This window comes from Canis lupus, chromosome 13 (assembly GCF_003254725.2).
Source record: "Canis lupus dingo isolate Sandy chromosome 13, ASM325472v2, whole genome shotgun sequence".
NCBI classification, from domain to species: domain Eukaryota; kingdom Metazoa; phylum Chordata; class Mammalia; order Carnivora; family Canidae; genus Canis; species Canis lupus.
The window spans coordinates 7,852,947-7,925,035 of record NC_064255.1 but is presented as its reverse complement, the minus strand read 5'-3'; positions in this window follow the sequence as shown (position 1 = coordinate 7,925,035).

The window sequence follows — 72,089 nt, the reverse complement described above, 5'->3', positions numbered from 1 at the left end:
CCTCTGTGAGATTTCTGTTCATGTCTTTTGCCCATTTCATGATTGGATTGTTTGTTTCTTTGGTGTTGAGTTTAATAAGTTCTTTATAGATCTTGGAAACTAGCCCTTTATCTGATATGTCATTTGCAAATATCTTCTCCCATTCTGTAGGTTGTCTTTTAGTTTTGTTGACTGTATCCTTTGCTGTGCAAAAGCTTCTTATCTTGATGAAGTCCCAATAGTTCATTTTTGCTTTTGTTTCTTTTGCCTTCGTGGATGTATCTTGCAAGAAGTTACTATGGCCGAGTTCAAAAAGGGTGTTGCCTGTGTTCTTCTCTAGGATTTTGATGGAATCTTGTCTCACATTTAGATCTTTCATCCATTTTGAGTTTATCTTTCTGTATGGTGAAAGAGAGTGGTCTAGTTTCATTCTTCTGCATGTGGATGTCCAATTTTCCCAGCACCATTTATTGAAGAGACTGTCTTTCTTCCAATGGATAGTCTTTCCTCCTTTATCGAATATTAGTTGCCCATAAAGTTCAGGGTCCACTTCTGGATTCTCTATTCTGTTCCACTGATCTATGTGTCTGTTTTTGTGCCAGTACCACACTGTCTTGATGACCACAGCTTTGTAGTACAACCTGAAATCTGGCATTGTGATGCCCCCAGATATGGTTTTCTTTTTTAAAATTCCCCTGGCTATTCGGGGTCTTTTCTGATTCCACACAAATCTTAAAATAATTTGTTCTAACTCTCTGAAGAAAGTCCATGGTATTTTGATAGGGATTGCATTAAACGTGTATATTGCCCTGGGTAACATTGACATTTTCACAATATTAATTCTGCCAATCCATGAGCATGGAATATTTTTCCATCTCTTTGTGTCTTCCTCAATTTCTTTCAGGAGTGTTCTATAGTTTTGAGGGTATAGATCCTTTACATCTTTGGTTAGGTTTATTCCTAGGTATCTTATGCTTTTGGGTGCAATTGTCAATGGGATTGACTCCTTAATTTCTCTTTCTTCAGTCTCATTGTTAGTGTATAGAAATGCCACTGACTTCTGGGCATTGATTTTGTATCCTGCCACGCTACCGAATTGCTGTATGAGTTCTAGCAATCTTGGGGTGGAGACTTTTGGGTTTTCTATGTAGAGTATCATGTCATCAGCGAAGAGGGAGAGTTTGACTTCTTCTTTGCCAATTTGAATGCCTTTAATGTCTTTTTGTTGTCTGATTGCTGAGGCTAGGACTTCCAGTACTATGTTGAACAGCAGTGGTGAGAGTGGACATCCCTGTCTTGTTCCTGATCTTAGGGGAAAGGCTCCCCCCATTGAGAATGATATTTGCTGTGGGCTTTTCATAGATGGCTTTTAAGATGTTGAGGAATGTTCCCTCTATCCCTACACTCTGAAGAGTTTTGATCAGGAATGGATGCTGTATTTTGTCAAATGCTTTCTCTGCATCCAATGAGAGGATCATATGGTTCTTGGTTTTTCTCTTGCTGATATGATGAATCACATGGATTGTTTTACGGGTGTTGAACCAGCCTTGTGTCCCAGGGATAAATCCTACTTGGTCATGGTGAATAATTTTTTTAATGTACTGTTGGATCCTATTGGCCAGTATCTTGTTGAGAATTTTTGCATCCATGTTCATCAGGGATATTGGTCTGTAATTCTCCTTTTTGGTGGGGTCTTTGTCTGGTTTTGGAATTAAGGTGATGCTGGCCTCATAGAACGAATTTGGAAGTACCCCATCTCTTTCTATCTTTCCAAACAGCTTTAGGAGAATAGGTATGGTTTCTTCTTTAAACGTTTGATAAAATTCCCCTGGGAAGCCATCTGGCCCTGGACTCTTGTGTCTTGGGAGGTTTTTGATGACTGCTTCAATTTCCTCCCTGGTTATTGGCCTGTTCAGGTTTTCTATTTCTTCCTGTTCCAGTTTTGGTAGTTTGTGGCTTTCCAGGAATGTGTCCATTTCTTCTAGATTGCCTAATTTATTGGCGTATAGCTGTTCATAATATGTTTTTAAAATCGTTTGTATTTCCTTGGTGTTGGTAGTGATCTCTCCTTTCTCATTCATGATTTTATTAATTTGAGTCTTCTCTCTCTTCTTTTTAATAAGGCTGGCTAATGGTTTATCTATCTTATTAATTCTTTCAAAGAACCAACTCCTGGTTCTGTTGATCTGTTCCACAGTTCTTCTGGTCTCGATTTCGTTGAGTTCTGCTCGAATCTTTATTAGCTCCCTTCTTCTCTTGGGTGTTGGATCTATTTGCTGTTTTTTCTCTAGCTCCTTCATGTGTAAGGTTAGCTTTTGTATTTGAGTTCTTTCCAGTTTTTGAATGGATGCTTGTATTGCGATGTATTTCCCCCTTAGGACTGCTTTTGCTGCATCCCAAAGATTTTGAACGGTTGTATCTTCATTCTCATTAGTTTCCATGAATCTTTTTAATTCTTCCTTAATTTCCTGGTTGACCCTTTCATCTTTTAGCAGGATGGTCCTTAACCTCCACGTGTTTGAGGTCCTTCCAAACTTCTTGTTGTGATTTAGTTCTAATTTCAAGGCATTATGGTCTGAGAATATGCAGGGGACAATCCCAATCTTTTGGTATCGGTTCAGACCCGATTTGTGACCCAATATGTGGTCTATTCTGGAGAAAGTTCCATGTGCGCTTGAGAAGAATGTGTATTCAGTTGAGTTTGGATGTAAAGTTCTGTAGATATCTGTGAAATCCATCTGGTCCAGTGTATCATTTAAAGCTCTCGTTTCTTTGGAGATGTTGTGCCTAGAAGACCTATCGAGTATAGAAAGAGCTAGATTGAAGTCACCAAGTATAAGTGTATTATTATCTAAGTATTTCTTCACTTTGGTTAATAATTGATTGATATATTTGGCAGCTCCCACATTCGGGGCATATATATTGAGGATTGTTAAGTCCTCTTGTGGGATAGATCCTTTAAGTATGAGATATTGTCCCTCTTCATCTCTCACTACAGTCTTTGGGGTAAATTTTAGTTTATCTGATATAAGGATGGCTACCCCTGCTTTCTTTTGAGGACCATTCGAATGGTAAATGGTTCTCCAACCTTTTATTTTCAGGCTGTAGGTGTCCTTCTGTCTAAAATGAGTCTCTTGTAGACAGCAAATAGATGGGTCCTGCTTTTTTATCCAGTCTGAAACCCTGCGCCTTTTGATGGGGTCATTAAGCCCATTCACGTTCAGAGTTACTATTGAGAGATATGAGTTTAGTGTCATCATGATATCTATTCAGTCCTTGTTTTTGTGGAATGTTCCACTGAACTTCTTCTTAAAGGGGAATTTTAAGAGTCCCCCTTAAAATTTCTTGCAGAGCTGGTTTGGAGGTCACATATTCTTTTAGTTGCTGCCTGTCTTGGAAGCTCTTTATCTCTCCTTCCATTTTGAATGAGAGCGTTGCTGGATAAAGTATTCTTGGTTGCATGTTCTTCTCATTTAGGACCCTGAATATATCCTGCCAGCCCTTTCTGGCCTGCCAGGTCTCTGTGGAGAGGTCTGCTGTTATCTTAATACTCCTCCCCATAAAAGTCAGGGATTTCTTGTCTCTTGCTGCTTTAAGGATCTTCTCTTTATCTTTGGAATTGGCAAGCTTCACTATTAAATGTCGAGGTGTTGAACGGTTTTTATTGATTTTAGGGGGGGATCTCTCTATTTCCTGGATCTGAATGCCTGTTTCCCTTCCCAGATTAGGAAAGTTTTCAGCTAGAATTTGTTCAAATACATATTCTGGCCCTCTGTCCCTTTCGGCGCCCTCGGGAACCCCAATTAAACGTAGGTTTTTCTTTCTCAAGCTGTCGTTTATTTCCCTTAATCTATCCTCATGGTCTTTTAATTGTTTGTCTCTTTTTTCCTCAGTTTCCCTCTTTGCTATCAACTTGTCTTCTATGTCACTCACTCATTCTTCCACCTCGTTAACCCTCGTCGTTAGGACTTCTAGTTTGGATTGCATCTCATTCAATTGATTTTTAATTTCTGCCTGATTAGCTCTAAATTCTGCAGTCATGAAGTCTCTTCAGTCCTTTATACTTTTTTCTAGAGCCACCAGTAGCTGTATAATAGTGCTTCTGAATTGGCTTTCTGACATTGAATTGTAATCCAGATTTTGTAACTCTGTGGGAGAGAGGACTGTTTCTGATTCTTTCTTTTGAGGTGAGGTTTTCCTTCTAGTCATTTTGCTCAGTGCAGAGTGGCCAAAAGCAAGTTGTATTGGGAAAAGGAGAAAAAGAGAGGAGAGAAAGAAGGAAAGAAAAGAGAAAGAGAAAAAACAGGGGAAGAAAAAAAAAGAAGAAAAAGAGAAAGAAAAAGAAAGGAGAAAAAAAAGGGGGTGGGGGAAGGAAACAAATCAAAAAGCAAAACAAAACAAAACAAAACAAAAAAGAACCACCGGGGAGTATCTTCTGATTCTGTGTACTTTAAGTCCCTTGGCTTCCCCCGGAACTGGTCCGTCTAGCTGGTCTTCTAGGGGAGGGGCCTGTTGTGCTGATTTTCAGGTGTTAGCAGTTGGGGGAGCTGCTCTGCCCCCTGCCTGGTGCAGGGCTCAGTGGGGGTTGTTTACCCCGTGAGGCCCCCGGAGGAACAACCCCAGTGGCGGGGCCAGCTCTGGAAACCTGGAGTCAGCCCCCACAGTAGCTCCGGAGCTCTCGGTCTGCAGGGCCTGGAGGCTCCGGGCGGGGCCGCTGATCTGCTCAGCTGGGGCAGGAGCGTCCTCGCTGTCCTGGGCCCTCCCGGCCTCTGCCTGTCCCGGGGGAGGCCGGATCCTGAGCTGTGTCCCGGCGCCCTGTGCTCCGGGGCCTGCGCTATTGGATTCGGGCTCCCGCCCCGCAGCCCCCTCCGCGGAGCCGCCCCCGAGCCCCCCCGAGCTGCTCCGGGTCCCGCCGTGGGCGCTGCAGCCCTTAGGGAGCTCGGCGCACTCTCCCGGGGCGCAGGTGTCTGTTAGTGTCCCCGGGAGCCCGAGGGCATCCCCGCCCTCCTGGGTCCTGCTCCACCTCCCCGCGAGCCCCTTTCCCCCGGGAAGGTCGGTGCAGCTCCTGCTCCTCCGGGACGGGGCTCTCCTGTCCTGGGGACACTCGCCCCGGCCTCAGCCCGGCTCCTCGCGGGGCCCCTCCCCCTTGGAGGCCTTTGTTTCTTTATTTCTTTTTCCCCGTCTTCCTACCTTGATAGAAGCGCGAACTCTTCTCACTGTTGCATTCCAGGTGTTCTCTCTTTAATTCTCAGGCCGAATTCATAGATTTTCAGGATGATTGGAAGGTTTTCTAGGTAATTTGGTGGAGACAGGTGATTTGGGGACCCTACTCTTCCGCCATCCTGCCCCTCCTCCTATTTAGAAGTTCTAACCAATTACAATAAGAAACAAATCAGAAAACACTGATGTAACCAAACATTAAAAAAAGATCTATTCTTATTTCAACAATTCTGCACTTAGAAAACTCCAAAAAATGGACCAAAAACTTACTAAAATTGAAACATTACTTCAGTAAAGAATTTGAATAAAAATGGATTGTTCCCAAGTGAATAGTCATTTATAACCTAATTGAATTGAGGAAAAATAAAGAGAATTATAAAAATAACTTTAAGTTTGAATAAAATTATGAAACTTTGGGCCACCTGGGTGGCTTAGTGGTTGAGCATTTGCCTTTGGCTCAGGTTGTGATCCTGAGATCCCGGGATCAAGTCCCACATGAGGCTCCCCACAGGGAGCCTGCTTCTCCCTCTGCCTGTGTCTCTGCCCCTCTCTCTGTGTTTTTCATGAATAAATAAATAAAATCTTTTTAAAAATTATAAAATTTTGCTAAAGAATGAAAATTCGCATTAAATAATGATAATGCCAAATACTGTATAAGTGCCATTCTTCTATAATAAAGTTTTATGTTAAACTCAAAGATGAAGATGTATTTCAATTCATTTGGAGTAGTAAACATCTTTTTTTTTTTAAGATTTTATTTATTTATTCATGAGAGACACAGAGACAGAGACACAGGCAGAGGGAGAAGCAGGCTCCCCAGGGGAAACCTGTTGCAGGACTTGAGCCCAGGATCACGTCCTGGGCCAAAGGCAGATGCTCAACCACTGAGCCACCCAGGTGTCCCTTAAGATCTTGTTAATATGTATTTTACAAACATAAAGGTAATCAAAGGGATGTGCCTTGCACAATATTCAAATTTATTATGGAGTTAAAATAATTAAAATAATATAAAATTAGCCCTAAAATCAATCAATAGAAGATGATTCTGGCAAATGTTAAGATTTTAATATGTAGTAAAAGAAAACGTTGACTTGTAGAAGAAAATTAGGTCACACTGCACCTCAAATCAATTTCGTATTAAAAGCTAAGTATTGAATGAAAATGAACCAGAATAAAGTACAGGAGAACATTTTTGCAGCAATTTTGCTGGCTGAGAAGAACCAGAATAAATGGAATGAAGAAGAAAATTTTCCTAGGGCTATTGGAGGAGAGCCCAGAAACTAACTGAGCTTAGGTTAGACAAGGAGAATTTTCCCATGTACTACTCATCTTCTCCACAAATGTGGACTTCTTAGCACCTGCCCCAGAGCACTGCACCTGTCTCTATCAATTTTCATTTGCATATCTCATGTCTCCTTCTGACAACTCATTTAACAAATCCTCCCAGAATACATGGTCCCAGACATTTACTATGGTGACAGAAATACCAATAAGAAAAACAATCTCCTGGTAGCCCTTTGGAATTTAACTAAAGATCTCAAAATGGGACATTGAGGAGGAAATACCCTTAATTTTAAGGGAGGTTTATTGTTCGTCTAATTTTCATAAACAATCTGGCATTTGAGCAATGAGACCTTAAATTAAAGATAAATTTTGCAGATATGAGTGTGAGAGAAGGGCAGCCTATTATAGAGGAATAATAATGAAAAAAAGGCAAAGAACTGGGGAACTTTGGGAACATAGAAGGGAATATGAAGAATAGAATGATTAACAAGACTAGTGAGTAAATATATTAATTTGCTAGGGTTGCTGTAGCAAATTACCACATATTGAGTGACTTAAAGGCAATGCATGATCTAAACTGTTCTGGAGGCTAGAAATCTGGGACCAAGTTGTCAGTAGTCATGCTCTTTCTTGGAGTGCTAAAGAAAGATCTATGCAGGCCTTTCTTTTAGTTAAGGTAGTACCTTAGCTTATGTCAACATAGCTCCAATCTTCATATGGTATTCTTCTATGTGTGTATCTGTTTCTCAATTTCTCCTCTATGTAAGGACACTAGTCAAATTGGATTAGCATTCATTCTAATGACTTCATTATACGTTGGTTATCTCTAAAAAAAGACCCTAGCTCCAAATAAGGTAACATTCTGAGATACTGAGGGTTGATATTCCAATACTTTTTTTCCCATGTAGAGAAATTGGGAGAAGTAGAGGGACACAACTATTACAGTAAGCAAATAGATCCAGGAGAGCTTTATGTAATGGGCTAGTAGAATGATGTACTTACTGCTTATCATACCTTAGGAAACAACATAAGGTAAATGATTTTAGTGTGGATAACAGATAAAAATAAGAAGGAAAACATACCTAGTATTGACAGCAAAAAAAAAAAAAAAAAAAAGTTAAGTGTAGGTTTAACAGGGTTAGAATAAGTTAAGCCATTATAATTTACATTATATTTCTTTTGTTATTTCTTTTGGAAAGTAGTAACTTGTCATTCAGGTCATGGAAGAACACCACCAAAACACAGATTTTTAGTAAAAGGAATACTGGAGCTACCAAGAAAAATTGTACTAACAGCCTACAAAAATGGACCATAACCAAGAAATCTGCTGGAGGATATACAATCCCAGGAATTTTGCATACCCTAACAATAAACAGCAGATGGTAATAAGTCCAAAGAACATTGGTAAATAAAATAGCCAATGGTTTCAATCAGTTGGGAAACTGGAATGTTAACTCCAAATCCTATGTAAACCAGTTTCCAGAGAGAATTTTTTTCTTTTTAAGTGAAAACATATTAACATTTTGATGGCACATTTCTTTCAAGGCTCTCAAAGCATTACTATGGGTATCTTCCTTATGAATCTAGGGCAATTTACTTTTAAGTTGGTATTGTGTTGTTTTCATCATAAATGTATAAATATTCCAGGTACATTGTAGTTTCTGGGGTTGGAGGGAGCAGTAACCACCATTTATAACAATGTCTGTATATGCACAGACTGAATGTAATATATAAATAAGTTGCAAACTGCATAAATATGAACAAATGAGGAAATATATACTTATAACCATATCACCATAAAAAACATTCAGTTCTGTACTAGTTAAAAGCTTCTTGTAGAACATAGCATGTTTGCACAAATCTATGAAATATCATAGATTATGTAAAAATTAGCTCATAAAAAACTATTTACATTAACATCACAATAAAATCACCTGTATAATGGGTTATGCTTTAAGATAAGTGCTAAGGAGAAAACTCCCCAAAATACCCTCAATAACCTATTAAATCACCATATACTACACTATGTGATTTTGTTTATTCTCTCACTCCAACATGGATTTGAGTTGTTTTGTTTTTGTTTTCATGTGCAGCAAATAAAGATAATTAGCTAATATATAATATCCATACTATAATAGATAGATAATTTTTGTATATTGAACACATAGTCAAATTTGGATAAATGAAATGTAAATAGGACAGCTCCACTTTCATGGTTAGGATTCACTCCATTTTTACTCAAATCTGTAAAACATTTTAGACACCAAAAGCAACAAAAGCAAAAATAAATGAATGCAATTACATCAAACTAGAAAGCTTCTTCATAGTGAAAGAAAACAACAAAATTAAAAGACAGTATACTGAATGGGAAAAAATATTTGAAAATCATATATCTAGGGGTGCCTGGCTGGCTCAGCGGTTGAGAGTCTGCCTTGGGCTCAGGGCGTGATCCCGGGATCTGGGATCCAGGATCAAGTCCCATATCAGGCTCCCTGCATGGAGCCTGCTTCTCCCTCTGCCTGTGTCTCTGCCTCTCTCTCTCTCTCTCTCTCTCATGAATAAATAAATAAAATATTTCTTTTAAAAAATAATATATCTGGCAAGGGGTTAATATACAAAATATATAAAGAAGTCATACAGTTCAATAGCAGGAAAGCAAGCAACCCAATTTGAAAAGTGAACAGGAGATCTGAATAGACAGTTTTCTAAAGACATACAGATGGCTAACAGGTATGTAACAAGGTCCTCAAAATCACTAATCATCAGCAAAACGCAAATGAAAAACAATGAGATACCACCTCATGTCAGTCAGAATGGCTATTATCAAAAAACAAGAAATAACAACTATTTCCAAAGATATGGAGAATGAAGAACCCTTGTGCACTATTAATAGAAATAAAAATTGGTACAGCCACTATGGACTAGAATATGGAGGTTTCTCAAAATTTTAAAAACAGAACAAAATGTATGATCTAGCAATTCTACTTTTTTTTTTTTTTTTTTTTAGCAATTCTACTTCTGAATATTTATCCAAAGGAAACAAAAACACTCTTCCAAAAAGATATCTGCTCTCCTATGTTCATTGCAATATTATTTACAGTAGCCTGGACATGGTAACAACCTAAGTGTTTGTTGATGAATGAATAAAGAAGCTATGGTGTGTGTGTGTGTGTACTATATATATATATATATAGTACTATTCAGCCATAAAAAAGAAGGAAATCCTGTCATTTGCAACAACATAAATGGACCCTGAAGGTATTATGCTAAATGAAACAAGACAGAGAGAGACAAAGCATACGATTTCACTTAAATGTGGAATCTAAAACAATAAAAACAGTTACACAGATCTCAAACATATAGAGAACAGATTGTTAGTGGCTGGCGCGAAGGGCAGGGGGTGAGGTGAGCAAAACAGGTAAAGTGAGTCAAAAAGTACAAACTTCTACATCACAAGATAAATAAATCCTGGGGATATAATGTACAGCACGGTAACTATGGTTGATAATACTGTGTTGTATATTTGAAAGTTGCTTAGAGAGTAGATCTTAAAAGTTCTCATCATAAGAAAACATTTTGTAACTATGTGTGGTTCTGGTTGTTAACTAGATTTATTGTGATGATCATTTCACAATACGTACAAATACTGAATCATTGCATTGTATGCCTGAACTGAATACAATATTTTATGTCAATTATATTTCAATGAAAAAAATACATAAATATTTATCTTTAGACCCTGACCTTTCACTTCTCTCTCACTTGCTCTCCTTCCTACTCATTGTCCCTTAGTCTCTCACAATTTACAATTACTTATTCTCTATCTCTTGAATGCCACCTGTTTTACAGGACCTGATTTCTCTGGGGCATAATATGAAGACTATAGTATTAGAAGCTCTGTCAGACTCAACCAGGCTTCACTGCTTACTAGTTATGAGGTATTAGGTCACTAAACCTCTTTGAGCAATACCACAAGGTCAGAGTTAGTGCCTATTTCATATGGTTTAGAAGAATATATAATGTATATTCCATTGTTACTAATACATACATGTATATTTATAAAGTAGCACCCACTTTACAGATGGGAAACTAAGCCTTAAGGAAATTAAGCCCACAATAATAATAACATAAAATTGTGATTGATGATTCCAATGAGCCTAAAGCTCTTATGGCTTTAGGGTGAGTTGTTCATTATTCTAGGTCCATAATACAAAAGTCATAAATACAAGAGGATCTCCCTTAAGCTTTTACTATTGCACCCAGACCTAAACACATCCATCTAACTTAGAAATCCAAGCTCTTTTCTGCTTCTTGCCATCTATTTGTGGAGATTCTATGACTAAAATATCAGATTCTACAAATTCTTCCAGCTACTTCGAAGGGATGTGGATTATGGCAAATATGTATTGAGGAGCTAAAATATACTATAGAATAAATGGGGAAAGTTTAACTTTAATGTGTCAACTAGAACAAATGAACTATTTTTTCCATGTCTATCTTATTAAACTGTTAAAGACAATTTTTTTTAAATGTTAAGTCTTTTTTTTTTTTTTAAGATTTTTATTTATTCATGAGAGACACAGAGAGAGAGAGGCAGAGACACAGGCAGAGGGAGATGCAGGCTCCATGCACCAGGAGCCTGACGTGGGACTCGATCCCGGGTCTCCAGGATCGCGCCCTGGGCCAAAGGCAGGCGCCAAACCGCTGGGCCACCCAGGGATCCCCAAAGACAATTTTTATAAATTACCTAAGTATCCCTTCTAAAGGAGCTTCATATTAATTATGTTATCTTAAACATTCTCATTTTAATAAAATTTAGTAAAAGAAAATCATAAAAATCAGAGCAAAACTTAAGCAATGTTCTTAATAATATTAAGCACAGATAAAAACAAAGTGCCAAAAATCAATTTAGATAGAAAAACAAAAATTCTGAATTAAGTAAAAAGAAATAAAAGTTCAAATGTGCCATTTCCTTTTCATTCCAAATAGCTTACTTTTGCTTATAATAATCTTTTAGGATATATATACAGAATTCTCCTCGGGTGAACATACTTTCTGAATTTAGCAATTTTGCTCTCTGCTTTGGGAAATAGATAGCAAAGAAATATTAGTGAGAAATATTTGAGATTCCAGATGACTCTGAATTAGTAAAAAATTGACATCCCATTTGTTACAAACATTGAAAATGATCATTAAAATACATATTTATAGATTTTATTTTGTGATCAATAAATGAAAATTCATGCTCTTCTGAAAAAAATTCTACATTAAAAGTATAACAAGAACAGTAATATTTTCCATAATTCCCCTTGAGATAACCTCCATTTCATCTTAAATAATGTAAAGTAAGCAAATAACTGGCTAAATTTGTTTTCAAACAATCTATAACTCCCAAATTTTAGAGAAATCTATTTTATATTTGTTTAGAATATCAGTTAAAATGGAGGCACACATGACAAGAATATACAATGAGGAAAAGACAGTCTCATCAATAAATGGTGCTGAGAAAAGTAAACAGATACATGCAAAAAAATGAAAGTGGACCACTTTCATACACCTTGAGTTTGTTTTTATAAACTCAAAATGGACTAAACACCTAAATGTGAGAACTCAAGCCATAAACTCCTACAACAAAACATAGGCAGTAATTGCTTGGCTATCAGCTTTAGCAATTTTTTCTGGATATGTCTCCTCAGGAAAGGGAACCAAAGCAAAAATAAACTATTGGGAATACATCTTTTGCACAGCAAAAGGAATCATCAACAAAACAAAGAGGTAATCTACTAAAAGGAGGAAGATATTCACAAATCATTTATTTAAGTAGAGGTTAATATCCAAAATATATAAAGAACTCATAACTCAACACCAAAAACCCCCAAATAATCCTATTAAGAATGGGTAGAGGACCTGAATAGACATTTTTCCAGAGAAGATATACAGCCAGCCAACAAATGCATGAAAATATGTTCAGTATCACTAATCATCAGGGAAATGCAAATCAAAACCACAATGAGACATCATTTCACATTGTCAGATGGCTATTGTCAAAAAGACAAGAAATAACAAGTGTTGGCAAGGATATGGAGAAAAGGGAACCTTCATGCAGTGTTGGTGGTGGGAATGTAAATTGGTGCAGCCACTGTGGAAAACAGTAAGGAATTCCCTCCCAAAAAAGTTAAAAATAGAAATACTACTGATCCAATAATTCCATTGTTGGGTATTTACTCAAAGAAAATGAAAATATTAATTCAAAAAGATATATGCACCCCTATATTTATTGCAGCCTTATTTGCAATGGTCAATTTATGGAAGCAACCTAAGTGTCCATCAATAGATGAATGAATAAAGAAGAAGCTATAGAGAATGAAATATTACTCAGCCATAAAGAATGAAATCTTGCTATTCACAATAACATGGATGGACCTAGAGAGTATTATGCTAAATGTAATAAGTCAGAAAGACAAATATATGGTTTTACTTATATGTAGAATCTAAACAGCAAGACAAAAGAACAAACATAATTAGACTCAAAAATACAGAGAACAAACGTGGTGGTTGCGAGAGGAAAGGTGCGTGGGAAGATAGGCAAAATATGTGAGGGTAATTGAGAGATACAAACTTCCAGTTACAAAATAAATAAATTACAGGGATGGAAGGCACAGCATAGTTAGTATAGTCAATACTACCGTAATAATTTTATATAGTGACAGATGATAACTATACTTATGGTGAGAATTATGTAATGTATGAAATTGTCAGGTCACTATGCTGTATACCTAAACCTAATAAAATAATATATGCCAACAATACCTCAATAAATAAATAGGTAAAGGCATATATTCTGTCCCCATTCAACAAATATTGATTCTTCATTCAAGAACTATTTATTCAAAATATATTGAGGCACTGTTCTAGCTATTAGGAATGAGCCAAACAAATGTAAATTTCTGCCCTATTAGGAACTACATTCTAGTTAAGTGAGGACAAATATTTTTAAACTAAATATTTTTTAAATATGGAGTTTTAAAAGGTGATATGTGCTTTGAAAAAAAAAATAAAGCAGAGAAGAAAAAAAAAAGACTGCCAAGGGGTAAATAGTGTAATTTTATTTATTTATTTATTTATTTATCTATCTATCTATTATTTATTTATTTATTTATTTATTTATTTATTTATTTATTATTGTATTTATTTATTCATGAAGACAGAGAAAGAGAGGCAGAGACACAGGCAGAGGGAAAAGTAGGCTCCATGCAGGGAGCCTGATGCGGGACCAATCCCAGGACCCCAGGATCACTACCTGAGTCAAAGGTAGACGCCCAACCACTGAACCGCACGGGTGCCCCAATAGTGTAATTTTAAACAGGGTGATCAGAGAAGGCTTCCCTGATAAAAGTTGAGAAGAAGTGAAGATAATAAAGGAGTCCTGCCTGTGTCTGGGAAATAGGGTTTTAGGCATTTCTCACACAGCCTTAGTGACTGTTCTATCAAAGAATAAAAATCAAAGGATGTTATAGCAATAAGAGTTGGTTTCATTGTGGCAACTTAGGACTAAAGTCGCTCGCTGCTTTACTGTGTTTTATAAATAACTATCTCACAGCTCTGTTAAAGTATATACAGTAAGGAGGCTTAATTCTACCTACCTGGTTATTCTATCCCAATATTCAATTGATTCATTGCCAATCACTTTATTCCCTATGGAAATTCCACAGAAGCAATCATAGAGAATGAAACCTTATTCAAATGACAGCTAAAATGATTCATTTTCATATTTTTGGACTATGAGAAGAATTTCAGAGTATGTGTGATGATAAACGGCAATCGACACTCACTGTTATTTTGAAGGAACAATAGGAAATAGCGGAGACTGTAATAAGCGAGAGGACATGTTCCATCATTTGTCCAGCCACTAGTTAGCTCCAATCAACTATTGCAACTCAGGATTTAAACCTCACATACAGCATAGATATATTTAAATAAAGTACAGTGAGAATATTCCCTAGGCTTCCTATCCTTCTAGTTCCTGGCTCAAATCCCTTCTAAGGTCAGGTTGCATTCTTGCCTTTCACTTCCATGAAAGAATTGTTATCATGAATAGTTGCATAAGCCAAGTTTGGGTGGTTTCTTTTGGTTAGAATGTAAAGATTCCTAAATAATGCAGACAAAGGAAAATAAGAGATGAATTAAGGCTTGTATCTAAACATCTAATTCACAAGCTAATGGATTATCATAAACTCATTGTGTAAAGGATTCATGATCTGGATGAAAAAGTATGTGACAAGGTATTATGTGTAATTTATTTAAAAATTCAAAAAGATAAAAAATAAATTTACAAAGGTGAAATGCCAGATGAAACTTACAAAATAACAGCCAAAACCTAGTCCATGGTTCTTTGGACAAACGGCCAGTTAAGGAACATAAAAGGAGGTCAGAGTAGAAAAGAGATATGATCTGGAAGAGACAGTTTTTTAAAAGAGGAATTTTGAAGAGTGTCACATAATGCTGGAAGACCTATTCCCTAAGCGGGAAGACTGTGGAACTTAGCACATCACCTCAAACTCTGGTGGGGAGAGATTCCAATCAGACTCTGAAGAGAGCTTATTCTGTGACCTGTGAAAGAGGGGGCATAGCAAACTATGGTGCTTGTGGAGAAAACAGATGGAGGAATGTTTGGCAATAGGCTGGAGTGTTCTATGTGGAGAAAAAAAACTAGAAGATGTAAGACCAGATGACTTCGTGCTTTGGTGGCAGAACAAGGATAGCTGCGTCACTGAGGTTGTGTGCTTCCCCAGAGTTTGTTGGAACAAGGAATGCATGAGTGTTTCCCACATGCTATAAGTGAGAGAGGGCTGGTAAGGAGTGTCTTGTTCTAGAAGAGCAGAAATCCTGAAACAAGATGCTAGATAAGGAAGCAATTCCTAGAGGCTGTAGGAGGAGGCTCCAGTCACTAGTCAAGACTAGACATGCAATCTTTTGAATCGAGGGAACAGCAGGTAAGAAATTCCCATTTAGAATTCTCAAAGCAGCCAGTAGAAGAGACCATAAGAGAAAGAGCGTGCTTTAACCATGCCAAGCCCAGAGGGCACAAAACCACCCAGCCAATATTTGTATTCCATTTCCTCTTATCACTGATGGGGTAGAGAACATCCACTGGAGGAATAGAATAAGAAGAAAGAATGTAAGTGATCACTACATCCCAGGCCTTAGCTAGGAAAAGGTGAGAGATAGGTCTTATTTAAGTGTTCATTAAGATCTTGAACCAGATGCTTTTAATTTTTGAATCGTGACTGTTTGGTGACAGAAACTGACTCCAATACAGTTTATTACTTTAATACCTCCACTATGTAGCTGAGGAACATCCTCCCCTCACTGAATAAAGTTGAAAGGGGCATTGGGAGACAAAGATTTGATCGCATCCCATGAATCATGTATTCAATTTTATCAGTTACACATGCCTACTATATATATGTAATCTTCATTATAAATGTTGTGGTTTTCACATTTTAAGACATCTGCAAATAATTGGGCATGCTTAATTTAAATGCTATAGTAAATTTAATCATACCCATACATTTAGTATATAATGAGCTCTGAATAAGAAATAAATGGTTGTAAATCTGCATAGAGACAGTATAGCAGATGCAACTGATGTATCACTCCATAGCCCCTGGACTCCCTCTGAGTTCACCTCCAGGTGAAATGGAGAAGTTCCCTGCAGGGGGACAGCTTCCCTCCTCACAATGATACTATATAATCTAGTGATATAATTATTCAAAAAATGTAAACAGAAATTGTATAAAAGGGTAAAAATGGTCCCCTCTAAGAAACATGAGACAGAGTAGGAAAGAGAAAGGCAGGGAACTATGGCTTTACTTATGAACTTTTGTCTCCCTTTTTTTTTTTTAATTCTTTAAAGTATTTAGGTATACATACATCCCCAAAAGAACTATATTCAATATATGTTATTACATTCCAATTTAAGGTGCAAAAAATATTATGTATCCAATTTCAATAGAACTAAATGCATGCATACACACAGCATAAAATTTGTGGAACTTCTCTTAAAATAAGTCATTTTCTTTGGTTGCAATTTGACCAATGCTTATGGTTCAGAGAAGATGACAAGATGGATATCATCTTGGGAAGGAGAAAGAAGTCTCTTATAAGCCTGGGAGAGTAAAAGATTTAGTGGTGAGGACCAGTCTTGATTTCCCACTTTCAGCCAAAATCTCAGGTTAGAGCAGGAGGCATAATTTGACAAGTTCAGGGAAAATTGAAAGTGTGAGGGTGTTAGCTTGATTTCCCATTTGGTCCTGTGGAGGAAACCACATGGATATGACCACTGCACTATAAACAATTAAACAGTACCACAGAAGAGAAGCAGAGCCTGAGTTTAGAAGTTTAGAACTTCTACAAGATGTTAGGTGATGCAATGCAAGGGACACTCAAAGGATTTTTGTGGGCCTGCTGGAGGTAAGACATGCCTTGATTGGTTCCTTCTGAGAAGCAGGACTAGAAGGGCAAGGCAGGAGAAGTGGAACCCAACAAGGACCCAGAAAACAACTCTGAGACCTTCATGCAGATGTGAAACCTGTTCTATTACGCCCCAGCCACTACAAACATACCTTGGATTGCCCTAAAGGCCAAGTAGTCAATTTGAAAAGGAAAAATGCTCAGGAGGAAATCTAGAAAACTAAGCATTTACTCAAGAAGAGCTCTGATACACAAAAAAAGACTTTATAAATCACCATCAGGACTTCACAAAATATACCTTTAGAAGGTTAAAAAAAAAACAAACCACAAATTGTAACAGTCATAATTGAGTCCAAACATGAAATACGATAGATCATGAAATCACAATGTGAGTTCTAAAACGCAAATTTTTCCTCTGAGACTGTAAATTATATTCAGGTTTTTGTCAGATATAATTGAGAATAAACAGGATGGAGTGCCATCTTATGGAAAGACCTCCTACCCACTGTCTCATGGGACCCAGCAGCCCCCCACCGCCCACTACCAGCCCGTCGTCTCATTTCTGTGTCGGCATTAGACCATGCATGCATATCAGAGTCCACCAGTGTGAAACCAATTAATCAAAAGCACATAAGGTTTACATTGGGCTAATTAACTTCAAACAAACATAAATCTTAAGAGCATTTTCGACATAACAGCAGGAGTAGGTGGAATGAGCCATGTTTCCACAACCCCAGTGCCAACTCTGTAACACTTCAAACAGCCTTGTCCTCTCTAATAGAAAGTGACCAGATTTTACTTTAAAACTGTTATTTTCTATTTGATGACAAAACAACGACCTGAAAATGAAAATATGCAATAAGTCAACTAGCCACTTCCACAATACTGAACTTTATTTGTGCAGCCGTTGTTTGTACAGTTTTTCTCATTACAATGAATGAATTAAAGATCGTTTCATCACCAGAGACATAACCTTTGTTAAGATGATAAAGCTTGTTCCTGCCCTCATTAGGGGTATTGCTGCAGAAGAGCATACAGACCAAAATAAACCAAGAATGATTTTCCAGCAGGTTGTACAACCAGACCCAGAGGTAGCTTTGCTGTTAAGAGAAGCTATCTCTACAGCATGACATATTAAATAGAGCATGGGCTTTGCAGACAAATAGATCTTATTACATTTTTGTCTTTCCTCCTCCTTGGTGAAATAATATTAGTAATATTAAATTAGATTCTTAGATGCAAGCAATAGACACTCTAGCTGATTTTAGAAAGAAAAAATTGTATTTAAAAGACAAAGTGGGGTTCACAGGGTCTCAGGAAAGGGCAGAGAACCAGGCTCAGAGGCTGACTGTGTCTGTTTGCCTCTCAAATGCCATTGCCACCTTCTCTTTCTCTATTGCTTCCATCAGTCCTAAGGATAGATTTTTTTTATGGCCTCTGATTTATCAAGAACATTCTCTTTCCATTCAAAGTCTGAGGTTAGTGTGCCCACATCTTAGTTACAAGAGACGGTGAGAAAAATGCAGTGGAAGATAACATTTGTCTATTGATCAGCAGCAAATACTACTTTTGAAGACTTGTAACAAAGCTGAAATTGTATAGATTCCATCAAGAAAGAGACCATAACTCCTAAGTCAAGGCTGACACACAATGGATGCTCAGTAAGAACTATTTGAGTGATAGTTTTATTTTTTAAAGAATTTATTTATTCAAGAGAGACACAGAAAGAGGCAGAGACACAGAAGGAGAAGCAGACTCCCTGTGGGGAGCCCGATGTGGGACTCCATCCCAGGACCCCAGGATCACAACCGGAGCCGAAGGCAGACGCTCAAACACAGAACCACCTAGGTGCTCAAGTAATAAAGTCTTAAAAAACAAGGAACAGGGGTGCCTAGGGCGACTTAGTTGGTTAGGTGTCTAATTTCACTTCGGTCATGATCTCAGGGTCCTGGGATCCAGCCCCATATCTGGTTTCCTGCTCATCAAAAAAATCTGCTTCTCCTTCTGCCCCTCCCCCCCACTTGTGTTCTCTCTCTTCCTCTCTTTCTCTCTCTAAAATCTTTTTTTTTTTTTTTTTTTTTAAGCAAGGAACAGATGAACAATATGGGTAAAGACTCATGCTGTGTGGCATGTAATAGAAAAGTAATGAATGTATTTTCTTCTCCCAGTTTATGATGCTCACTTCTCTGGAAATTATGTTACATAAACTATTTATATTTAGCAATTGGAGAATAAGTTTTCTGATTTATAGTTTAGCATGCTTAAATGGTAAATACACATTCTATAAATTATCAATTTAAAAATAATTAAATAAAATGTAATACATGTAGTTATTGCCAAATAGTTCTTTTTTTTTTTTAAGATTTTATTTATTTATTCATGAGAGATACAGACTGAGAGAGAGGCAGAGACACAGGCAGAGGGAGAAGCAGGCTCCATGCAGGGAGCTCAATGTGGGACTGGATCCTGGAACTCCAGGATCATGCCCTGGGCCAAAGGCGGCACTAAACCACTGAGCCACCCAGTGATCCCTGCCAAAGGGTTCTTAATTCAATTAACTCTTTTTTTTTTTTTTTTTTCAGATTTAGAAGACTCTAGAGTATTACCCTGGACATTTTGTGTTATATCTTTATTTAATATTCTGAAAATGAAAGTAAATGCCACTTAATAAAGACTTCTAATTTTAGATCACTTGCTAAAGTAACTTTTACACATACTTTTTTTCAGTAATGATTAAGAACTTTGTATTAACATTCTACAAGTCATTAACATAAATGTTTAATAATCTTTTTTATAAAATAGTATTTCATTTTCATTAGAAAACAATGCTTTCTCAAACATGCAAAGTTGTCTTTAATTGGCTCATTTATTATCCTTTATTTTTGCTAAGAAATGTTCACGTCCTCCACAAATTATTTGCTTTACTAATGAAGTAATCATTATCATGAACAAATTTTCTCTGTATTTAATCATTGGAATTCAGTAATTTTATTATAAAGATGGTATCATTTTCTAGGCAAGGAATTGAAAAAGTGGAGGGAAGGTAATTTACCATAGTAACTCTGAATAATCTTATCTTTCTACCTCTGGAATATGGGGGTTTTATGAAATTACAAAACAAATACAAAAGTAATTCAAGATGTTTTCAGCCATGGTAAATCAGAGTTAAGCAGACCATGCCGCAAAGCTATTTACACAACACAGCATTTTTGGCCATCTGGATCATTGTTAAACTAGACCGGCATAATGATGAAACATGCAGGCAGAAGGACCAGAGCCACGTGCAGCCAAGCCAGCTCTCACCTCAACTCTATGTGTGGCCCCATGTCTAAAATGACATTGAATCAGAGGTTTCAAGAAAACATTCCTTCCACAAAAAAACTTATTTTTAAAAAATATTACACATAATATACATTAAAGGACAAAACAAATAAATAAAATCAGAATGAAAGCCATTATAATCCTACCAAATAAGTGAATCCTGTTAACATTTTGGTGTATTTCCCTCCAATTGCATTTGTATATACATGTGTGTGTAAGTGTGTTTGATGCATGTATAGATACAGACAAAAATAGAATTATACTGTATAACCTAATTTGCCCACCTAGCAATGTTTCTGGCTTCACAGTACTCCATGGCATGAATCTATAAAATTATTTACCCAATTCTCTCATTGGGTATTTAGGTTAGTTCTAATTCTTTCAATATAAATGTAATTGTGATAAACATAAACTGATAGACTGATTTCATTTTTCATGTTTGACCCCTGTTTTCAAACCCTACCCCTCCTCTTCTGCTTGCCCCATATCTGAGGCAAACCACACAAACCCCCTAGGAACCTTCATCCCAGCTACAATCCCAGCAAAACCAAAGCCACTTACTTGTCCCTCTTTTTGTTCAAGTCATTCTGGATGGTGCTGCTACCCAAATAAACCTTTTCCTATCCCCTTTGTGCACATGTGACATCATTCACAACATCCAAACCAAATTTGAGAGATTTGTGGATCCTATCGGCCACAGGATTATGACAGTAAGATTGGTGCTATAAGCAGGATGGTCTAGGTGATGACCACTACCACCAAGGGAGCTTTGTTCTCTTGCATTTGGTTTGTTAACTGGATCATTTGCCTGTGCACACACTTCAAGCTGCTATGTGCCAACTAGCACTAGCGTGCGTTTTGAATTGTGTTGCTATCTGGTGGCAAGCTTGCATTTTGATCTGCCCTACACTCTGTTTTATTTGTACAATCCTACCAAGCCTGTGTTATAGGTTTAACCCACTTAAATCACAAGTTTCAATAACTGACATTAAGGATATAAGTATGGGATTGGGGCTTCCCTTAAAGTGGACCTGCATTGTATGCCTTGGTCAAAACCAGTGTGTGACTCTAATTAAATTGTATCTCAATTCCAGCTGAGGGTAGGCCCATCCATGCGGTTACTTACTAATTGGCCCACTTTGAATTGTGTTCTCTACCCAAAGAAGGGCTCTAGAATCTATCCAAACTGCAATGCAACATGTATTCCCAAAGACTGTCATTGAACAAGAAACTCTCTCCTCAACCCCATGCTGCAGTCCATTAGAACAGCAACTTCCAGCCACATACTGAGCCCTTCTGGAGATGAACACTCTCACCAGCCCTGAGCCTGTGACTCTTTAACCCAACTGATTGTTATGCCTTGGGTTATGGGAACAGAACCTTGAAGGCTCTGGATGACCACAGAGTCCTCCTTATAAAAATGGAAACAGTGCTTACAGATAAAGCCAAACCTTTGGTATATTCTACCTATAACAGAAAGTGGCTTCCCCTGTCCTCATTCCCTTGGCAGGTGAAATGGCACCAGAGATCACCCATCTTCAGACCCACTGTCCAATTGGGAAGCCCGTAGGAAACAACTAAATCAGAAAGGGAGTTCATATACTTCACAGATGGCACATGTGAAGCTCCCTAGAGAATTGCTTCTGTCCATCCTCTAACTGGTACATCCCTGATCAAAGACAATATCCAAGGTCAGCACCACTGACCAACTTCAGGCAATTGTCTTAGCACTGGAAAAGGACATGTACAATCATCAGCCCTTTCTGCACGTTTTTGAAGATTCGTTGGCCTTTGACAATGGTCTGGCTGGCTATCTGTTGCAGTCAGTAGCAACAGTAATTCCTTACCCAAAGTTTCTCCCAATAAGAATTTCTTGCCTTGCTGATACCCAAAAAATGAATCATGATCACACATGTTTCTACACATACTAACACCCTTGAACAAGGTCTCACCAAGGCCCTCCTTATCCAGAGTTCCAGACATTATTCATAGTGACCAAGGCACTCATCTTACTTCTCAGAATACACAATACTAGGCTCTGGAACAAGGCATTTAATGGAATTTTCACTTTCCTTAGATTCCTAAGTTAGGATTCAGTCCTCACAGAATGTCATAATGTCTTAAATAACTTCAAATTCAGTTAACAAAATATGGCATATTTCCATTATTGGTCCAAAATCAGGAGTGAATTGCAATAAACAGTCTGACTCTATTTTTGGTGTTTGACCAGACAAGCTGTCAAGCCCTACCTGGGCTGAGAAGAAGGCCTGGGTCCTCCCTTCTTTTGGTGCCCCTAGAAAATTCGGAATATGCAAGTGGCTGGCCCTCCATAAAAATTCACACACCAGCCCCATTTCCTAACCACAATCAAAACCAAAGTCACTCATTTCTCCCTCCAATCAAGCCCTTCCAAATCAGCTTGAGTGTCTGCTCTGCTCTTCCTAGAAAGTCATATTATGTGAATAATAAACTTCTTTATAGCTTCTTGGTCCATGTGTGGTTTCATCAGTACCAACATCTGAACCTATTCTGGGTGAGGGATTGATCTCATCCTTGCACTGTGAACACAAAACATATACATACATGATTGAGTAGTCATCTAATTATTGCCGCAAGAAAAATTCCTAGAAGCAGTACACTTATGGTGTCTGATTTTTACTCTTTACCCAGTAAATTATCTGTTACTTACAAATATTAAATAAGATGATCTTTTACCTTTGCCAGTCTGATAGATTAAAAACAGTATCACATTATTTAATTTGAATGTATTTGATTCTCAGGGGTGTTAAGTAAATTTTTAAAATTATTTTTCTATTGTTCATCTATTTTTTTATTGTGTACTTATTGATACCAGGTGCTCTTCCTGCTATTAGTCTTTCTCTTTCCATATTAATTCTGAAGAGATTTATGTATTAATATTAATACTTTGTATATATAATTTAATATATTCAAATATACATGAGTTTGTGTATGCAAATTATAGATGTGCAATTTAAAAAATACCTCACACACATATACAAAATAACATTTGTCCAAAAATAACACTTACAATTGCCTTATTTTACTATATTTATGGCCCTGGGTTTTTTATGTGGCCCTGCTTGTAATAGAAAACCTCTAATTTTTTTTTTTTAATTTTTAAGTAATCTCTTTACTCAGTGCAGGACTCAAACTCACAATCTTGAGATCAAGAGTTAGTGCTTTACCGACTGAACCAGGCAGGTGCCCAAAGCTTTAAAATTTTTATATGAAATTAAGTCTTTTTTTTTTAATGGACATTAATTTTAATTTCATGGTAGACATAATATTATAATTTTGATAGTAAAATAGAAAGTTATCCAGCAATTTTTGTTCTTAATATGACAGTTTTGCCATATATATGTTTAAATATAAATATTAGCATATATTACTATGTTAAACATATATTAAGTTTAAACACATATGAATTAATATTATTAATATTAGGATGAGATATTATCATTTTGTAAAGAATTCCATTAAAACAAACATATGAAATAAAAAGATGGCTATAAAATTCAAAATCTTCAATATCAGTTTACGTTGATAATCTGAGTTTTTTTCCACTAACAAGTTAGGAAAACCTAAAGTTCCTATATGCAATAGAGAGGAGGGATGCCTTTTTTGGGTTTCCAGGGTATATACAAATTTTCTTTAACTATTGAACTAATCAGATACTCTACAAGTAGAAGTGGTCTCGGAATTGAGCAACAGGATTCTCATGGTCCACATCCAGTTTTAAAGTTCAGAATCTATTGAATTATAGAAATATTGTATAATTTCTCTTGCTCTCTCCAGTTTATACTCAAAGTAGCAGTCAGTGATTTTATTAAATTTTAAGTCAGACCATGCACCTTTCCTCTCCTAGACCTCGCAGTGGCTTCTTCTGACACTTAAAGCAGTGAGTCTCAGCAGAAATTTTGCCCCCAGGAAACATTTGGCAATGTCTGGAGACATTTGTAATTTTCACTCTGGGGGAAGGCTACTGTAATCTAATGGACAGAGACCAGAGATACTACTAGACATGGAATGATGCATTGGGAAAACCTAACAGATTAACAGGCCTTGCTATGACATGCAGACCTCTAGGAGATTTGCCTCTTGTCCCTAACAGTTATCACTCTGATTCTTCTCTGGTAATCCTCCCCTCCCTTACTTTACTTCAGACACTGGCCTTGCCTTATATTCCATAATCTCAGAAAGGCTATCACCCCAGGATCTTTGCACTGCTGTGCAAACTCTTTCCACACATCTCAACATGGTATACTCCTTCCCTCCTAGTATGTTTCTACTCAAATGCCATCTTCTCAATGAAGACTTGTCTGCCCACAGGCTGTCAATTTTCAATTTCTCCTGCCCCTAACACTTCCTCCGATCCCTCCCTGTTTTTTTTCTGTTTGGCATTTACCACTATCTAACAAACTACATGTTTTCCTTAATGTTATATATTGTCTTATTCCCTAATTAGAACATAAGCTCCTAGAGAAGAGATTTTTGTCTTTGTTCTCCTCACTTTTTTTTTTCCCAATGCTGAATCCCCAAATACTCAGAACACTGCCTGGTGATAGTATAGGTAGTCATAAAATTGTTAAATGAATGAATGTCCAAAAATCTTTGATGTTGTATATTTGTTATTGTATATTTGTTGTCTACTATTTCCAAAACATAGTTGTGACTTGGGTTTTTTTAATGTTAGTTTAAATAACAGGAAAAATTTGATTGTATCAGATCAAATTTTTTTGGCCCATTTCTTCAGAAATTACAAATTTAAAAAAAGGATTAGAGCCAGAAAAGATGTAGAAAAATCAGCACCTTGGCCTATGCCTTTTCTAAATCTTCCCTAAGAATTGTTTCATTTCCAGCCATTTCCTGAGAAAACAATTTCTTTTACATTTTCAGAGATCTGATGATAGAGTGATTGCTTTTAAAATTTTTATTAGAGAAAGTCTAATAATTATGCTATTTCAGCCCATGAGACTCATTTTCTCCTGCTCTATTCAACTTCCATTCTACTAAATTTACATTCTAAAGGAATCCAATCCCTACAGACATTTAAGAAAAAATTGCTATAAAAATATAAACTATTTGTATTTTAACTTCAAATCTGGACTTATTTCCTGGGTCTAAAGTAGAACACCATTTATTTGAAGCAAGAGCTACAATCAACCAATACTCATATTCTGATGTTGAATAAATTGAGTTCCCCCTAGGCCAAGTCAACAGATGAACATTACAACCGCATGCAGCTCATAGGGCTTGTGCCTATCAAATGAAAGATTTCCATCCCTGCCAACCTGTCATATAATGGATTGAAAACACTACTCCAAAATCTACTCATGTGGAAAATTTGACAGTGAAAAGAATATTTCTCTAGACTTAAACTGATTGAAAGCAAAATGTGAATTTGAATCTCATAAAGTTTATTCTCTGCCTTCATCAGCCAACAGATCAAATGAAATATACACCATGCCTCCCTTCTCTCTGATTTTGGGTCATCAGTTTATTAACTCAGGTAGAAATTCTGCATGGTTCAGTAATTTGTACAGATTTGTTTTCAAAACAGGAAGATGGCTATAGTTTAATTTTGGCAGTAGGGCTGAATATCAAGTGAAGTATTTATCTCAATCCCAAAGTCCAAATGCATAAATGTGAAGGGAAATTTTGTGGAGTCAAATTGAGCCCTCAGAGATACTTGTCAAGTATGCTAAATCCATAAAGCTGTTTGTGCCTTCCCAAAATATAAATCTTAGTTCATATTCCACTGGTGCTGTCTTATGTTTTGTTTTATATTGTTTGGGGTGGGTAGAGGAGAGGAATGTATGGGACAGAAAATACTTGAGAAGTAAACCTCTTGTACTACAATGTTTCTGTTCAAGGACATGATCCAGAGATAGGTAGTAATGTCTTCTCCTGAGCAAGCAGGACTGCGCAGTAGTGATGGTCAAAAGAGCTGCATTGGGAGAGTCTGAGGTTGAGGGTCCCAAACACCTGGTCATTTACTTACACTCTGAGTTGTGGGAGAGGCTTTGGAGTTAGACAGACATGGGTTTGAATACTAGTCCTGCCAGTTACTAGCTATTTTTAACTTGCTTCATCATCTATAAATGGGGATGGTGTTCTTTATATTAAAGGATCTTTGTGAACATTAAATAATATCCATAAAATGATTTATGCATAACATTCAATAAATAATAATCATCATTTTAGAAAGATAAAGTATATACCCCCCCCCACACACACACTCCACATACACACATATAAGCCCCACACTTATTTACAGCCTCTTTTGTTCCAAAAATGATGAGAGGACATTTTCAAAATGCATTTTGAAAAAAAATTTCAAAAACTTACAAAAACAGAAAAGAGAAAGTTAAAAAATTGGGATAAGGGCCAATTATGATAAGAAAATAAGAGGAAGTCAGGCATGATATTAGTTCTCAAAATATATATCAAAGATTTTTAATTTCACTAAAGTTAGGCCAGAAATTTTACTTCAAATCTCGCAAATAGTAAGAGGAGGAAATCTGATCTTACATAAGTTTATCAAGACCAAAAGAGTAAAAATGTTTTGTTCAGATGGAGCAAAACTATTCTTTATTTAGCATGATAAACATTCATATAGTCAACGGAACAAGGAGTTTCACACAGGTCTGTTTCTGAAATACTTTTCAAAACAATCCAATGTCATTATGCCAATGCATTTGTAATATAGAGAGTGATATATATTAAAATGCAATCATTCCTTTCAAAAGAAAAAATTCTTATTCTAAGGCAGGAAGACTATATATAGAGACAAATAAGTAAACAAGGCAGTTTCAAACAAATCTCCACAAATTCTTTCCTTCTCTACCCTTTGACTTTGAGGGGAACAGGACTTGATTCATTTCTAATAAATAGAATGCAGTGAAAACAAAGGTATGAGATTTCAGATACTAGGTCATAAAAAGGCAGGCTTTTCTCTTATTCTCTCTCTTTTCCTTGGATTACTTATTCTGAAGGAAGCCAGCTGACATATTGTGAGCTGCCCCATGGAGAGTCTGATGTAGCCAGTAACTGAGGTCTGCTCCCAACAGCTAGTGATAAACTGAGGCTTCCTATTCACACACTATACAGGTTGGAAGTAAATCCTCAGCTCCAGACAAGTTTTCAGATGACTGCAGCTCAAGCTGGCACCCTGACTGCAATGTCATGAGAAAGGTCCACCTAGAACCACCCAGCTGAGTTGCTCTCAAATTCCTGACCCCCAAAAACTGAGGTAACAAGTATTTGTTGTTTTAAGCTGGTAAACTTTGGGGTAATTTGTTATATAGAAATAGATAGCTAATGCAACTTCCTTGGAGAAAAAGACAAGATTTAACCTATTTGTAACTGGTAGAAAATAGTACACTATACTGGTTGCCTAAAGACAAAAATATTTTTGAGTATCTTTCAATAGGACAAGAACTGCATGTCTACAAGATTTTGCAATCTTCTACTTGTGGAAAAATACAGATATGCACGATTTAATGAGTCTAATTGAAAACACTTTGTATTTCTTTTCCAGGTCAAAGTGATTTTTTTCCATTTCCATGTTTTTTTGTATTTTTTGAGCCCCTTATAATAACCACAAATATTAGAAGATGATTGGATTCAAAGGTTTGATGGTAAATGTAATTAGCCTTTAAATAATGCACAACAGTCGTACAGAAGGAATAATTTGTGCACAGCATGCATCTGTTGCAAAAGTAGAGGAGCTAAATGGTCAACAGATATCATTCACTGCCTCATTCTTTTAATTGAGAACATTTATTGACTCCTACTATGTCTTAGGCACCAGGCTAGATATTCCTGGTACAGATATAAGGCTCCAAACTTAGCTGATTTTTATAGAATAATATGAAGGCCTAACCAAACCACCTCCATGCCCATAAGGTCATCCCCAATTATCAAAAAAGGCATTTCCCTCTTTTGGATTCCATAGCACTTGTTTGCATAGCATGGTACATATGACTTTCATTACATTATTACATCATCTGTTTCATTGCCCCAACTGGACTTCCTTGAGCTCAGGAAGAGTGTTTCCTGCATGCCTGAATTTCTCACACTATATTCCTCAATGTTTAAGACAGAATAGGAGCTCAGTATTTGTATAACTTATCAATTGATGCTGCTTAGCATTATAGAAACATACATTACATAGATAATAGAGGATAGAGATGGTTGAGAAAGATGGAGATAATGTGTTTATATTATGTTTTTTCACATACTAGGAAAGCCAGAGTTATAAGTGTAAAGGAATAAAGAGAACTACTTTGAAAAAGACTATTCTGCCTTTATCACAGATGAACACATTGCAGCTAAAATCAGAGGATATAGAGTAGTTAACCACCTCGGTGTGAATTCTAACTCTTTTAACAGCTCTGTCAAACTAGCATATTCTCTGAAAGTTAGTTTTCTTGGTGATTGAAAAAATCTATCTATAGTGTTGCTGGGAAGAATAAATAATGACATTTGTAAAATACTTAGCACACTTCTTGGCATACTTATACATGCTTAATAAATGGTAGGTGGTAGTGGTACTCACTTGAAATAATACATCACAAATTGCATCTAGGAAAATTCAACGTTGGAATGCTCTGATGGTATTAGCCTTCTTCTTGTTGCCTTTGGCTTCATTTTTTTCTCCACCTCTCTTACAGTTAAACCTACTGATCTTAACTGAAGATTCCTGATAATTGGAAGTACTTAAGCCTGATCCTAAGGGGCTCAGAGCATTAAGTTATTCCCTAATTTGAAAAAATGGCAACCCCAACCTGATTTCTCCTGATTTGCAATCCATTCACTATTCTTTGATATCTAATTAATTTGGGGGCACTTTAACCCATGCTCCTAACACTACATCAGACACATCTATTCAGGTTCATATGTGTGGCCTTCTGATCTCAAGTTGTGCTTCTAGAAATCTCACTTAAGACTCCAGTTGCTTGGCCATACTCTCCAGTTTCCAAGATTCTCTTTCCTATGTTCACTGACTCTGAAGGCTTGGTTTGGTTCCCTTCTTGAATGCTCTATGAACAGATGCTTTACTCACCTGTGATAATTCCCAACCCTGTTCCTTCTGTGACCCCAGTACTGCTCCCTGCAAGTGAACAGAAATGCCCATTGTTCCCTGAATCCACATGTCAACAGGATATTTGAATGTCTACAATTCCCTAAACAACAGAGTTAACAGAAATTCCAGGCTGAGAATTTTATTACCCTTTTGATTAACTGACACAAAGAATGTAGAGTTAAATTAAATTAGGGTTAAATTTGTCAATAATAATACAGATGAATCAGAAAAAGTGTGTTTTTCATTTTTGTCTCTGCAACTTACACGCTATATGGTGCTTACCACTCCTCGATTTAGCATCTTTTCACTGGTTGCATCTTCTATGCAAAAGATCTGTCCTAGCTCAGTCTAACTATGGTTCTCTTTCAACTACCATCTTTCTAGGAGCCCTCTCTGCACTCATTGATGTGGGGGGTTCTGGGGTGGGGCAGAGAAATGGTGAAGTCAATTAGGCAGGGATCATGTAGTAATAGAGAAGGCCTTAGTCAGGACTAGGGGTTTAACTATACAGAGTAGGGACTACTGCTACTGGAGTTAGATATTTAGAGACCAAGCTGAACGAGGTCTGAAAATGTCCCAACCCCAGAAGGGTGATTTTCCATCTAGTCCCGACATCAACCTCTGTGGAGATCTGTAAAAAGCCCATGTCTTGGCCCTAATCTCAGATTACTCACATTCTGTAACTCTGTTGCTGGAAATAATTGCAGGATTTTGATTAAAATATAAAGTTGATCTATTTCCAGTGTTATTACATAATACACTGAATGTTCATTATAGGCCAGTAACCATGCTAAAAGTGTTATCTGCATATATGTTTTTCTTGAAACCATTTTATAGATGAGAAAATTACAGCTTGCCCAAAGCCATGCAACAACTAAAGGTCAAATTTGGGATTCAAGCTGTGGGTCCCCAAACTCCAAACCCATTCACAATCCCTATCCTATATGGCTTTTCAATGCCCCTGTCTCTTGCTACTGTTGCCATAGATACAACTTACTCCTTAGAACTTCTCTGCTCTGAAAGAATACCATAGACCAGGGGGATTATAAACAAACACTCATCTATTTCTCACAGTAATGGAGGCTAGGAAATCTAAGGGCAAGGTGTTGGTAGCTTCAGTATCTGGTGAGGACACACATCCCAGTTCATAAATAGCTGTCTTTTCACTGTGTCCACACAAGTGGGAAGGATGGGGAAGCTCCCTAGGGTCTCTTATAAGAACACTAATCCCATCAGAAGTCTTTACCCTTGTGACTTAATCACCTCCCAAAGCCTCAAACCTCCAAATGATATCACATTGGGGATTTGCAGGATTAAGTTCAGACCATGGTAGTGTCATTAGAGTCAAACAATTCAGCAGAGGGCTCAGCATAGCCATTTCTCCAAATGTAGTTGGCCTGGATCTGAGACAGGAGACAAAGGACAATAAGATGAGAACTGATCCAACTGTTTCCTGATGTCATTCTGCAGTAAGGAAACAAACCCTACGTGAAAAATTACCCCAGTGCTCCTTTCCCAGTGGGATGCTGAAACTCCTCCACACTTCTCATACTATCCTAATAGCAGTTGCATACAACACTGGAACAAATTATGCCAAAGCTCAAACTAGCCAGGTTTATTGATATTATTATGTCTGTGTGTGTGTGTGATAATGACATGTATTTCCTTATTTTTATTTATTTTTAAGATTTTATTTAGAGGGATGCCTGGGTGGCTCAGAGGTTGAGCATCTTGCCTTTGGCTCAGGACGTGATCCTGGAGTTCTGGGATCGAGTCCCATATCAGGCTTCCTGCATGGAGCCTGCTTCTCCCTCTGCCTATATCTCTGCCTCTCTCTTTGTATCTCTTGTGAATAAATAAATAAATAATCTTTTTAAAAAAAGATTTTAGAGACCAGGAATGGAGGGAGGGACAGAGGGAGAGGGAGAATCTCAAGCAGACTCCTTGGTGAGCATGGACCCCAATTTGGAGTTCAAGGGGTTCAATCTCATCACCCTGAGATTATAACTGAGCTGAAATCAAGAGTCAGACACTTAGCTGACAGAGCCATCCGGGCACTCCAGGTCTTTCCCTTTTTAACATTAACTTAAATTTGTAAAATCAAGGCAAGCTACCACAAAGAAATGAAACTGGAAATAGAATTTGTCATAATCTCCATGTTCAGAGTTCCAAAGCTTGGATTAGGATACTTGTTTAAATTAGAAATCCATATCTAAGCAGTAGCTAGAAAAGGGGACTCAGCTGCTTTCACTGCTGCCACTTACAGATTTCAAGGATGCTTAAATACACATACAGCCTAAGCAGAGAAGAATGCATTACCATCACAGCTTCCAACCCACTGACATACATCATATGTGTTGGAAGGTAATCAGTACTTTTTTTCCTATCACTAATGGGATAAATGCACATGCTGAATTTCCAAAAGAGAGACGAAAGAACACACAGCATGAGAAATGTTGGGACATTTCTACCCCAAATTTATGCTGCCCTCTATATCCATTGACTTCCGAAACGAGTAGGTCAGACAAACAAACCAATCTTTTTTGACAACTACAGCAGCACCCCCACAGTATCATGAGTATCAAGGAGTCCAAGCTGTTCAACTTGGCTGTGAAACAAGGTCTCTGACACTTTCTCCCCAGATGCAGACCTTGGCCAGTTTCTCCTCCACTGGTGATCACATTTCCTCCATCTATGAAGTCAGAAAACTTTCTCCACTGCAAGGATGGGGTAATGGATTAATTTTCTACTGTCTCCAAAGGATCATCAATTTCTCTGGAGGAAATATCCAAAACCTTTAGGATAGTAACATAGATATGTGCCCCCCTGTTGTTTTCTTTCTTGGCCAATTGGCAGCTACAGGAAGATGAAGGGCTTCAGAACTGTCTCAAAGCTTCAGGGTTCCAACAACATGCATCATAGCACAGGATATTTCATTTGGCTTTTGGTGTGAATATACATCCTATCTCTTTTTCTTTTACTCTTAGAAAAACTTTGTGTAGGCTGGATTTTCTATCTTTAGAGATAGGATACCCCAGAGCTTCTGCAATACAAGTGGTAACTTAGGAAGTGTTTTTAGATATCAAAAAGGCCTATGCCACCAACAGCAAAAAAAAAAAAAAAAAAAAAAAAAAAAAAAAAAACCTGAATAGATTAAGGATGCTTATTAAACTTCCCACTATTGGTAAGGGTAGATTCCCATAGGCATACAATACTTCAAGAGAGTAAGTTGTAGACAGGGTTATGCCCCGTGAATACTGAATGACCTGCCCTCCTTTACAGTTCCGAAGCTCTGCTCTCTTAGTATGACAGGCAGTATGGAAGGATCCTAGGGCTCAAATAGAGGCTCTAGGAACACTTTATCCTTGTGACCAGGGGGACAGAGATTCCATGAAACACACTGTTTCACTTACTTAATTCACATTTAAATCTGGGCCTTTCTTTAAAAATATATTTTTTAAAAATTAATTTTAGATTCACAGAAAATTTTAACAGAAAGTACAGAGATTTGCTCTCTACGTGCCCCACACATGCACAGCCTCCTATCAACATCCTGCCCCAGAAAGTTACTTGCATCACAATCAGTAAACCTACTCACACATCATTATCACTTAAAGACTGGATTCATTATGGTTCAGTCTGAGTGTTGTACAGTCTATGGGGTTTTGACAGATATAAAGGACATGTATCAACCATTTATAACCTCACATAGAATAGTTTCACTGCTGTAAGAATCTTTTGTGTTCCATCTGTTCATCTCTCCTCGTCCCCCACCCCAAATTCTGGCCACCACTAATCTAGTTACTGTCTGAACAGTTTTGCCTTTTTAAGAATGGTATACAGTTAGAGTCACACTATATGGAAATTTTCAAATTGGCTTCTTCCAGTAATATGCAAATATGCAACTTTGACAACTCATTTCTTTAGTGCTGGGTCATACTCCATTGTCCAGATATACCACAGTTTATTTATTTGTTCACTAACTCAGAGACTCTGGGTTGCTTCTAAGTTTTGGAAATTATGAATAAAGCTGCTGTGAACATCTATGTGCAGATTTTTGTGTGGACATCCATTTTCAACTTATTTAGGTAAATACTAAGGAGAACAACTGCTAGATCATATAATAAGAGTATGCTAGTTTTGCCTTAGGGCTCCAAATTTCTCCTATTCATCATATCATCATCTTTACCATCATCTGAATGGAGCCAGGCCTGGAGCAGGGACACCTCCGCCCCCTTCCTCACCTCTTGGATCTCTGGTCAGAGCCCTTGGAAAAAGACTGAGCAGTATAGCATTAATCAGGTGGTAGTCAGAAATCCTCCAACATCTGTTTCATATCAGCAAGAGGCTTCATCCCAATCACAGTTTGGGCAGTGTATTGTATGGGCAGTTTTTCTGAAATCAAGCCAAGCTTGAGGATCAAGATTCACAAAATCTCTTCAGCAATTTGCATGTTGGTCTGTCAGGGTGCTCACCATTAGATGTTCACCTTCTGTTAAGCTTTTTAGAATTTTCTCAGTTTGAGAAACACCTCATTGTCTTTGCCTAGGTTAAAGGAGCAGGAGAAAGTCTTTAGTTCACTATCTAGGGATTCAAACTTCCACATGAATTCTCAACTGGATGAATGAATGGATGAACAGTCACTCTCCACTCACAGTACATAAGGCTTGGCCATTCTCTCTTAGAGAGATTTAGATGTATGCGCATCCTCTTAAATACCCTGAGGGGCCCTGCTGAGCCAGTTGGTCTCACAAATGAGGATAAACTGAGACGTCATGGCCACTGGGGACGTCATGGCCATTGGGCCCTGCTCAGGATTCTCTTAAAGACATAGCATTGCCAGAACATATCAACATGTTAATTCCATAGTCTAAAGAGATATGGGCATAGACCTGGAAACATACATGTAATGAAATGCACAGATCATAACAGCAACAACATAATTGGATGGCCTCTGATTAGTACCTTACAAAACAGAATATAAGTATAAAAATTGGGATTAGTAAAGAATTTTTTGGCTGGCCTTAATTGTGCAGGTATAAGGTAAGCTTGTGCTTGATTAAAATTATTTTGAGATCTTGTTGCCATAAGTAAAAACATCCTGTGTTGAAACTGCACTTCTGAATAAGATGCAAAAGAGAATGGAAGAGTATGCAGTACTGGGACAGGGCCTCAGAGCAAACATTTGGCGCAATCATCCTGGGTATTGAGGAGTATTCAATAATGGGTCCTATGCACCTCACTGAGTGGAGTACCATAGCCTGGGGCACTCATGGAGGCCACCAGGACACCCAGGACCAAAGAGGCATGAGGAAAAAGCAAGTTACTGGAACCCAGAGGGGATTGTGCATAAAGAGGTAGTTGGAGAGCTTTGACTTTCAGAGACACAGGCAGCCAACCTGTAGCAAGAGGACAGGGAGGGAGCAAGGGAAATAAATACCCTAACCCATTTTCCTCCCAACATCCAATACCCTGCCTCTGCCTTTCTCTGGTAGAACCTATCTGGGAGACAGAGAGCAAGAGTAGCCCATGATGCAGAGAACAGCCTGAAGGAGCAATTGTCTTATTTAAGTTTAAATCTATGCAAGCTCTGTTTCTTATTAGCATGATTAAAGTTCTTCTCTTTAATATTTGACTGCTTAACTAATCTTTGGGTTTAATCACAAAGGAATGTAACTCTTCATAGTAAAGCTTTTGATGACCACAAACATTATAAGACATTTGCTATAGGAAATCATACTTACTTAAATTTTAAAAATGTTATCAGAAGTTAAATTTACGCACCTAAATTATAAATGTGCTCACCAACATCAACTTTATGATCAATCCAGCCTTCTGTAAATGAATTCATCCTTCTTGTGTTCATGAATTCATCATGTGGGCTTTTCTTTTAAGCTGAGAGCATTCTGGCTGGTGTCTTGCAGCTCTAGAAAGAAAAATTAATCTCACCTCTGACACATTTATCTAAACCTATCACAAAGTTACTTTGCTTTTTCATGCAAGATAATTCTTTATGCTCTGGAGAACTTGCCTGTTTTTTTGATATTTATATAAATCATGGGTATACTTCTTGGACTTTGAAACATATAGAAAAATTCCAAATTATCAAGATTTTTTACACTTGGTCTTTTATTTAAAAATCACCCAAATAAAGGTGACTCCAGACCTTTGTAGGATGTTTAAAAACAGTTACCTGGGACCAGGGGAATAACAATAAAATATGTATACATCTGTCTCTTTGAATCTAATCTGTAGGAAATGTCACTGAAAGGATGAAGCATAGATCCAAAATGTTCAGAGTGTACTCTGTTCTCCTATGCTTAACCCTTATGGCATTCATTAGCCCTGTGATATCAAGATCCTGGAAAATTGACTTAGTAACACTCCTTAATATGTATTCATCTAGGACAATAACATAGGAAAACATTGATGTGTATTTGCCTAGGCAGCTTAGCCCCAATGAAAACGCAAACACATTTTATTGGAGCTAAGCATCTACTTTTCTGCTTTTATTTTTCAATGCAAATTTTGTAGGTTTCTTTGTATACTCAAGTACAAGCAAATAAAAAGAGAATTTATTCTCCTCCTAAGTGGTATGCTTAAGCAAGTTATTATGTATTGGTTCTAGAACCTTTTCTCTGGAACCCCTCTGTGTTTGCTGATCCTGTCCTTCAAGGTCCCCTTCTCCATCCAAACCCTATACTGCTCAGTTCTTGGAATGGATTTTGGTGGTGGTGTTTTTACCAATGCCTTTGCTCAATGTCAGATGTTATCAAATCCTTATTTGTCTTCCTCCAACCTGAGACTGGGTTTAAAATAAAAGAGAGTAGACTCCTTCAGTTTAATGAGACCCACTTAGAGTGATTAAGTTTGAGAACAGAAAAATAGGCAAGAGAGATCAAAGGCACACAGAAAGAGAGTGGCCATATTGGTCACACACAATTTGGAACTTTAGTCTCACATTTTATCTCCTGTGACAAGATAGCCACTCCTTTTTGTTTGCATTTCTTCTATCTTGTCCATCCTCCTGTTTTCAAATTCTCTTCATGAATGTTACCTGCTTTATCTTATTTTAAACCCAACCTCTCAATTTCTATCTTTCAATAAGAAAATTTGATTGAGTCACATGTAACAATTGATATACTTCATTTTATTCTTTGCATCTTGCTTGGTTTATTTATTTTCACTTTCTTATGTTTTCCTCATTCTTTTCCCTTTTCCCTTTCTGTTTTGCCAGTGACTCCCTCTTTTTCCTGTATTTCATTTGAAATTCTGTACTTTTCCATCCTACCATTCCAACACTCACAATCATTTATTTATCTCTTTTTACATGAAATCAGAATAACTACTTCTCCCAACTTAGATGAGCTAAGTGTTCCACTAAGTGTTCTTTCCCCTCTCCAGCAAGGCCATACTAAAAGACTTGACTTTCTCCATGTCTCAATGAGTTCTGAACAATGATGTCTTTACTCCAGCCCACTCCGCCCACACCAAAATTCTAAGTTTCTAAGGCAAACACTTTGCACTTTTCCCTTCTTCTACACCCCTTCTGTTTTAACAGTGTGAATTCAGCACTTAAATGATGCATTCCTTCTTCTGTTATCACTATCCATTTACATGCATCTAATATACATTTGTGTATTGTTATACAGACTTACATGCATTTTAAAGTTAATTGCTTGCCATTCTTTCTTCTTCTTTATCATTTATACTTAGGTTTCTCCTGATTTAAGATTTTTCAAATTATCTTTCCCGTTTGGGGTGTTTGCTTGACAAACTCCCGGAATTTTGCAAATCCACAAATCTTTCACTTCCCTTAGCAGATGAGTTACATCAACATTCTCGGCTTGCAGCCCATTCCCCTCGGTGGTCTGTAGCAGTGAGTCCAACATCTTTTGGCTTCCAGAGTTCCAGTATCATTTTTCTTCCTTTGTAAGTAGTCTTATTTTTCTTTTCAGCCTGAAATCTTACAAGATTTTCTCTTTCCATCTTCTACCTTCTCAAAAATTTTCTAAGCTTATTCTTCACATTTTCCAGCCTTTTCTATCATGTTTTACATTTTCCTGAATTTCTTCTGATTACTTAGTTAAAAAGTCACCAAACTAAATTTTTCCAAACTTATTTTGTTAACCCACCCTCTTTTAGCATGTTACCACACTCTACTCTCTTCTCCTTATGCTCCATAAATGAGAAATATGCAATGAATGTTTGCACATTTGTTCACTCTCCAGAAAGTGTTGAGGGCACACTGTGTCAGGAACTCTTTTCTAAGTTCTGAGGATACAATAATACATTTTTTAAAGATGAAAATGCTTGCCCTTATTGAACTTGTTATTTTTTCATCTCTCATCTTCTACCCAGTGAAATCTACTTCCACCTCTCTACTTGGCCAGGGCTGCTCTAGCAAAGGTAGAGAGCTAACTATAATTGTCAAACCCATGCCTACTTCAGCACTCTGGGGCATTTGTCATTTTGTTCAGTCTTCTTGATTGTGATAATGCAACTGTTTCTGTGAAGATGACTTCCACTGCAAACAAAGGAAAACACAACCAAAATTGACCTTAAATAGTAACAATCTGTAAATGAGTATAACTGAAATTTTCAGTTAAGGCAGGTTTCAGAGCCAATTTGATTAGGAAGCTCATCAAGAACTTGCTTTCTTTCCTTCTATTCTGCTTCTCTGGTTTCACTTTCATCCTATGCTGTAACAGTTCCATATTTCACATTAACAGACCACATCTCTCAGAATAAGATGGTATTTTGGGAGTTTTTCCCCCCAGAAATCTCTAGCAAATTTCCTATCATGTCTAATTAAGTTTAATTGGGTCTTTGCCACTTCCTCAGCAAATCCCTCTCACCCTGGAAATGCTATGTTCTGATTGTCTTGGGTTTGGGTTATTTGACCCCATCATTATGGCAACAGTATAGGATTACTCTCAATGGTTATATAAACCAGGACTCATTCTTACAGCTGGGTCTAAGTCAGCTTCTTCAGAAACACATCACCAATATAATGGAAAGATGTGTGAATGCTCCCCAAAATCTGGGTACTGTTAGAAAGGGGGAGGTGGGTGATTATTGCTGGGTTGATCATGCACAAATGCTAATCAGTTTCCTCCTAGACCATGAATTAAATTTTGTGGCTGTCAATGTACAGCAATTCTGGGTACTTAATCCACTACTTCATGATTTTAACTACAAACTCTATGATGGGCACTCTCAAATCTATATTGCAATCTCAGCTTCTTTCCTGGAATCTAACTTTGTATTTCCAGCTACAAGGTAACTATCTTGGCTCATCAGTACTTCAGACATAACTCATCCAATATCTGCATAGACATGACCAGCAATCCAAGATAGAATCCTCACAAAAACCTTTGGTAATCATCTCTCTTGCTTCTTAATATTCTCTCCAAAACTAAAGAGGCTTTTGCTATCTGCATCAAATATTTGGATCTTCTTTATTAATGTGCACCTTGTATAGCTGCACATTATAGTCACTAAGGCACCTGAGAGTTTCATCAAGGAGAAATTTAATTTTTTTAAGATTTATTTATTTATTTATTTAATTTGAGAAAGAGCATGCACATCAGGGGGAGGGGCAGAGGGAGAAGCAAGTTCCCCACTGAGCATGGAGCCCAATTTGGGGCTCAATCCCAGGACCCTAAGATCATGACCTGAGCCAAAGGCAGACACTTAAATGACTGAACTACCCAGCCACCCTCATCAAGGAGAAATTTAGTGTTTAATCTTTGGTCCTGACTATATCTTTTGTCCCAAAGCTCTATCCGCTCTTACAATATTAAGTCACCATGGTAAGCCAGCTCAGTAATATAGAAAGGTTAATGTCCTTACCCTTTTTTCTTAGGCTTTCCTTGAAGTCTTGACCAGAGTCAAATAATTGAACACATTTTACTTTTTCAATGTCTTTGTATCAGTGCTCTCCTGGATGAAGTTTTCTTTTCTCCTTGGGCTCCTGCACGAAGTCTTGCCCCAGTGACCCCCAGACAGGAGTTACTGTCTGACAGTTACTGACTGTCTTTCCCAACACCTTACACAGACTTAATCCTCTAGTATTGAAATTATCTACTGTTGTCCAGACACAGTACATCATTATTACTTTTATGTCCACCTCTATAGCAAATGGCAATGTCCTTGTTAGGTATGCCAAGATGCAGTATGTTTGAAAGAATGGAAGGAGGGAAAAAGGAGGAATGTTTTGCAGTAATAAGCAGCAATCTATATTGTGATCTTAGAGTATTGCCTTCAATTTTAGTGGATAATTTTTATATTAACAAAAGGAAATAATTTGAGGATGAAAAGAAGGATCTGAATCTAAATCCTTCTATTAATTTCAATATGTACTAGAGTCCCAAACTCCACAAATTCTCTTTTCTCTCTGGATCCAACATCAATAATTTATACGTGCAGATAATTCTAATCAGCCAAATTTTTTAGGCTGGCTCTGGAGCAATATGGGATATGCAGTTCAGTGAAAATGCTGGGACTGAAATGAGGCGTGTTACATTAGTAATGTGGCTCTGGTTTCATGTTTTATAGTACAGATCTGCATAGGCACTAAATTAGAGACAAAAATCCCAGGAGGATAGCAGATATCTTTCTGCTCCATTTAACAAACACAACTTTTTCTCGTTTCTTGGAGATTGAGCTCTTGTTTCACTTTCGTATTGCCTATCAATCAGCTTGAGAAGACATTTGCAATTGTATTTCCTTCTTAAAGACATAAGCCGGGCAGCAGCCGCCGACACTCATCTAAAAGCTCCTTTCTAAATTACCTCTGTCAGGCTGTGTAGAAAGTAAAAGGCACACTTCAGTCTTATTTGATTAAATCAGGGAATGTACCAGCTAGCCAAAGAATAGAAAGTCCTTTCCATTGATATGCTCCATTAACTGCACTTCACTGAAAAAATAAATCTCAGTTCAATTCTTTACCTCACTCCTCTAATTGCTACTTACAAATTCTTTTCTATCAATCATGCTGTCTTTCATAAATCAGGAGGCAAAAGCATTTGAGGCTGAGGCCCTAGCTCTAATTTAACGTGATTTGCCACTATGCCACTATTAATGCCAAAGACAAGTAATATACCAAGTTACTGTGGAAACCAGGGCATGAGGGGGTGAAAGCCCTCCCTTCCATAAGACAGGTGGGGCTTTGTGGAACCTTATGCCTCACACTCAGGAACCATGTCATTTTGGCAAAATTCCTCAGAATCTGCCCATTCCCAATCCCAGAGTTGTGTTGTACATCCCCTGAAGCCTAACATATAATTGGTCTTTATTTCCAAAGGAGAAAAATTACAGGATAATCATTCACAAGGCAGAGATTATTTATTATATATTCACATTCAAGAAATCAAGCATATGACAAAACATTAAAAAAAAACAATTTAGAAAAGAGATCAACAGAGGGTTATTACTACCATTAAAATAATATATTTTGCTTTATAAAAGCACTCCTCTCAAAATTCTACTAAGTAGGTGGTACCCTTTTACTTCTCCATTTTTACTTACAAATAGATTATAATTTCAAAATTAGAAATGAGGTAACATAGTTAAATCAGAAATAAAAACCAAATGTCTTTATAGTTATAAATCAATGGAAAGAAATTACCCCATTTTCTAAGACATTAATTCACATAGTACTTCAGCGATAAGGCTTGTTTCCAGTGATTAAAACTACTCCAGCACCTGCATCTATGCCTGTGGCCCTACATGCAAGGAAAGAGCTCTCATCCAATTCTTCTCCCCGTTCCTCACCAAATATTCCTTCTTCAGCCTCATTCATATAGCTTATTTTTCCTGTTTCATCCTCGTCCTCATACAAACAGAAAATGTCAATTATAAGGAGAAAAATTGTTGAATTTCCACTCTAAGAAAAATATTTCTTTAGAGAAAGAGACAAAGAAAATGCAGAACACAGTACTAACATGATAATACATAATTGCTTTAAAGAAAAGTCAACTCAGTTGTATGTATGTTAGTGAATGGTGTCATTTATTTGCTTTCCTGAAAAGTTTTCTCCATTTTATTCAGAAAATGCCTTAAAGAGCTGAGCTGAAATAAGCGACCACATTCTCTTTTGCTATAGCTTTACAAAATGTCAAGTCAAAATTGGTGCACAAATGCATTGCTGGTTACCAGAGTAGACAAATCTTTGCCACACATGCTGATTTCATCAGGATTCAAATGATTGCTAACAGTTTTACATTCATTAAATTCAAAACATATTTTAAGGAATATTTTGGCCCTTCAATTTTAAAACCATGTGTGCTTTAATGAAAATTTAAATTCAAGAGAGTTTGATTTCATTTGAAATCAATAAGATTTAAGAAAGCTTCTTGATATTGACCAAAAAGATTGGCCAAACTTACAGAATCATGTTGAGTGAGATGACTGGTAGCTAATGAGAGGTCAGTGTTGGAATTAGGGCACTACTCAAGGAGTGGATACAGTTTTTTTTTATATACCAACAAGTCAACCATGAAGCTTTGGAGGGTCAAAGCAGACCAGGGTGTGCAGATTTATTGGAAAGCACTAAAATCATTTGGCACACCTATCTTCCCTTTCTTAGTAGATTAAATACAGTTTCTTATATCTTTTCTAATGTCCATGTACATGTGTGTGTATACACCCTATTGTATTAATAAAACACAAATTTATTGAATAGGAAGTTTTTTCAAGTTTTTTTTTTAAGTAAATCATTTCCCTATATGACTCTTTAAGTATTAGGTGAGCTATGACATTAACAGAAGACATTGTGCTAGAATTAATACTACCACTAATAAAAATGTACTGAGCTCTTATCAGATGCCAAACACCCTGCTAAAGATGACCCCCCAAACATCTCATTTAATCCTCAAAATAACTCTATGAAATAAACATATACCATAACTCACAGCTTTTCCAAGGTCATTTATACCCTTGCTACTTATCCTTTATAAAGCAGGTTAGAAAAGAATGTATGGAAGTAGGCCTTGCTGGGAGGCTTTTGTTTCAGGTTTTATCACTTCAAAGAGTTGGCATCCTCCACATGATAGGAAGAGGGAAGTGTCATCCATTTGTGCCAGGTTCATAACCAGATGGTAATAATCTACAGCGCTGGACTGATAGTCATCAAGTTTAGGTACTAAACACCGTACCAGGTTCAATGTAGCAAAACAAAAAACACTAGGGGTAAGACTTTTTGCAACAGTATTATATATTGTATCATTATTCAAAATATTCACTGCTCCTCTGTGGGAGAATTATATATCCCCATTCCATTGACAACAGACTTCGCCAACAGACTTGCTTTGGACAATGAAATGTGAACAGAAGGTGACACATGTCACTTTTCAGAAGTTTTCAGACCCAGCACATGAATCACCATGTTTCCGTCTTCCCTTTATTATGAGCCCAGCAATGCCCCTGATAGGAATTTCTCCATCAGCCTAGCTCCAAAATTGAAGACAACAGATTGCAAACCCCCAGCCAGCCCATAGTGAACATGTTAATGAGAATGAGAAACCAACTTTTATGGTTTAAAGCCCCTAAGTTAGGGAGGTAATTTGTTATTGCACATTAACTTTGTCCATCCTTACAGATACAAACACTACAACAGAGTGATTAGAAGATGAAGTCAACAAACTGCCTGGCCTCAAATCATTATTCCAGCACTGTTATTTATGTTATTGAAATTCAGTTCCAAAATCTGAGCTAAATAAGCCAAAGCAAATGTACAACAAATCAAATTTGGTTCCTTGAATACTCCCACACTGGCTAATATGGACAAACAAGTAGAATAATTTACAATTGGTTTACATTAAACAAAATAGGTTACAAAGCTCATACATCTCAAACGTTTTTGTAGAAGTATTTCCAATATATAGCCATGTTGTAAATTTCAAGTTCTAAGTGGCTTTGTTGCCATAATTCCCTTCAATAACACATCTAATATTTGTTCTGCGTTGTGTATCTGCTTCTTTCTTCCTTTCCATTACTGGAATTACAGAACACTAATATTTCTGTATTTCTGATCTTCTTCAGACTTTGGAGTATCATACTCAGAAAATAATGGTATGTGATTTTCTGGTAGGTCATTTTACCATATTTGAGAATTCATTCCTTATCCCTGTTTATCATACTTATAACTTTTGATAAGGAAAAACATCTGTTTAGGTAACTATACCCCAAAATGCTTTCAAAGTGATTTGGAGGTGCTTATAGATACCACCACAAAGTCAAGAACAAATTGAGAAATGAGTTATAAAATGCTTACAATAGTTATAAACTGCTTTGCAATTCTGCTTTGAGATTCCTAGTGCCCAAAGAAAAGAGAGAAATAGAATCCCTACAGATACATAATGTCCCAGAATTGTAATAAGTAATCATTGAAGAGAAGCACAACTTCTTATGTCTGGAAATCTGTCCGACATCTACTCTGTGGACCAACATAGAAAATGGGAGCTAGTAGCATCCTTAGCAATGTCCTTAACAATATTCCTACAAACACAACAGCAAAATACAGATTTCCAACTCCACATTCTATTGACTTTAATTCCATTCTATGATTTGAGAAAATATCCAATCCAAGATGACAAATCCATTCAAATGATTTATTCACAGTAAGCTTATGAAGCTTTTTAGGTCATGGTAAGTTCTTTATGCACAATATTCCATGCAGAATTTCTGAACCAAATATAAAAATAAATACTGAAACACCAATAATGGTTATAGATACTCTGTAGTGCATGTCCTACAATTTATTTAGGCCTAAATGTTGGAAAAACATTCTGGTTTATCTCCAAAAGAATGTTGAATAAGCAAGATCAAATTCTTTTATTTAATTCAAGATCATATTCTTCTATTCAATCCAACAATCTCTACATCCCTTGCCATAACATTTTTTTTTCTATTGTCATCTCCAATTCTAAGTTATTTTTTATTTCAACTTTCTAAAGCCATTCTTCTTTCTATAACTGACTTCACTGGCACCTCACTTAAGGTGGCAATCACACAAAACTATCCAAGGAGTGTAATTCATCACAGATGTCCTCTGTGTTCACATAGAAACCATACAATGTTATTGCTGCTGGCACTTGTCTTCAGAGTGCCTTGCTGCCTATGGAGGTTTTTTGGCCTTGCTTGTCTTACTACATGAATGTCAATGATTCTCATGGTAAAATTGTGCCTTGTTGAAGAGCATCAACAAAAGCAGTCCAGAAGTTGGGGGTGGGGGGTAAAGTAGATCAGCAAAACAATGAGTGGATTTGAGTATATCTCTGAAATCTCACACTCAAACTTGGGAAAATGTCTTCAGAAGCCACTGAACGAAGAGATATGAAAAAAATCTTCATTTAGATTTATAAGGTCATTTCCTTTGCTATTTATTTCTAAATATATAAGGATTTTTAAAAAAGATTTTATTTATTCATTTGAGAGATAGAGTATGTGCATGCAGAGTGGGGAGAGGCAGAATGAGGAGAAGCAGACTTTCCACTGAGCAGGGAGTCAGATGCCAGACTCGATTCCAGCACCCACAGATCATGACCTAAGCTGAAGATAGGTGCTTAACTGACTGAGCCACCCAGCTACCCCTAAATATATAAGGATTTAGAAATTATTTCACTTTGGGAATTTAATATTGAGATATGTTGTCCATATTCTTAATTGTTTGTTTGACAAGAGCAAGTTGGTTAATCATCTTTGCTTCTGTTTCCCCATCTTTGCAAAATATAGATTGCAACAAGGCCTACTTCATAGAGTTGTGAGAAATATGTGGGTTAAAATTCATAAATCACTTAGAGTCATGCTTGGCAGTAGTGTGAGCATTACAAAGTGCCTGCTATTAAGGTTTTATTCTTATCACCCCCTATATTTTTTCTTCATCCACTATTCAATAGTCTGAAATGATAGAAATGGGCACCATGAAAATTAAAACACATTTTTAAATTTTCAGATGAATGCCAAATTCTACTTCATTAGGAAGAAATGAGCCTACAAGTTTTCCTTTCCTCCCACATACTGTTTTAATCAATAGACAACATGACATTTTAATCAGTGATAATTTAAGAAAGATTTGTTATTGCTAAAGTCTCTTCACAAATTAGTGTATTTTGTTAAAGGCCTAAATAAAGCCAACTAAAGTTTGGGATTTTTTTTTTAAGATTTTATTCATTTGTTCATGAGAGACGCAGGCAGAGATATAGGCAGAGGGAGAATCAGGCTACCTGCAGGGAGCTCAATGTGGGACTCGATCCCAGGACCCCAGGATCATGACCTGAACTGAAGGCAGATGCCCAACCACTGAGCCACCCAGGTGCACCCCCTCTTTTATAATTTAAAGACCCTAGTTTTCTATTCAGCTTGTCCCTGAAGACTTTATTCATGTATTCCCTAGACTGGCAACAGGTTACATTGAGAAGAGCATGGGTCTGGAAATCAAAAACTTGTCCTAAACTGATGGTGTCATTCACTGGTTCTTTAAACAGAGCTTGTCCCTTTATGAACTTCTTTCCCTGCAAGGGCTAAATGGAGATGCCCCTTTGTAATTAAACACTCCATAATTCTCAGTATCTTTTCACATGTTATCTATAGATGTTTGACAATGTGACATTAATTCCTCCACAGATGAACATCTACATACAGTTATACAGAAGATGAATTCTCATCTAGACCATTCATGTATTACCCAGATTTATAATGCTTTCTAGAGAAAACAAAATTGTTCTGTAGAGAGCATGATAGAGTCAATAGGTTAATCAGTGTTATAAGGCGGTCAGGCTTACTTAAAATCTTAATGATTTCAAATGAAATCAATCTCTCTTGAATTTAAATTTTCATTAAAGCATTACAGATAAGACTGGATATCCCCAAAACCAGCACAGGCAGATGTTACCCAGAACTGATAACCAGCAAAACCAAAGGAGCCTGGAAGAACCAAGAGGTGATAATCACCAGAACCAGAAGACGCTCAAGAGTGATTAAACTCCTTTACAAAGGGAGGACTTTTGCAGCAACCGGTCAGATTCTCCAGATTCTTTCGTACCTGACCACATCAGAAAGGTAACTGCTGCCAAAGCCTCTGCCTGTTTGCTCTCTGAACTTAAGACAGTTCCATAGAGTTCCTCTATGGCTTGAATAGGTAACAGAGATCCTCGGTGGCTTCAATAAGCACTAAGCCCCTAGAGCTGACCTTGACCAGATGGAGGACTCACCTCAACTGCACACTCATGATCTGGCCTTGTGTTCAGATCCCTCACTTCTTACACCTTTTTGTATCTTGTTTGTTGTGTGACTATATTATGCTTTGCTTTGTGTTGTGTACAAAGCCAAATTAAATACATACTGAAATGTCATTGAGTTTGAATCCTGACTCTACTCTACAATTATGTTAACTTTGCTTTATGACATTAAATACTGAGTAAAGACACAACTCATGAGTGCCTGCACAGTGTTCTCATAACAAGTTATTTTTAGTGTGTTCATGACAAGCTCATATTTAAAGCTATTTCATAATCGATAATTAGAATATTCTTAACAGCATGGAAACTATCATGCCTTTCTTTCCACAAAGCAAACACATAGATTTGACTGTATTTTTTTTTAACCTTTGCAATAATGTCCAATTCCTGGCTTCTTATTAGTTAGTCACAAATACAAGTGAGATGGTCATTGCCCCATTTGCTTCTCAAAATATAATTCTCTAAATATGGCTCCTTCACTCCTTGGTATGCAAACACACAGCTATCTTCTGGGATTCCACTTGTATATCCTCATGCCTGGCTTGTTTTACTTCCAGCATCACTAGTATCTATGTGGTTTGAGCAACCATGTTATTCACAACTAGAACCATATACAGCACATTCTTGGAGATACTACTGGTGTCTCAAAAGGTAGGAGACAATTCCTAGAGTTGTCACATTCCCTCCCTCCAACAAAGTAGAGCTCACCCCAAGGCTTCCAGGGGACAGAGACTGGGTAAGCCAGAGACAAAGCAGGAATCTCTGAAGAATATGATCAAAATGTCTATGAAAAGAATTTGATAAAAATGAGCCAGGTCCCATAGAGGAAGGGAGTCTAGGCTAAATACATAGAGAATTTGAGTAGTGAGTAGCTAGAGGAACAGGGAGATAAGCTATCATCAATAGACACCATTGAGAGGCAGAGTCTCAAAGAAACAACATTAGACTATCACCTGGGGGCAAGGTTAAGTCTGACATTCCTCCTCTGAGCTGTAACTGAGATTCAAGGATCTGCAGTGTCTGGGATAGCTTACCTACCCATCCAACCATGGAGGCAAACTGCCCTCAGTGGAAAGCTTCCCTAAAGTAGATCCACAGGTCTCCTACAGATTGAATGCCAGAATGACCTTACAAATAAAGATCACCAAACACACAGAGAAACAAGCCACTATGTATAAGAATCAGCCCATAAGAAGCAAAGATCTAAGTGGAAAGAATTGCAGATATTGAGACTGTTTGACATAATCAAAGATAGTTGTAAAATGTGTAAAAGAAAAATGGAATTATAAAGTATGTAGTAAAACTATGAGAAGTAAGCAGAGAAGAACCAAAACGTTGTAATATACAGAAATAAAAAGTTAAGATGAAATTATATATGTTGAAATTTAAAAGCTCATTGAATGTCACTAAACTTGACAAAAAATAATAGGTAAAGGAAACAGAGGGTGAAGATAAAAGTTCTAACTTTCTAATTGGACATTGGTCTCTCTGGCAACTAGCCTCCATCCTGACCAAGGGGCCCCCAGCCAGCAGATACCTCATTAGCATATAAAAGACTTTCTTATCACTCTGGAGGTTCAAGGGTTTAGGAACTGTTTGCCAGGAATCATAGGTAACGACCATTTATTTTTTATTATATGACATTTCTTTTAAATTGAACATTGCTTTCAATCAACAATAGCCATTTACATTTATCATGATTACATTTGCATAGAATTGCTTCACATCTTCAAGGTAGGACCTTCAATCATCTTGACACTAAACAACCAAGACTATAATTGTTTTCACTGTATTGAGTGATCGAATTAACAAAAAAAAATCAACCTTTTATTTTGTTTATTTAGCATAAATTGGAACAGACTGTTTTTCTAGAAAGTTAAGATTTTATTTATTTAATTGAGATATTCATATGAGAGAGTGAGTGTGTAGAGGGAGGGGGGGGCGGGGGAGAGAGCGAAAGAGAGAGAGGGAGAATCCTCAAATAGGCTCTGCACTGAATTTGGAGCCCCTGCAGGCTCAACTTCATGATCCTGAGAGGATGACCTGAGCCAAACTCAAGAGTCATATGCTTAACCAATTGAGCCACCCAGGCACCCCTCCAGAAAGCTATTTTTAATGCCATTAAACTGAAAGACCTTGAGCTCCAAGAAAACAGGAGTCACAATGTTTCTAATATTTCTTATTTCCCTGACATCAAAAGCAGTTATTCTGCAGTTATAAACTTGAATCAAAGAGTCACAGAATCTCGTAAGGGACCTGTAGTAGGCAGAGTAGTGGACCCCCCAAAATGTCTATGCTCTAATTCTCAAAACCTGTAAATGTTACTTTATATCTAGCAAAAGGGGCTTGGCAGATATGATTAAAAGTATGGATCTGAGGGATGCCTGGGTAGCTCAGAGGTTGAATGTCTGCCTTCAGCTCAGGATGTGATCCCAGAGTTCTGGGAACGTATACCACATTGGGCTCCTGCACGGAGCCTGCTTCTCCTCCCTCTGCCTATGTCTCTGTCTCTCTCTGTGTGTCTCATGAATAAATAAATAAAATCTTTTTTAAAAAAGTATGGATCTGAGATGGAAAGATTTTGTGGGATTATGCCCAACTGAATGATGTAACTCTTAATAGTGGAGTTCCTTTCCAACTCTGATCAGAGAGATGTGATGACAGATAAAAAGGTAAAAAGGTGAGAAAAGGACAATCATGACCATGCTGACTCTAAAGACAAAAGGTCCTACACATCAAAGAATTCAAGTGCTCTTTCCAAGCTGAGAACCAGCCAACAACCTGCACTCCCTACCCCACCTCCACAAGATCTTAGTCCTGCAACTGCAAAGAAATTAATTCTGCCAAGAAGTTGAATGAGCAAAGAAACAAGATTCTTGTCTAGAGCCTGTATAAAGGAAGTGGCCTTGTTGACACTATGTTTTTAGCACAAGACTTGGGTCAGACTTATGACCTACAGAGATAGAACATAATAAATCTGTGTGTTTCAACTACTAAATTTGTGGTAATGTGTAAGAGCAATAATAGAACACTGTTGTAGGACCTCAGTGAATAGAGAAGTGACTTTCTCAAAGTGCACTTTCTCATGCAACTTTTAAGGATAATATTGAGCTGGAACATTTGTTATTCCATTTTCTATTAATTTCCCATTGGTGGAATCATAATATATCTTTATTTTCCTGGTAATAAATATTGAACTACTTCCTAACAGACATTTAGCAAACAAAACAGATGTTTTGAAAGATACAGATAATAGTGTTATTAAATTAATATCAATTTAGTTTTCAAGGAAAGGAATCATAGAACTTTTTAATTTTGGTTAGAGGAATGAAAAGAATTTATACATTTTAAAAAGTTTTATTTCATACATATCACTTAAGAAATGTTTATTTTATTGGCAGCAGATGTAGGTCTCAATCAAAAAAGGCTATTTGCTACAGTTGTTAATACTTTAAGAACAGCAGGTTGGATTCCCTAGAGAATTCAGGCTGAATTCTACATAAAATATGATTTATTAGTTTAATATGTTTTAATTATTATAAATATAAAGGGAAATTTTTTTAAAACCAAGAGGTTTTAGAATTTTTAATAGGCCATTTAGGATTTATTAAAATTGACAAGTCAGCAAATTAAACTTGAACTTTGAAGCAAAATGTTTCTCATTGTGTAGTCTTGGGTAAAAATTCTTTAAGGCTCAGTATCCTCATCTGTAAACTAATGGAGGACTAAATCTGTTTCTGCCTACATGCTGCATTATTTTAAGAACCAAAATGATATGGTAGAGATAAAAGTGTTGTGTAAAGGGATCCTGAAAGCACTGAACTAGGAGTCAAGAGACCTGAATGTTACTTCCCAATCAGCCATGTGACACTGTATACTTGGCCATTTCAGTCCTCAAAACTTTAGTTCTAACCTCTGCAAAACAGAAATAAATAAACATTCCCTTTGAACTTCACAAGGCACCATCTTTGCAAGTATTTACAAGAACACCATATACATCTGAGAACTTTTTGGTACATGAAAGTGATAGCCCTCTCTCTCAAGAAGTTATATCCGTGATAGATACAGGAAATAAACCATTGGTTACCAGAGATGGGAAAGGTTGGGATGGGGGTGCTCAGGCAAAATAGATGAAGGGGAGTAAGAGGTACAAAATTCCAGTTATAAGTAACTCATGGGGATGTAATGTACAGCATAGGGAATATAGTAAATAATATTGTAATAACTCTGCATGGTGACAGATGGTAACTAGACTTAGGAACATCAGTTTATAATGTATAAAAACATCAAATGACTATGATAAACACCTGAAACTAATAGGATGTTGTATGTCAAATTCAATAAAAAATTTAAAGAGATGTCCAAAGAAAAATACTTTGAGTAAATGATGTGATAATGTGTTATAGAGTTGTTCTCCTAGATATATAAATAATGTCATAATTCCTAGACTTCTCTGGAAAGCCACAAGTTTGGATTAATTGCCAAAGGAGCTTAAGTCTTAAAGGAAATATACTCCTTGAAAGGGAACCAGTAAGTATACACATAAGATTAACAGAGGAGAGACCTATAGTCAAGCCAAAAGAAGAAAGCATTGTGCAGAAACATCCAGATAGTCAAGAAGTTAACAGTAACCACACTGAGACACTAAAGAGGACGCCACACCTTGCTTAATGAAGAATAGACTCTGTCTTCCATGTGTTTTCAAAAATAGCTAAAAGGGTCATAAAATATCCAAGTGATGAGAACTATCAAGCTGATAGTTGGCTGATTCATCTCTTTGGATGAAATTTGGGATTTATAACACTTCATTATATTAAGAACATAAAAGTAGGAGACCATATTTTTTAGGTATTAACTATTTGATTGAAAAAGATTTGTCTTGTAAAGATTATGACTCTAATATTCATGCTTAGAACACAATTCCACCAAATCAATCACACGTGCTCAGATGGGCCAGGTATCTCCTTGATACAAATTTAAAAATACGATGTATTCTTTCAGCTGGGTCAGAATCCAAAAGTTCTTATAATTTCTCATTACTTGTACTTTCCATTATTAAAACCAGAAATGTTGACCTGCTGTTGAGAATTTTCCAGAAACCACTCTGAAGACTATCATCCTGTTTCTGGACAAATTATGATTATTTATCCCTCTCTTCTTGAAGTTGCTTACAAACATCAAGTTTTTCATTCAGAATTAAATTTTTAATTTCTCAAAACAAGAAGCAGAGCATCTCTTAGCAAGTCCACAGTATGAAATCTAATGTCTTAATAAAAGGCAGGATTTTGAGTACAATCACCAGATCATCAAAAAGAAACAGAATCATAAAACAGTATTTTTAAAAGAATACTAATTAAGAAATAACCCAACCACTATAAAGATGAACAATAAACCATTAAAATACATTCATAGAATGAGTTAGAGGACTCCTTAAAATCCCTACCATCCATTTCTTATCTCTGGAATCACTGACTTCAGTCTAAATCTTTCTGATACTTAATTGTTATAGGAATTTAAGCTACTTCAGTTGACAGTGCACTTGTTAAAAATATCTACTTTAGGGGCACCTGGGTGGCTCAGTCAGTTAAGCATCTACCTTTGGCTCAGGTAATGATCTCAGGGTCCTAGGATGGAGCCCTCCATCTGGTTCCTTGCTCTACAGAGAGTCTGCTTTTCCCTCTCCCTCTGCCCCTGCCCACCTCCCCCGTTTGTGCTCACTCACTCTCTCTCTTTCTTGCTCTTGTTCTTAAATAAAATATTTTTTAAAGGATATCTACTTTACACAACTGTGGTGAAGATCAAAGAAGATAATATGTGTAAAGCTCCTTCCTTAATTCTTGTTATATAATAAAGCATCAAAAATGGAAGTTTTGTTTGTTGGTCCATAACCATAAGAAATAGAGGAAATTAGTCCACCTTTCACAAATTAAAGCTCCTAAGAGTTTTGCCCTAGTACTCACTTTAGCTAAATCATTATATAACCTGAGCAACATTTTATAATTGCATAGACTTTACCATTTAAAAACACTTAATATTTCATTCCATATGAATCCATAGCAGTAGTTAAATCCATACCCTTTTAGAGAGGAGATACTTGAGATTCAGAGGAATTAAGTGATTTTTAATAATTTATTTTTTTTATTTTTAATAATTTCTAATGTAGTAGATGTACTTTGGTTGCCTAGGATTTTTCTTTGTCTTGAAAAATATCCTGCCTTCCAGGGGTACCTGGATGTTCAGTGGGTTAAGAGCCCAACTCTTGATTTCCCCTCAGATCATGATCTCAGGGTCATGAGATTGAGCTCCGCATCAAGATTTGCACTCAGCATGAAGTCTGCTTTATATTCTCTCCCTTTCCCTCTGCCCAGCCCCCCTCAAATAATTAACAAACAAATAAATGAAATCAATCTAAAACAAAAATACCTGCCCTCCACTTCACAGAGTTTCTTTAAGAATTTCCAAGACTTCTATAAATTCATGCTCCTAGCTAGGGTTGATTGGTCCAATAATAGGAATAAGATTCAAGTGGAGTCATTAATAACAGCCCATGTTCTCAGTGGTCTAAATGACTGGTCCTAGGGTAGACATCTGACTCAATCTCAGCCAGGGAGTTCTTTCTCAAGATTCTTTGGACTTAAGCCAAGAAAGTTTCTCTCTGATTATAAGGTTTCAATATGTTTAGCTCTGGAGTTATTGGCATCCATGACTTCTGCAGAATGGGGAATGTTATTCTGAGTTAGAGAAAAGAATACAAAAATAAAAGTGAAGAGGAAAGAGGGTGAGGGAGTCCTTGTCCCATTTATTCATGAAATGAAGATTCTTTCTATTTTTTTCCTTGATTTTTATTGAGTACACCAGTATCTTTAAAATAAATTGTTTTGGCTGAAGCTAGTCTGTATGGTTTCTATAAATTGGAGCTGAAAAAAGTTTAAAGTGGGGTTTTCTTATACTAAATTTGGTGCTCTTAGTTTTTTTGCTAGACAGGCCACTACCACCATCACAGTTCTCCAAATACCTCCTTTGCCATTTTATGCTTTTAATCTTTGATCCTAAGTAGGATAGAACTGTAAGGGGTGATAAATTCTATACATGTAATGAAAGCATTACAATATATAAAAGTAAGATGATACAAAACAAAGAGACCATATCCAAAAACTGCTTCAATTCTTCCAGTATACACTATAATCCAGCTAATTAATATTGAATTCCTTTAATTTGCCCTGCTTCACAAAACCCCAGCCCATTCCACATCTTGCAAAATGGAAATAGGAATGGTCTTCAAAGCATGTTCAGATAATTTACTTATACTAATAATGGAAAATGATAATTAATGTCTATATTCCATCAAAGTACAATGAGGGAGCCAAATATCATCCCCTAGGAAAGAAATTTGCAACAAGTTAAAACTGAAATTGTAAAATGGTTCTCACCTAACTGTCAGTGACTCTTAGATTTTGGCAATACCATTGTGAACTCTGTATTCTCAAAACCAAAATGTTTTGCCTTATTTGAGTGGACAAAACTAAGCAACCAAATCTGTCTCAGAATATATTAGAAATGACAGTGATGAGATTAAAAGAAAAACTCAGTTAAAGACTTATGTATGCTACTCAAATTCCACCAGCAATTTAAATGGTATGAAGTAAATGATCACTTCACTGGGTGACATCAACCCGACATAAACAATAGCACCAGGAGAGGAACATACCGAAATATATTCCTGTCACAAGGACTTACTTTGAAGAGAGGCAGAGAAGAAGCCCAATGTTTTAGTTTCCATCAACTATTTGATGCAGTGTTTTCATTCTACTGCTAATCCCTTATGGACTGACTCTATCTCTGTCTCTCTCTCTCTCTTTTAAGATTTCTAGGAACAGCACATCTTCAAATACAAGGGCATTGTGCATTTTAGATCAGGAGAATGGCAATGCCTAGTAATATGGTATGCCTAAGATCATTCCTGACATACAGTATGTAATAAATACTTCTTTAATAAATGAATGAATAAACTAATGAGCTTGTTTGGATACTTTAAATTTATTGGTTTTCCATATGTTTTAAGATTTTTAAATTGTTAACAACAAGAACAATAACAAAAAACCTTGGGCAGTGTATGACCACAAAACAGTTTTACATATGAGCAGAATGCACAGCTTCTAACAAGTCTTCAGTTTAATGCACATCTTTTTCAAAATATGCCTACTGTCTGTCTCATTAGAATTACCTTACTTGTTTACAGAAGAGCACCCGTCAGATACAAATGTTTTCTTTAGACCAAGTATTCGAATATGAATATACGTATGGCCCTTAACATGAGAAGAAATCAACTTATACATTTTCCCCAGAAAAGACCAATAAAAAATAACAGAAAAGGAACAGGTAAATTATATAAGGCGCAACTATGGAGCCATAAATTCATAATGAGATATAATAATCATGTATTATTAACACTATACCAATAGCTTAATGATCAAAATAAAATAGACAATTTCCTGCAAATATATACTTGGTGTAACTCCCTCAAGAAGAAATAGAAAACATAAATAGTCCTTACATCACTAAAGAAATTTTATTAGTGGTTAAAATCTCAGACTGTACTACAGGTACATTCTACTAAACAATAAAGGAAAAGATGTTACAAACTTCACAAACTCTACCAGAGAAAGAACATGCTAGTAACACTTTGAATATAATAAGCTTAATACCAATATTATAGTATGAAAAGGAAACTTTATGCTAAATCACTTATGAACAAAATTGAAAGAGAAAGGGGTAATACATACTGGGTTTGTACCATAAATGTAAGAAAAATTTAACAACAGCAAATGTTATTCATCACATTAACAGATTGAAGAATAGATAGGAAAAGAATTCAATAAATTTTATACCGATTAGTGGTAAAACTATAAAAATCAATAAATGAGAACTTATTACCCCCAAAAAGAAGATATACATAAAACCTACAACAAATGTCATACTTAGGGGATCCCTGGGTGGCTCAGCAGTTTAGCGCCAGCCTTTGGCCCAGGGTGCGATCCTGGAGTCCCGGGATCAAGTCCCACATCAGGCTCCCTGCATGGAGCCTGCTTTCCCACTGCCTGTGTCTCTGCCTCTCTCTCTCTCTCTCTCTGTCTATCATAAATAAATAAATAAATAAATAAATAAATAAATAAATAAATAAATAAATAAATAAATCTTAAAAAAAAAACAACAAATGTCATACTTAATAATGAAGCTTTAAAAGTCTTCCCTTTAAATTCAAGAATGAATAATTTCCTGCCATCATCACTTTTAATCCACATAGCCCTAGAGGTCTAAGCAATCACAGTAAGACAGAAAATGGTTTAAAAGGATAAAAATAGAAAAGAAAGAAACAAAACAATTATTCACAACTGTACAATTATTAACATAAACACTTGTGAAAGAACATAGACAACATGTGAGAATTTTAAAAAATACATCAAGATTGATGGACACAAGGTAGATTTTTTAAAAAATTAGTCTTATTTCTATCCACTAGCAACACTACAAAATAAAATTTTAAAAGTAACATTTTAAACAACCAAAAGAAGAAAGAAATAAATTTAAGAGCTCTATAGGTAATAGTTTAAGACCTTCCTGTAAGAATTAAAAAATAGCTGGATAAGTGGAAGGATGTACTGAAACACAGTGTTTCTTCACTAGGCTGTGTCTACACACTGGAATCATGTGATGAGTTTTTTGGGTTTTTTTTTTTTTTTTTGAGTGCTGACACCTGGGCCCCACTTTCAGAAAGTATGATTTAACTGTTCTGGCATGCAGACTGGGTTCTAGGAGTTTGCAAATCACCCCAAGTGATTCTAATATGCAAGTTTACAAAAACAATAATTTAGTAGATGCTGTGGTGCCCACCTAGGTCTCCACAATAGAATAAATACACCCATTCTGCTAAAAGTATTGACAACTGATAGTTCTTGGATAACTCCTCTATCCTGAACTTTCTGTCAAGTCCTTTGGCTGAAGACACCAGAATTGAAGTGCCCTGTATAATATTCCATGGACACTTCTCTTTTTGCTCCAAAGATAATCACTCATTTTGATTAGATGTTTTGCATTGTCATGAATTTATCATTTTACTACATATGTATGTATCCTTAATGACACACAGTACTAAATTATAAAGAGGAATATATGGAGTATGATATTTGTTCAACTCTTTGTAAAAGGCATTCACGTTAATTCTAATTCGTTTGTCTTCTCTAATGCATAGATTTCAACTGTATGTGTACACTAGAGTTTATCCATTTTCCGGTTGATTCCTTGTATAAAGAGTGATTCCATTTTTCTGAAGGCAATGGTAGGAGGGTTTTGAAATGCCCAAATCAATTTTTAATTTCTTTAAATATACAGGGAAAAGGATAGAATCTCTGGATGGGATGGAAAGCCATTGAATATGGCACTACAGAGGGCAGAAGAAAACAAGAGTGAGAAAAGATCTAAGAAGGAATCAAGATGAAAGCTAACTGGGATCTACGTTTCCTGAAGCCCAGCCAGGGGACTAATTTTTACCTATATATTTCTGTCACATCTTCATTTTCTTTCTATTACAGCTACCTTGAGACTCCTGAAAATCCTCCCTGCTTTTCCCATGAGGCACTTCTAAAATGACATGTGAAACAAATTGTGTCCTTCCATAGACCATTTTTCCTGAGGCTTTGTGGCCATGTTTTTTCCTGCTTGTACAGAGGATTACAATCCTATAACATCAGCAGAAGAAGGCAAGATACTCACGAATCATGGCCTACATTTTACAAAAGGTGAGAGCCTAAGTTTTAGAGTCAGACAGCCTGGGCTGATGGAATACTGTGTGAGGAAGTTATTTTGCCTCTCCAAGTTTTGATTTCCTGATCTGTAAAATGGAAATGTAATTTAAAATATACCTCTTCAAGGGTTACGTGTAGGACAGTTGACATATGCATGTAAAGTCTTTGGATGCATACCTGGTACAAAATACTCAGCAGATGCTAGTGTTTTATTATTGTTGTACATTTCTTATAAAAAAACCCCCACAACACTATAACTACAGAATATCATCAAATTGTCATCACTGTCAAAAATTATCACTTCTGGTGAAATAATTTTCTTGGGATCAGAACATGCTGAATTCTGATATGAATTCCTTTACGGTTCCCCAGTTGGTTCAAAATCAGTCAGTGATGTGTACTCAGAAAACTGAACTTTAGGTTTCACAGTGGGTTTTGATCATTATCTATTTCAATAGATTCTACAAGTTATACGCTCCTAAATTCTAACACCTTTGAAAAAAGTAATAAAGGTCTATTTTGTAGTTTATGCCTTACTTATGTGGCTTAAACCTAGGGTCCATATTTTCATTGGTGGCTTCCTGGGAAGTGAGGTTTCCCTGGAATTGCATGCAAAATTTGACCTGTCTGTGTATTCTTCTTGAAAGCATTTTGTTAGCTTTTATCAGACTTCAAAAAAGATCTGTGACACAAAATTGAACAAATCCTGGCTTACTTAAACCAAGCTGGGGTGAGTGGCAAGCAACCATCTTGTGTTTCTTTCCTGTGTTGGTCCTGGTGTCCTGTGATTTATAAGGTTGTTGCATGTGCATGGCATTAATCCATCACCTAGTTCACCTTATAACACAGCTCATCTCCCTCCTGGTCAATCCTTCTCACTATAAATGCCCCATGAAACCGCCTCTATACTGTTATAGTTAGAGTGGACTTTCATCCTTGTTGGCCTGGCACAGTCTTATTTTACACAGGCACCAGGCAAGCACCATTTTTGCTCTCAAAAGTGCTTTTAATTATAAAAAAATAATTTTTTTTATTATTATTTACAATAATTAATATTGATTAATATTATTACCATAAACACAACTCAAGAATACCTGAGAACAAGACTGGCCTCTGATGGAGTACCATCATCCCTTAGGAAAAAAATTGCAGTTAACTTCCAAACATTGCTGGTCTTGCCCCAACAAGAAGTTGGGGCAATCAATCTTCAAGAAGTTCTTGCCCCAACAGGGGCTACAGGCCCCCAGAGTAGATGTTTACTGAGGAGACAGAATGGAGTGAGGTGGTTGGGAAGCAGCATTCTCCACACTGCAGATTATAGAAGGAAACAGTTCTAAGACAGACAACATGATGAATGATCACTTGCCCCAGTACTGCCCTTTCACTGGCCAGGCCACCTGACCTCTGAATGGAAATAACTACTTTTAGAATTCAGATTTTCAGAATTCTTGGTAACTTGTCCAGATCCCAAAACTAACTTCATAATTCCCAGGAAGAAAACATGCTGTGAAAATTCCTGAAGTACCACCAGTAGTCAGTCCTACACATGCACATAAAATGAAAAAATGTCTACTATATTTTCCATGCCACTCTTTCAGGACAGTAAGAATGTATGAAGAGGAGAATGGCAGCATGATGAATGTTTCATTATAAGATATTATTATATGATATTATCTTATTCAAAGCATTACATTATAAAATCAAATGAAAACATAGCACTGTTTGGATATTATATATTATATTATATTATATTATATTATATTATATTATAATCAACTGAGGACACAAAAATGGATTTCTACCTTAGTGATGTGGAACTGAGTGATCTGAAATTCTCCAAAAAAGAGTTCATCCAAATTTGTCCACAAAACACTAAATATAATAACGTGATGATATATATGAAAAGAAAGAAAATAATGATATAGACTTTTAGATCCAAATTTAGAATGGTGTAAAAATTATATGCTAATTGGGAAGATAATGTGTCATGTGAAATATATCCTCAAAATAAATTCCTTTCTTTTAGGAAATAGCTAAAGCTGTAAGTAAACTGAATTAATATGAACATGTGATGCCAGTGAGGGTTAGGTAAAAGTTAGGCATTTCAAGGACTCAGAATGATGGGCTAGGTTAGGTAAAGATCACTGGAATTGCCCTGGCTTAAGGAATAAAAATCTTCTTGTTGAAAGTATTTCTTTAAGGGAAGAAAACCATTCAATTTTACCCTAAGGAGAGAAATCCTAATAAGCAAGAACCCATCCTACAAACAAATTGAACAGGAGCTGCATCCTGATAAGAATGCTGATAGTCTCACTGAACATTCTTACACTGTTGAGATTTCTCCTACAACTTGAAGTGAATGCTATGTTAGTTTTATTTTTTTTAAGATTTTATTTATTTATTCATGAGGGAAGAGAGAGAGAGAGAGAGAGAGAGAGAGAGGCAGAGACACAGGCAGAGGGAGAAGCAGGCTCCATGCAGGGAGCCTGAAGTGGGACTCAATCCTGAGTCTCCAGGATCAGGCCCTGGGCTAAAGGCGGCGCTAAACAGCTGAGCCAAACAGGCTGCCCAAGTGCTGTGTTTAGCTGTAAGTGGCCCCTAGGCTTCTTGCTCGAAAATCCATTCTTACTAGGTGAAGTAAAACCCAGTTGTCTGTTAACCTTCAAGGGATGGGTGTTTTTTTTTTTATTTGGCTTAAGAATATGATTTGTAGAACATGAGCTGGGAACACAGTTTAACCCAGTTCCCACCCAAAGCCTAAATCCAAATGAATCCCTCTGGGATTTTTTGTGCCTGGTACAATAGAAACTCTGTCAAACTAAAAGAAAGCTGTGATGTGAAGGACTGTGTGGACTCTTCCCCACAGCGGTGAAGTCAGTGCCAAAAAAACTGGAACTGGAAATGTTACAGAGTGATACCATATCCTGCATGGATTTCCAGTCCTCATTTAAACCCAACAATTCCTTGTTTGCCCATCTGAAGCTATTCCAAAAGACATACTATTCTAATCAACAAGAATGTAGGCAATGTTATTTACAAATGCTACCTACAAATTTACTAGCTCTTTGCTCCTTCCACGTGCTTCCATCCCATTACACTATCCTGCCTCCCCTCTGTTAGCATGAACCAATGTCTCTGATGAGTATGGTAGGTTTAGGGAAGGATGTTCTGACCTTGCTCTCTAGCGCATCATTCTGAGTCCTTGAAATGCCAAAGGAATGCTTCTGATACAACCTGAGTCATGCCTAGGCTCTGGTTGTTTAAGAAGGAGATGGGATTTGTATGTATCCTCAGGCAAAGTTTTTGTCATGGGTTAGTCTGACAACAGCATGGTACCTCATGGAAACTGGAAATATGGATTCCTTCTTTCTCTAAATATCTACTCTTCTATGTCCTATGAAACTTAGGAAATAATAGGAATGCAGTGATTGCATGAGGAATATACCTTTCTCCAGGTTTGGGTGGTTATGAACTGGCATCTGAACATTTCAAGCTATCTAGAAAACATATTCAACACTATAGTTCTAAAATACATTTTCTAAATAGTCATAACAGCCATCAGTGAACAGTTGTTGATAGTACAAGTGGGCATTTATTCATTTCAAATATCTAGTAATTCAATACATATTTAAGTAGGTACCAAATATAAATGTTTATATATCCACATCTTTCCTTCACACTGAAATTTGCCTACTTAGGTTTTCCATACCCTATTGCAAATCTTGAAGAATTTTTTTTTCCATTTTAGTTTCCCCTCTACCATGGGTATGCTGGTTCTTTTTATGTGTCAATTTGAGTGGGCCACAGGGTACCCAGATAGTTGGTCAAATATTCTGTGCCATTGAAAGTGTTTTGGGGTCCAATTAACATTTGAATTGGTAGCCTCAGTAAATCAAATTGCTCCCCCCTACTGTGGGGGAGCCTCGATCAATCAGTTGAAGGCTGATACTCCCTATATTAAGAGGGAACTCCTCCTACCTGAATGCCTTAGAGCCAGGACAGCTCATTTTTCCTATCTTCCAACTCAAATTGAAACATCAACCCTTCTAGATCTTGAGCTTGCAGGCTTTCCAACTAGAACTTATATGATTAGCTCTTCTGGTTCTCAGGCCTTCACACTCAGACTGGAACTACACCACTGGTTCTCTCCAGTCTCTAGTTTGCCAACTGTAGATCTTGGGACTTCTCAGTTTCCATAACAATGTGAGCCAATTCCTTATAATAAATCTCTTTCTATGTATATATATACATCCTGTTGGTTTTGTTTCTCTGGAGAACTCTAATACATATGACGAAAACCACCAGAATAATCACAGATTCATCAAATACTTCTAAAACTTTAGAATCCAAGTCTAATAAAATGAATAAATATATTTTTAAATATCTAGTGAGCCCAAAGTTGCTGTGGTGGACACAGAGGAAAAAACACAAAACTTTTAGTCTAGTGAAAGAAAAATGACTTGTAATCTAACTAAGGAAAGAAATATATGACTATCAAAAGAATATGTATACATGTGAAAAGCAAAGGTAAAACTACATAAAAAATATAATTGAGTGCTAGATGGTAAACAAAAGAAAGAGATTTACTTTAAGAGATATTCTTAGAATGTACAAAATTATGAATGGCATACAAAATTCACTCCTTCCATACCTACTTTTAACATTTCCGAATTATTTCATGTCCTCTGGAAATCTGGGAGATTTAGTCACCTACAGCATGTTTAAAAAAAAAAAGAAAGACAAGCCACAGCCTGGGAGAAAATAATGGCAATACACACAAATATCAAAGGATTTATATCCAGAATATAGAAAAACTTCCTACAACTCAGTAATATCAAGACAGACCATTGATTTTAAAAATAGAAAAAATATTCGAACAAATACATCATAAAGGAAGATTCACAAGTGACTTAACATCATTAGTCATCAAGAAAATACAAATGAAAACCATGATGAGATACTACTACACAAACACTCCAGTGGCTAAAATTTTAAAAGAATGACGTTGCCTAATGTGGGCAAGGATATGGAGTTATTGGGAATCTCATGTGTTAATAGTTTGGAATAGAAAATCAGGCCAACACTTTGGAAACAACTTGACATCTTATAGACACACACTTGCATATCTAAGAGTAATGAAAATATATGTCCACACAAAGTCTTGTCTTGAACATTCATAGCAGTCTTATATGCAATAATAGAAAATGGAAACAACCCAAATGTCCACTGACAAGTAAATAGAAATACAAACTATGCAAACTATTCATGCAGTGGGATGCTAATAGGGATGAAAAGAAATGAACTCTTGAGAGCAACAAAGCTCAACCCAAAAAAAGTTATGCTGAGCAAATGAAAGCCAACACAAAAAAACCCACTATTATTTAATTTTATTTTTATAAAACTCGAGGAAGATAAATCTAAATTACAGGTATAGAAAGATTAGTGACTATCTGGGGCTAGTGGTGAAAGGTGGAGGTTGACTGGAATAGAGCATAAAGAAACTTTTGGACGTGACAAAAATGTTCTATATTTTGTTCTTAAAGGCAGTAACGTGAAATATACATTTATCAAAACTCCTAAAACCCTAAAATTACAATGGGTGGGTGCATTTTATTATATGTCAATTATACTTCAAAAAAGTTTCATTTAAATATCTAAAATAATTCCAAATATAGTCTAATATTCTTTCACTAAATATCCACATGAAAGAGTCCCTCAACTCCTTTCAGTCTTTGTTCAAATGTCGTCTTTTCAATGAGGACTTTCCTAATTACTGTATTTAAAATTTGAAGCCTTATTTCCAATTTCTGATTCCCTTATTCCACTTTATTTCCTATGCTTAGTAACAGCTATCATACTATATAATTTATTAAATTGTATGTTTACTATGTATTCTCAAGCTAGAATGTAAGTTCCATAAAGCCACAGATATCTTATCTTTGCTTTTATGTCTTGTTATTAATGCACCCCATATTATTATGTGCTATACCCAAGATATATAATCAGTAAATCTTTGTTGAATAAATACAATTACAGAGAGTTAATCTTTTCAGAAGGTTCTCATTTTAACAAGCCACTAGACAAAAAAGAATACCTTTGAAAAAAATCATTTTTTTATATGGTCACATCTAGGTAGTAATTCTCCAATATGTTCTCAGGGTTACTGAGTGACTTTAGGCAACTAATACATACATAATCTTGGTATTGTTGTGGATAAAGGAAAAGAGCTGAGAAAAGCATAAAGAATGACTAAGTATAAAGACCATGGTGTCCTATTCAATGATACAACGAAGGAACTAACAATGCATCCTAGTAAAATGGCACTTTAATCATATTTACTCTTAGGAATGCTTTAGGAGTTAATTGACTCTTAAGTAAATAAATCCCTTTGAATAGTCCTAAGCGCCAAAGGAACTTTATTACATTTACTATCATCAAATTACTTAAACCCTCTGGATCAGTTTTCTTATCTGTAAAATGAAGGAAGTTTTCAGACCAGGTGCAACACTGAGTTTTAAAAAAGAGTTCTAAAGAGTACTTTGCAAGTAGACTTGGGTTTAGATGATTAATGAATATTTTTTCAAGTGGTGTCATCAAAATGTCACAACACTCAGAGAAGATCTACAAAGTCCAGCTGTTCCTCCTCTTCCCCAGGACTAAATTGTTCCACTCTTCCTTTGATTCTATGGCTTATCACAGCTTTTCTCCAACAACTTCTGTCTCCTCTTCTAAACTTATGTTAACTAGAGTAATCCTCCATTGCTCGCAACCAAGAGTCCTAATTAATACTGAAATTGGTTGTTGGAAGTGAGCATCACAAGTGTCATGTGCTAAATTGTAAAAATGAGTGGAGACTGAATGAGAAACAGTGAGGTTTTTTTATGTTGAGGCTAGTATGGTTTCGATCTTTGCTACTCTAAATAGAAAAGCTGTTGGATTAAGCAACCATCTGTTGTGTTTCGAGGCTCAGATAATATGACTAAAGATACGAATTTCAGGGGGCTGGATAGGAGATGTCAGAATGATGGACCATGTTAGCTACTTCTTTCAGATTTTGATAAAGTGTTGCAAGAGAGGGAAGCACGTGACCCAACTTATTCCAGCTGAAGGAAGCAAACAGGATAGTTAGGAGGCTTTGTTAAGAGAGGTCCAATAATGCAAGGTCACCCACCTGCAAACATTCAAATAGTGCAATTTGTTTCCTTCATGCCTTAGCCAGGATTAAATAAAAAGAGGGACCAGAGGAATTGAGAAAGCTGTCAAGAAAATAATAGAACTTTTCACAGTACCAAAAGAAAAAATGAAAAAGTATGAAACATTATATCAGGCAATAATGAGATTCATTTAATCCAAACAGTGAATAAATTAAAGTGCATGCAGGGGATAAAAAAAATTCAATCCATTCCATTCAATTAACATTTGGAGTCCAGATTAAAAAAGAGATTGAAGTTGAAAATTGTGTTAGAGCCAAATTTACTGGATTGATAAAATGAGACTCAGCTGTAGTTATAGGCACTCAGCTTCCTATTGACAAAGCAAGCAGAGTCCCATCTGTAAGAATGAGACTAGCTTACTGATACATTTTAGGAAAAACATCATTTTGGAAGGTCAAAGCTAGGACAGATTCTACATCCTGTTCCTTGAATCGTGGTCAGTAACTCAAATCCATGTTTGTATCATAGTCACCAATATCCAATAAGTAACTTCCATTTGTATGAGACAAATGAGTTTAAAACCACAAGAAGTTGTTTAAGAGTAGCAATAAGTAAATCAAGTCAACTTTATATCAATTTAGGATTAAGTTTAGAAATAAGTTCTACAATCATTAAATGATTTTAGATTTTTAAATGCTTAAAATAATTTGATATTTTAGAGAAGTTTTTTGTATTTATTTTTAATAAACTATATAATTCTGTGTAAGGTACCCTTTTAAGTTTTTAGAAACATGAAACTATTTACTGCTCATAACACCCCTAAAATAATGCATTGTATAGATGAGAAAATTGAAGCACTGAGAAGTAATTCACTCAAGGTAGTTAAGTGGCAAACCTGGGGGTTTAAACCTGAGATAGTAAAGTTCCACAGTTCATACTAACATCCACTATGCTATGTGGACCCTCTATTTATTTATTAGACATGTAGTTTCATTTAAACTTTTAAAATTGGTATTATAGATGTGATTTTACTTTGAAAGGCATAAAAGATGGTTGATCAATTTGTAGATAGTAGTCTTAATATTAAATATAATCTGATTAATTTATAAATTTAGGCAAAGTTTATTTAGAAGTTGTATCAAAATATTTAAGAATATTCTACTTGTTAGATGTGTAAGTCTGAATCTTTATAGTGTTAAGAAAATCAGATATATTAACTTGAAATAATATTACAGATCATATTATTCATATAATAGAATTTAGTCTATTAATCAATTATGAGCATAAATAACAAATGGGTGATTGCTCCAATCTCATAGATCTATAAATAGAATAAAATTTGTAAATCATACATAGGATGTAGAAAACTAAGTTTGAAACTCATACATCCAGTAATTCTGTATTAGTCAAAATTCTGGTAACTAGAGTCCTTTACGAACACCAAGTTTTCCTTATACATTAAAACATTTCATTGATATAGCTATAAAAATGAGCTTTACCACAAAAGTTCATGTGAGATCATGATCTAATATCAAAGAGCTTAGCTAATTGTAGTATAAGAATTCAGATCACATAGGTTATCTCCTACTTTATATAATCATATATTTACCTTTGCTTGTCATTTTTAAAACTGCACAATTTTCAGTTGTAAAAATAGCATCTTTCTACCAATAACATTACTGTTTCATTGTGATGACCAAACAAGACAATTGGAGACAAAGTTTCATCAGCTTATAGTTGGCATTGCTTCTAAGTAAACCTGTGGGGTTAGGCTAAGATTTAAGGGAACATGCAGAATTCAGGTTCTGTTAAGAAACTTTTTATTTAACAAATACACATAGTACCCAGTGACATGATTTAAAGTGAACACAAATTCATGTGACTGTAACAAGTTTTTTTTTAGACTTTATTTATTTATTCATGAGAGACACACACACACACAGAGAGAGAGAGAGAGAGGCAGAGACACAGGCAGAGGGAGAAGCAGGCTCCATGCAGGGAGCCTGAAGTGGGACTCGATCCTGAGTCTCCAGGATCAGGCCCTGGGCTGAAGGTGGCGCTAAACCGCTGAGCCACTCAGGCAGCCTGAATGTAACAAGTTTTTGAGGTGGGTCCTATTATTATCCCCATTTTAAAAGTGGGGAAATTGAACGCAGAGAACATAAATAAACTGCCCCTGATCACACAACAGTTAAGTAAGTAGTGGAGCTGTAATTTGAATCCAGGAAGTCTGACTCTGCATACAGATTCACAAAGCACAGAGGCAAATATTAAAATTCAGCAATATTTTTGGTGTTGATTACTGGCTATCAGAGTCTTTTAAAAAGAAGGGCAAAGAACTTAAGGCAGTTCTATCGTCAGAATAACACCAATCCTGAAAGTAGGACTGTGGTTCCTCCATCATTACAGCAATCTTTTGAAAATGGGTTAGTTTTATCTACCTGCATCAATAGATCTTGAAATCCTACTCATAAGTGGCCGTAAAAAACAATGTTGCTTCTTTCCAGCCTTAGACCATAAGTAATACCTCTGTGGTTAAACAGACTATCTTTGGTTGACTCACTGCATCAAAGGAGAACACATACTACTGAGACCGGTGGGAGAAATCTCAGTTAGAGGGTTTCAGAAAGGATTCATAATAGGGTTTTGGCTCATGTTAGGTGATCTGGGAGGGTTCATAGAAGCAGAACTTTCTTTGTTCTTTCCAGGAAGTGAAAGTGGGATTTATGATTAGGTATCTTAATTTTGAGCTAGTCCTGTAACCATAGCACAACTAAGCTGTAAGCAACTGCTGCTAAATTTTAGTGTTGTAAACACTAGAATATTCATAATCATCTAAAAAGGCTACTAAAAGACATATTTCTTTTCCAATCATATATACGTCTGAGGCTAGATTTTGCTCACGTATTTCAAGCAAAACAACATACTGCAAAAGACTAAATGCAGAAGCAGATGTAAGAATCCACCTATCTTCTATTAAAGCAGACATTAAAAAGATGAAGTTATATTGTGGTCAGATACACAGAATACAGTGGGGGTGTCATATCTAAGAGACTGGACATATTACAAGCCCATAATATGTGAAAACCTAGTGCTTTCATGTGTTGCATTTGACTTAAATATCTGAAAAGAACTTACAAAGATACAAGATTCCTAAAGAAAGGGTAGAAGTTGCTACTACATGAAAACCAAGTTTGTTTGTTTTTTTTAAAATAGTAATTCAAGAGATAGATAAGAATACAGTTGAAGGATTTAAAAAAAAAAAGGCTGAATCAGAGGACTTACGGCTACCTGATAGTATCAGATAAGTTCTCTTAGCCTCCATTTTCTCATCTGTACAAGGAGTTAATACCTACTCTTCACAGCTATTGGAGAATTACAACAGAATTGATAAGCTCTATGCCCTCACTACTCAGTGTGGTACAAGAACAAGCAGCATCAGCACCATGTGGGGGGCTTGTTAAAAATGCAGAATCTCAGACCATACCTGAAATATACTGAAACATATTCTGTATTTAAAAAGATTCCCCAAATTATATGTATGCACATTCAACTTTTATAACACTTCTTTGTACATCAGCATTGTTGTTACTAAAGTAGTCATTGTAGGATAACTTTAAGTTCATTGATACAGATCCATATATATACAAACAAAATAAATTTACACTGAACTTTCCCATTGAAGATTTTTCTGAAGCAGTGAGCATCTGTAAAGTGTCTGCAAAGACGTGCTACCATCTTGCAACTTGACAGAATTCAGTTACTTGGCTAGTCAGTTTGTTGAGAGGAATTTCTATTCTGAACCCACTTTGAAATTCCCACACACATGACAACATCTCACATTCAACTGTTTTATATTCAGTTGTCCAAAAAAAGCTTATACCCACTTCCCAAATGCAGGAGAAAATGTAGTATACAAATATATATAATGGAATATTATTTAGGCTTTAATTAAAAAGAAGAAAATCCTGCCATTTATGATAACATGGATGGATGGACTTAGAGGACATTACACTAAGTGACATAAGTCAGACATAGACAAATACTGCATGATCTCACTTGTATGTCCAATCAAAAAGAGTCAAACTCATAAAAACAGAGTAGAATGTGGTTTCCTGGGGCTGAAATGAGGGGGGCACAGGGAGATTTTGGTCAAAGAGTACAAAGTTTTAGTTAATGCAAGATAAAGAAGTTCTGGAAATCTAGTGCACAGTGTGGTAAAGATAGTTAACAGTACTAAATTGTATATTTGACATTTACTATTTGACATTATGAGCTCATCATAAAGAAAGGAAAGATGGAAGGAAATGAACTATATGAGCAAGAGATATGTTAATTAGTTTGGTTGTGGTTCTTATTTCCCAATGTATGTCAAGACATCAGGCTATAAACCTTAAATATATATAATTTGTATTTGTCTATTATGCACCAAAAGATAAAAATAATCATTAAAAAAAAGAGAAGTAAACTTTTCTGTGGTTAATTGGAGAAAGAGACCAGGAAATGGAGAACTATCTCAACTTAAAAAACAAGAACTTTAGGGCTCCTGGGTGGCTCCGTCATTGTGCATGAACTCTTGGTTTCAGTTCAGGTCTGATCTCAGGGTCCTGAAGTCAAGCCCTGCATGGGCTCTGTGCTCAGTGGGGAAGTCTGCTTGAGATTCTCTCCCTCTGTCCCTCTTCCCACTCATTTACTCTTTCTTCTCTTGCTTTCTCAAATGAATAAACCAAAAAAAAAAAAAAAAAAAAAAAAAAGAAGAAAAAACAAGAACTTGTTCTTGAACAAGAACAGATACAGATAGGTGATTCTGAAACTCTATAGGAAAAAAGAATTTTTAACCCTTTGCCAATATCATTACTTCTTTTTTACACAGAAGCCTTTTCTAAGGTGTGTTTTCTAGCCAATTACATGAACTATACTGGTTATGCTATATTTTGGTAGGCAGAGTATCTCTTCAGAGTAGAACAGAAGTTACCTCAGACTAATAGAAGTTGTTTTCTTGAGATTTGATACGAAAGATAAAATTTACTACATATATTATAGGACCATTCATTGCTTCTCTGAATAGGAAGAGAATGAGAGAAAAATACATAAAACTCTCCATTTTCTTGTAGAACAAGATGCCAGTGCAGCGTATCAGGAGATTTAAAAAGTTATTTTCTTTTTCTAAAATATCTATATGGAATGGCCATTCTTATAAGGCCCAACATGAAATGAGGACAGGACAGGAAAAAAATAAATAGAAATACATAGAGTAAGCTATTAGCATATTAGTATAAACTAAGTATACTGTGAACATTCTGAATATATACTTTATGCATGAACATTTTGCCTTTCCCCAAATAAAATGATAAACACTTGTTAAATCCTTGTCTAATCACAAATATGGATGGGAATTTACAATCCGCTCTGCTTGTAGACAAGCTTGACTCAATCTGACCAGCTCATGGGGGAAAAAAAAGAAATCCAATTAAACACAGATGGAGGAAAACAAACTGCTCAGCAGGTTTTTTATTCAAATACAGCCAACATCATTGTGTATAAATATTTGAAGTTTAGGAGGGAAATAGAAAAACACAGGTAAAGATTGAAGAATAAGCTTTGTCTCTAAAAGCTTTGGATTTAGATCTCTAGAATTTTAAAAATTTTAACCCTTTCACATCAGTAACTAATAGGAGTATCTTTGTGAACTACCATTTAAATGTTTTGCTTCCAGCCTTCTGTCTGGTATATTCTCCAGTTGTTGAGTACAGCCTTCTATTTTTGTTATTTTATTAGGTCTAGTTTCTAAATCACTTTTCAAATTTATTAAGTAGTTAAATGATTTTTTTCGACTGCTGCTTATGCCATGTACTGAAAGAGGTAAGATACATTCTCCCTAGATGATGATGGATTTTTCCATTTCTCTTTGTATTTCCATTTTTGTTTTATGTATTTTGAAGCTATATTTTTAGTTCAGAATTGTTATTTCTCCCAAGTGAATCTAACATTATTTCATTGTGAAGTGAATACATAAAATAAGTTATCTTTTTTGAAGCCATCTATAAAGTCTTTCTTTTACCTTAAAGTCTATTCTTGCCTGATTTAATTCTGCTACTTTCACTTTTTTCTGGCTAGTATATGACCATATTTTTTCCATTTCTTTTTCTTTCCAATTTTTAATATCTTTTGATCTTTTTGTTGTAGCTGATTGTCACATAAATATCACAAAGTTGGATTTTTAAAATCTAGTCTCACAGTTATTGTAACTAAGAGTATATTTGATTTATATTTCTTTTGGTTATGACAGATTTCATTTCTACCATCTTATTTTTGTAGTTTCTCACTGTTACGATTTTCTTATTTTTTCCTCATACCTTGGCTTATTCAATTGACTGGGAGAAGTCATTTTTTCTCAGTTCATTTATTCCCTATATTAACTTACACATTATCCTTTTAGGGTTCTTCTTTTAATACATTCCATGATTAAATCCAGACCAAATCTAATGTTAATCGAGATCCTTACTCTACTCCCTGAAAATATAAGAATCTTAGAACACTTTCATTCTGACAGCCTCCACTGACACATTTGGTATTGTTTCCAGTATCTTGGTTCTATCTTATATGAATTTCATCATGGCACACCACATGATGCATATCACTCACACCATGGGATATATTTAAGATTACATCTCAGTATCCTTTTTGCTTAACATCTCAGAGTTTTACATTTTTCATAAGATTTTATCTGAGAGAGAAAAAGCAAGTACATGTGCATGTGAGCAGGGGAAATGACAGAGGAAAAGGGAGAGAATCTCCAGCAGACTCCGTGCTGAGTGCAGAGTCCCACACAGGGCTGATCTCACAACCCTGAGATCATGACCTGGGCCAAAATCCAAAACTAGACACTTAACTAACTGAGCCACCCTGGTACCCCCAGAGTTTAACATTTTTATCTCTTTGTCTACGTGATCCAAAAAACTTTAGTTATAGACTTACAGATGTTTTTCCACAACAATGTTTAGATCTTTCTCACACAATAACATCTCAGTTCATCATTCCTCCTCGCCAATTGGAAGTATCTCCTACAATATAATTTTTCTTCTGCCTTAAGTATATCCTTTATAGCATCCTCTAGTGTGGGTTTATTGGTGATACATATTCTCAGTTATGGTTGCCTGACAATTATTTAATTTCAGTAATTAAGTAATATTCTTAAAAAATATTGTCACCAAATATATAGTTTTAGGTTGACCGTTATTTTCTTCAGACTTTTAAGATAATGCTTATATTCTGGCTATTGCTATTAAGAACACAGTTGTCCCTCAAATTGCCATTTCTTTGCAGTAATTTTTTTGGTCTTTGTTTTAGCATCTTATTTTTGCCTTTAGTATTTTATAGTTTACTCTGACTCATTAAATTAGTATTTCTTATTTATCCTGTTAATTTTTATCTCACCTTAGTCTTTTTTCAATTGACAAGTTATGGCCTTTCCAAAAGTCTGGAAAAGTCTTGCTGTTTATCT